Below are 72,089 nucleotides of genomic sequence, written 5' to 3' on the forward strand. Positions count from 1 at the left end.
TGCCTCACACCTCACAACCACTCTACCCAGTGTCTCCAAGCCTTGAGTCTTTGAGGTGATAATCTACAGGATGAATCTTGGTTTTTTCCTTTGCGTTGATTTTAGTTATCAACACTCCATCATCCTCTTTCCATCTCCCGAAGCCTGAAGCCTGTCATCCACTGCTGTCTCCTCTACCATTCTCTTGTGGGTTGTCCTTGTTGGTTTATAACATCTTTATTCCTTTCCTCTTCTTTTAGTGGGGCTTTGAGAGAGATCAACTAATACATGACTAATCTACTGTTTAGTGTCTCTGTTATTTTTTTAAAAGTAGACTAAAAGTATATCTAAGTTTATAGGGATATAGGAGATTGGCCCGTTAGTTGTTGGTGGAAATTTGAACCTAATTCCACATGTGGTATTTTCTTCTAAAGCAGAGGTCATAACTCAAATGCTATAGGAACTTGGAATATAGTTACACATGGGTAAAGGAAGACAAGGAAGAGGTGGGGGACTGTGGCGAACTGGAGAGGCCAGAACTAGCTGAAGATAGCTCAGTTTCCCAACTAGAAGATACGTATCTAGGAGTTGGAGCTACGTTCTGCTGTCTTCCTTAGTGATTTACTCCCAAGGGCATTTAAAAATATTTGGGAGACTTCCCTGGTGGCGCAGTGGTTAAGAATCTGCCTGCCAATGCAGGGGACACAGGTTCAAGCCCTGGTCCGGGAAGATCCCACATGCCGTGGAGCAACTAAGCCCGTGAGCCACAACTACTGAGCCCGGGCACCACAGCTACTGAAGCCCGTGCGTCTAAAGCCCGTGCTCTGCGACAAGAGGAGCCACTGCAATGAGAAGCCCGCGCACCAAAACGAAGAGTAGCCCCCGCTTGCCGCAACTAGAGAAAAGCCTGTGCGCAGCAATGAAGACCCAACACAGCCAAAGATAAATACATAAATAATTTAAAATAAAATATTTGGTTTTCTCAGGCACATCAGCCAGTGAAACAAACAGGCATTGAGATGTGTATGACATTAAACACAGGAAAAAGATATCAAAATCTGTTTCATCTTAACAGATGCGGTTTGAATTATGATAAACGATTTCTGGTGCGCTGGCACCTCGCCTCTCAAGGACAGCAGCATGCTTTGGGTAGTAGGTCTTGATGGCTGGTGTAACACAAAGTCAGCTCAGCAAAGGCCCTGTGCATTTACGCGGGAAAGGCCTTTTTGACTTATGTCAAAGAAACTCAATAACGCAAACATGGCTCTATGCAAACAACTGCTAACAGGACGAAGTACTCTGCTGCCCAAGGCAAGTGTTTTAATGAAATAGATTAGTGCAGTTTTAAAAATTCTTTATTATAGGTGCTTCAGTTTCATACAACATGAACCACCACCGATCCAAAACCAACTGAACATAGTGCGGTTGTGTTTTGACTTTCCTGTCCAACTCGCTCCTGTAATTTTTCAGTGTGGGGTTAAGAGTGAGGTGATGACAGTCACTCCAGGGCAGTTTCTGATACCCACAACCGCAGGTGTTTGATGGAACCGTCACTAGGGAGGTGGGCCAGCCCCCTTCTCCTTTCCAGGCATTACAATCCGCTCCGCTCGGGTAGAGTGGTGGGTAGGTAGAGCCACTGCAGAACTAGCTGATTCTGGACGTGTGAGAGTGAAGTGGGTGCAACAACCTTGTCTCCCCACCAGACTGGTCCTTCGCCCTCCTCCACGCCCAGCTCACAGGAGATGCCCAATAACCGCCTCCTGACAATGGGCATTCTCTAATGCCCTTTCAAGTCCTAAGATGTCACTTGGTCCCTTTTCTGGGGCCAGGACAGGATTATAGTAAAGCTGGCACCAACACTATCCTTGGGGTCAGCACCACAAGACAGCCCCTGAAATGTAATGGCTGGAAAATAAAGTCCTTTACGTACTTCGGTTATTCAATCTCCTCCATGAGGCCCAAGGCAAACCAACCAGCTGAGCTGGGAATGTTTACAGTAACCTCGACCTAAACCAAGATTTCTATTTATCCTCACGAACTTCATACCGTGGACAGGTCAGTTAGAAAGTCCTATATAATGTTTATTATGTAAATAAAATAGCCAAGATTTTAATGGCCTAGAGGGCCAAGCGAGAACTGAGGAAAGTAGAGCAGCCGTTTCTCTTGGCTGGCTCGTTACACGCAGCGGGATTACCCCCTCCTGCCACTCGCCCATCAGTGATGTCTACAGCTTGGCTTTAGCTCTAACGTGTCTCCAGAGCATCAGAGCCATTATTTAAGTGCCTAACGGGCCTCCCCTATGAGCAGCAAGTCTAAAATGAAACATTTTCTCCTCCCTACCCATAGCTATATCCTCTAGCATTCAATTCCTATAATATTTACAGCTAATTTTGAGTTGTCTGGTGACGGCCTGAGTGCCCATCTGTGTTGTAGCACAGAGTCCTGTCTGGTGGGGAGAAGAGACGTTTGAAGACCTAAGTACAATCTAACAACTGCTCCATGGCACGAAGGAGGGAACACTTCACTCCATCCTGTGGTCAGGACCACGTCACAGAGAAGGGAGACACAGAGTCTGCACACTGCCTTAGGTATTCTCCTTAGCTCCTCACCTAGTAAGGGCCCTCCAGGCAAAATCCTTCTCTTCAATGTTTATTTCCTAGCAGGCACTTCGCACACAGAAGCTAGCAAACCCTTGATAACGCCTGGGCCAAGGAATCAGTGACCCAGGTGCCGGGGAACAGGCCACTGGTGAACACGCCCAGCAGCCCCTATTGCCTGCACGCTGGGCTTTTCTGTGTGGCTCCGGCCTGAAGGAATTTAAATGTCTCTCTTTTTTAATTCTCAGGAAGACTTTCCCCACTGAACTGACGGTAGAGATGAATTCTACCAACCTTTTCCGGATTGTTAAATGCAGATACTCCTGCTACATCTGTGTCATCATCCAAACAGGCAACACTTAACATTCGTCCGATTCTATTTAAAGTCCTTGATATGCGGGTTGTGCATTTAACCCTCACAACAAACCTACGTGGTGGCGTATCTCCACTTTACAGAGAAGGCAAAGGATGCAGGAGTGGCTAGGGGAGTTGCCCCAGGTCACCGAAGGGAAGTGCTGGCCAGGCTCCCTGCTCTGTGCCCCAGTCACTGCACTCCTCCTCCTGATCTGGGGTGGTGCCCTAGCACATCTGTCTTCTGCACTCTAGGATCGTAAGGACTAGGTTGGGGCATCTGCAAAAACAAGAAAAGTGTTCACCAAACGACCAGAAGGAGAGGAAGCGGCCATTTATTTAGCTTTACTCCCTCCCATCCAAGACCAAGCTGATCTCTAAACAAGCATCAAAACCCAGAGCTCATTAACACATTGCTGTGCGCTTCAGTAAGGTGAGCACCACGATAATGGACAATTACAAGCTAATAATCCAGTGCCCAAGAGCCCAGTAAAACAATTGCAAAGGCCCAGGATCATCACAGTATGCAAATGCACTAAGAAAATCATTACCTATTTAGTCCCCTTCATTTTGGTGGGTTTAACATGAGAAGAAGAATCCATGCTGCAAGACGAGATTTCATTTTACAGCCCTAGTAACCAAGTACATAAAAGCTTGAATCTGTCCCAATAGCTTCTGAAAGATTTTTCCCATAGTGTCAGAGGCAAAAATAATGAAATCTTGCAAATGTACAGTTAATAGGACCCGGGTGGACACTAGCCTCAAAAATGCCTGGTCTATAAGACATTAAAGGCTTGATTTCAGTTTCTGCACTGTTCCTGTTAATAACAATGTCTAATTAAAACATCTGTAAAATACTGATAGTTTTAATTTTACATAAAATTTCCAAAACAACTGTTACACAGTATAATAGGTATCTGCAATGAATAGGTTATTAATGGAAATATTATTTTAAATTAAAACCAGGTTCTAAATTTAAATTACTCATCTCTGGCTAACGAAGAGAAAAAGAAGTCACCCGTGCTGGGAATAATACAGTAGCTAATCTAGTTTTCAACATCTGTTAAAGCAAATTCACTCCTTCACTTGGGCTAAAGGACACTTTATTCTGCTTCTTCTGCCCTGTACCCTACTTGGCACTTCTGATGGATTTCACAGTTGAACTCAATATTAAAACTACAGCCTAATGCTCTCTTCAATGCAATACTTTATAACTTAAAAAACACCATTCAACTTTATTCAGAGTCTGAACCCCTCCAATTTACCAGCGAGGAGACAGCAGAGAACAGGCTCCCTGCAGGAGACTCTTCCCCAGCGCCGCTAACCTGATGAATATTTTAAAAGGAATGGCACAAAATCTCAGCTTTCCCTTTCTTTGGATCTCATCTTCTTTTACGGAAAAAAGACAAAAGGGATTAGCCAGGCTTGGTGTCTGGCTGCAATTCAATACCTTTCTTTCTAATTACTGCCCAACAAGAGGGTTAAATGGTGACCAGGGCTGAGTGGTCTCTGTCTGTCATTAAGTGGCACTGGCATTAAGTTGTTGAGGGATTCTTTCCAGACAATGAAAAGCTGCGTTTCAAGTTGCTTCTGATTCACATAATGGTTCACAGTAGATGCTGCAGAATGTGGTCCACAGCATGAGGGAAGCTGTCACAAGTTAAGTAAGGAGGTGGATTAATTTTTTCTTCGTCTGCTGCTCGATATTTCCCTGAAATGAAAGTAAAGCCAGTGACAAAGCTAGAGAGAGGCATGGACACATATACATTACCAAATGTAAGGCAGATAGCTAATGGGAAGCAGCCGCATAGCACAGGGAGATCAGCTCGGTGCTCTGTGACCACCTAGAGGGGTGGGATAGGGAAGGTGGGAGGGAGGGAGATGCAAGAGGGAAGAGATATGGGAACATATGTATATGTATAACTGATTCACTTTGTTATAAAGCAGAAACTAACACACCATTGTAAAGCAATTATACTCCAATAAAGATATAAAAAAATAACAATAATAAAATAAACTACAAAAAAAAAAAAAGTAAAGCCAGTGAACAAAGGCTACTGGTAGAACACCAGATTAATCACACCCCATGAGCACCTGGGACACCAGAGACCACCCTTATAATGATGAGAGAATCAAGGTCTCCACAGCTCCCAAAGCACCTTTTATCCAGGCTTCAGGAATGCCATGAGGCAATTCAAAGCAAGGTCATATTCAGCATTTCCCAGGCCCTCTGGTCTTTCATGATGGACAGTCACAGGTACTGGGTCACCTGAGAGCTAAGGGTGCCTTCGAATTTCCTCAGCTGTTGAAATCATTTTCTTCCCCCAGCAGCCCTACAGATAGGGATGGTGAATAAATCAGTGCTTTTAAATGAAAGCCCAGACCCCACAGGGCAGAGGCCTTGTCAGCTTCAGAGGGTGACTGGAAACAGCATGAGCTGCTGCCGAACAGGAGCCCTGTGAGCGGGCAAATGAGGGCGCCCGGGGGTGGGAGGGGAGGAGAGATGGGTGCTCACAGTGCTCACAGGCCGGCAGGACAGGCTGCCCGGCAGGGCACTGACGGGTGGGCCTGCTGCCGAACTTTCCCTGGACCCTGCAATTCAAGGGCCACAACTGAACAGTGCAGCACGGTCACAGACTCTTACAAATGTAAGTCAGACCATGCATGGCCCCTGTTTAAACACCCTTAACGTGTTCCAATGCCTTTCAGAAAGAACCCTGTATCTCTGTTGTTGCCTACCAGGCCCCTCAGCCACCAGGCCCAGTACCCCTCACCTTAGCACGTGCTTCTCTCACCAGCTGCAGTCCTGTGCTGGACACACCTGCCACTCCCTTTGCCTGGAACATTCTTCTCAACGACAACCTCCTTCAGGCTTCGGGTCAGTCCCACCTTCCCATCCAAATGAGATCCCCTCCCTGTTATTCTCTCTCTCTCTCCCCCCTGTTCTTTGTCTCCACAATATTTATAACAATTCGTAATTATATATTTATTTGTTTAATGTGTGCCTCACATCTAAAACTATAAGTTCTCTAAGAGCAGGGACTATGTCTGTTATGTTCCCCAATGTATTCCCAGCACCTGACATAATGACTAGCACATGGTGAGCATTCCACGGCATTTTAGGAAGAAAGAAAGGAAAGAAGGAAGCGAGGGATGAACACTGTATTAGACGGGGCCTTGGGGGAACGAGGCCGACTGCCCTGTAGTCTCAGCGTTGCCTCTGCACTTGCCCTTTCTCCTCGCTCCCTCATCCCCTTTTCTGTGATCTCTGCTATTTATTCTTCTGCATTTTTCAGTATTCTCTGTCTAAATCTGGGTTCCCCAACAACAGACCCACCACTTTCTAAAATCCCTTGTTTTCTGTAACTACTCTTTAAGAGGCTTTGTTCAGCAAACACCAAGCCTGAAAACCCCCCCCTTCCCCAACTTGACAATGTGGTAGTGAAGATGCTTCCTGTCCTGTCTTGCTGACTGTGAATTCCTACAGGAAAGGAGCCAGCACCTAATGTACAAAGCTAACTTACCTTAGCGTCCTCAAGGCACCTGTCCACAGTATGGTCCACACAGCAAACTCTACTGCTAGTTTTTTCTAGCTTAAATCCCATTGAGTATAAACTCCTCTGCAAGGTTTCTGCTTGTTCTCATAGGTAAGTTAATGACTAACTTTTGCTATACCACCCACTTCTTGGAGCCAGTGGTCTAAAGGCAAATGCGTGAAAGTCAGGTTTCTTAGCCATGAGCTTCCAGAAGGCTTTTGCTTAGTCTGGCTCTGCAAGTGGGGTTTCTACAAAGTACAAATTGACACAGTGGCTCATGAATGGGTGATAGTTCTAGCAACCTGCACTGTGTCTGGCATATAGCAGATGCTCAACAACGTTGGCTGAGTGAATGAAGCAGGCCCCCATCGCTCAGGCCTGACTCAGTGTGCCAGTCTATACTCTCCTGGACGAATAAATGGTGAATGGAGGGAGAATGCAGGAAGCCATGTTGACAACAGTGGACAAAGGCTGATCCCATCTTTTCTAGGTGATTGTTTTACATGCTAAACAGAAACAGATTCTAGTTATGGCTAGTCAAAAGTCTTTACTGGGGCCTCCCTGGTGGCGCAGTGGTTGAGAGTCCGCCTGCCAACGCAGGGGATACGGGTTCGTGCCCCGGTCCGGGAAGATCCCACATGCCGCAGAGCGGCTGGGCCCGTGAGCCATGGCCGCTAAGCCTGCGCGTCCAGAGCCTGTGCTCCGCAACGGGAGAGGCCACAACAGTGAGAGGCCCCCGTACCGCAAAAAAAAAAAAAAAAAAAAAAAAAAAGTCTTTACTAACAAATCGTGGAGCAAATGTATATTGAGCATCTATTATGTGCTACTACTGAGAAACAAAACTGCTCAAGACTATCACTGAATAATTTAAAATCTCTGTGGTAATTTTCAAACACTGGGAAACCCAGCAATTGTTCACTGCACTGAGTTCAAATTTATGAGTGGAGCCAGCTGCTCTCTATGCTTTCAGAACAGTGGGCTTACTTGGGACTTTTTTCTGACCAAAGATGAACAGTACAAATGGGCCTGTTTTCATGAGCTGGACTTAGCTACGTTTCTAAGTTAGACATTTTAGATTTGATTGTGTGGAGCTGCTGGCTTCTCTAAGACTAACTGGATGCCTCTGTGACAGGCTGACAACAACCAACTGCCAGTCAGAAAAGAAGGCAGAGCCAATGGGAGACCAGCTAGGGAAGCTGGGCCTACAAGACCCTGGCATAGGACCAGTTTTCATACTTGGTGCAAATCCTTAGTTATGTGACCTAAAGAAAGGAAATGTTCATGGGAACAATACCCGAGAGGAAAATAGTTAGCTGAGGGTTTCCTCAATGAGCAGATCATAAAATGATGAGGAATGCCAAGCGTCTGAAAATTCAGATACAGGGGAGGATGAGGAGTGTGGCTATTTTTCCTGACTCCCTGATATATCCTCTTTTTTGCTTCCATCAAAGGGCATGTTTCTGGGAAGACGGTGATCATTTTGAATTAGAAATGTGAAAACACAATACTATTAATTCTAGAGTGACTGGAGTCAGTATCTGCAAGGCTCCACTGGTTCACTCCAGACGCCCAGCATGAGAAGACTGTTCCCATTCTTTGTTCACACAGGGCCTGGAAAATACTTCTTATTCAATTGTAGCAACATCTATGTTTTCTTGTTTCTGTTTTTAAATTCAAAATAGCTTTTATGCAACCACATTTTCTTGAACATCACAGTCATGAGTAAATATACTCTATCTAAAAAATTTCCCAGTGGCAGCTCGTCTGTGACTTAGTGTTTAAATCTTCCCTTTTCTGAACAGCCTGTATGAAGCCAGGCATATGAACTCACAGAGCCATCTATGGAACCACCTATCTGCTATTTAACTGATAAGAGCCCGATGACAATTCTTGGACCAGACTCCTGGCTGTCATCCTCAAACACGTGCTATTAGTTTTAAGCTCAGCAGGTTCCAGCTGGGGGCAGGTGCAGGGGAGACCTTTTCATTTTATCTGAAAAGGCTCATCAAGTTCCTAGTGCAACAGCACACAAGCCCACACAACTCTCATGACTATTCTTTCCTTACCTTGAAAGGACTTCATTAATCACACTCCACACAGGAAAACTGCACAGTGTAATACTCATATACTGTGAGAGCTAGAAGGGTCCAGTCCAGCCCCATCATCCGTAAATGGCCCAAAGAGGTGAAGGGCCTTGCCCAGAGTCTCACAGTCAGTGTAGAGCTGAGACCAAGACCCAGGACACTAACTGGTCCACTGTTGCCATGATACCGTATTAGCTGAGTCTCCTCCATTAGGTTCTTTCCCTTTCCTTAAATTTATTTGAGGGACCACACCCGGTTTACCTAATTTTGGTACAGGAAATTGTTACTAAAACAGTAAGTGAAAAGACAAAAGTTTTTTGTGTGTTTTTTTAAAAAATGTAAACATTAACACAAAGTATCATATCACTTAGCTAGCCAGTCGCTAAAAAGATAAACATCTTATAGCTGGTGCAAAAAGAAAACATATTTTTACAGAGCCCCACTATCAATGGTCTTTTGGTCAACTTTGGTGATTTGCATATCCAGAAAATCATACAAATGCTAATGGTCAATTGTGTATGGTTATCTCTGTGTAACTGTTAAAATACCTCTGAACTCTGATCTGATCTTCCTAGCTTTGCAGAGCATGGGCCCTTTCACATTGTCTTTTTTCCCTGCAATCCTAAGCCCATTTTATTTTTGCTTTGTGGCAGAAAGAGAATTAAAGTGCTCAGTGGGCTTTGCCATTTCTTCAAAGACTGTTCTTTAAGCAGTTGTGTATTCTACCATTGTTTTAGAGAAACAAAATATTATACTGAAGATACATACCGGTTTTGACTAAGATGCCCAGCATGCCGATATTCTGAGCCCCACCAACATCATCCCTGCAATCCTAGAAAAGCATAACGAAGCATTTAGTCCAGTGTCATCAGTGAGCCTGCCAACAAAACTGACCAATTGATCTGATTTATTAGGACAGGATGGCCAACTGTAATCCCATGTTTTTTTCCTTAAAATGAAAGAGAAGGAGGTGTAAAAAAGGATAAACCCGTGTCTGAAGGAGCATACCACTGGAAAAGGGAAGCGTAATAGAGGTAGAGGTAAAAAACAGAGTAGTAATCCTAGTAACCAAACATAAAAAGCAGTTACAGTGCTTCATGTTTTGCCACATGTACATCTATTTCCTTTTAAAACAGATCATGGAAAAAAGTATTCTATCATTTGGCAGCTTTTAAGGTAAATGATCCAACTGCAGGACAGTGAATGAACTAGGTTCAGAAGACAGCTCTTGTGCTGTCCACGTAACATTATCCTTACTTTCCATCCAATCGTCCCTAACGGGGAATCAAATCAGATCAGTGTACTTAAACAGATTCTGAGACTGTCTGATATTCACTTCACACTTAGGAATAACAGATCAGTTTCAAAGGGAAGCTTCTGTTTTCAAATTCTTAATCAAGATAGGGGTAAATATACTTGGCTAATTGTGATGACAAATGCAAGGTAATAAAAATCCAAAAACTGGAAGAAACATCATCAATAAAATCAATCCTACCATCTCATGTGTATAAGCAGGATTCATTCAGATCACACCCAAAGAAAAGTTTTTTCCTTAAAAATCATTCATATTATTCAACAACAGCCCTTGGAAATGAGTCTTAAAATGTCAAAATCTTCATTTAAGGTCTAACTTAAAACCTTTTCTGTGCATCTAAACTTGCCTTGTTGAAGCAGGGGAGATGGGGGAGAGGGACAGGAGGAAGGGAGGAGGGAAAAAGTGAACAAGGAAAGGGAGGGCCCACTGGGTAGGGCCCCCGATTGTCCAGGTTCAGCCCTGCCACTCCTAGGCCTGAGGCAATCGATATCTTTAGCTATTTGTGGCAGACTGGGAAGTTCTTCCATAAAGCATATACTAGCAAAAAAATCAATAATGGGAGAATTCTTTGGGTATAGGTGTTCTTTGCATTAAGGAATAGTCAAAAAAGTCTAAATCTATGTAGAAGTTTTCTTCAAAAAGACACATAAAGCATTTAATTGCCTTGCAGTTGATGGTCTTTTGAATTGTATATATCTCATCACACTATGAAGAATGTCAGAAATAATCAATATTTCAGTTCTTTAGAATACCAGTAAACAACTACTGGAAAGCCTGTTTTATGGGTAGCCTCTTACTACCATCTGATATCACCAATAAGAGCCTGCTTGTGTCTCAAAGCAGTGCTTTGAAGTTGGCTCCTCCCAGCATGACAGGTAAGCCCAGGGCATTTCCTGGGCTCTTCTACTTACATCTCCAATCATGATGGCCTCCTCAGGTTCACAGCCAGTGCTCCGCAATGCCTCCAAAAAGAACGTTTTCTCTGGTTTCCCCACGACTGTGGCTTTGGTATCTGTGGCATGCTCTAAAGCAGTCACAAATGGTCCGGGCCCCAGGGCTAAGCCATCTTGCCTCTTGTAATACCTGGCTTTGTGGATTGCTATCAGAGGTGCCCCATCCAGGAGCAACCTAGAGAGACAGAGAAAATGGAAACTGGCTAAAAGCAAGGTTTCTATGACTGGAAAAGAATGTCAGACTTACAAAGTGGTTTTATTCACACTCACAGAAACGAATAGTTTCTTATTAACTTTTAATGACTTGCTGTCTTCTAATGAATTCGCTAGGAACTGCTGAGAATTACACTCAGATACACTAAAGAAAGGTGATAGATTAAATTTGTGATTGCTTCAACCTTTTACCTTTAGTGGTTTCAGACATTTTACCCAAATCACCATGGAAAGAGAATTAAGGGAAGTAAAGCTAAATAAGACACTTGAGGGAAGAAGCTTAACTTAATAAGACAAGTTGTTTCAACCTCCCTAATGGTAAGCAGGAGGCTCCTGAGCCTTTTACAACACGACTCAACTGATGCTGCAGTGACATGTTCAGCTAGCTCCTAAAATACCTGGTTTCCTCTTTCCTCTGCTCCAAAATATGATTCTTTCGAATTCAGAAATTTCATAGACCATTTTACAAATACTTTCTGCTTGTATCTTTTCCTCTTCATTTTACCTTTTGACTGCTTCGGGCGTTACTTTGCAAATCAGGCTGTCTTCCCTGAAGGACACAGCACTAAGGCTTAAGGGTGAGCCTATACTGTCAAGTCCTTTCCTTCTTCCTGATGTAGGACAAATACTCTCATACCAACCGAAAGGGCATAAAGAGTTTTCTTGTTAGAGAACTAAACTCTACATATAGTCAAGGATCCTCATTACTTACTCAGGCAAAACATAACAAATCTAAAAAAAACCCCACCAACCCCCATCCAAAAACATCTGCCAACCATCCCAACAGTGCAGCCTGTAAGTCACACAGCAGAGAGAGTCACACACATATCATCTAATCGAATGCAGGACATGATATTCTTCTTAAACTGCTTTTAACCAATGTAATAAATGATCTCACTTAGCTTAATTTAAGCCATCTACTTAGTTAAATATCTAGTATGTCCATCGAGGAAGAATTCATCACATCTCACCCTTCACAATTATGAGTAATTAAGTGCTCAACTATGAAACTGCTAAATTATTCTTGTCAGTGGGCATGGAAATGCCTTCCTGTGGGAAATGCAGGATTCAGACATTTATGATTAAATATTTTATTAAGTAAAAACCAATACCGGACTATTACAGGGCCTTATTGTTAGTTACTACGAATTGCTCACAGCACAGGACGGATCCTTCAAATTTATTCACTAATAGTAATACAAATTTATTTCTTAAAGTAGATCTTAAAATCCAACTGTTAGGAAACCTGATAAGGCCACTATGTTGGCCTTAAAGAACCACAGCTGATAGCAACGAGATAATAACGGGTGGTTTATCTATCTCCCCTCTTGTCACTCTGCCCCCAATCCCATTTACTTGCTACTCTACCATGGAACTGGAATTCTTTATGCAACAGACCTCGAAATTGCTCTCCACTTACACAGCTAAACTAAAAACTCATCTGACTTAGCTTTGTTAATATTTTATTATATATTAACTGGGGATGAGACTTATCAGCTCGATTGACGTGTGTACTTAATTCCCGTGCCTTCTCTGGAAGGGCTGAAACTGTGGGTTCCTCTACATTTCTCTAAATGGGAACTGGTTCTTCAGGAGCTTGGAGAAGACAGGCATCTCTCAGGGAAGTGGTTCTTGCTTCTGTCATTCTTCTACGTTCAGCATAAGCTTTACTGACTCTTTGAAGAGCCAAGGCATGTTCAGGATAGATTGAAAGGTAAATATTTTCAAGGACGCAGATTAAAATATTTTTGTATAAACATTTTCAAAATGTAAGAAAATAGACACCCCAATACTTGGGACTGTTTTCACACTTCCTAGACAGGGCAAAAAAAAGTTGGTTGTTTTGTTACCGGAAGTAATGTATCGGGAAGAAATCTGAGAATCTTCTGTCTCTATTTAACTATAAGCCCACTGAGGTGCACGATACAAGAAAAAAAGGCATAAAGAAGGCCTGATGCAAAAATCCATGGCTATAAATTCCATGTAGGCAAAGGAAAAAACTATAAAAAGTCCTAGCCAGGGAGCTGGACCACATTATAAAAATGTTAGGCAGAGCAGTGAGAGAAAAGCTAAGGGGATGACTTAAATTCAGAGTCACAGTACGTTACTGAAAGCGACCATAAAGAATACCAAGTCCAACACGCCCATTTTACAGAAGAGAAGATCACCTTGTGATGCTGGCCAAGACCAAGGAGAGCGGGAACCCAGAACTCCAGAAAACCAATCCAGCACTCTTCCAAATAAACTCACTTTTTTAGGAAAAATGATCAACTTTTCACCATTTCTGCTGAAGATGGAGAATGTGGAAATGAAATTACACGGCAGCTTAAGTAAGAAACCTAATATGCCTGATATCGAACGATTGAGTCCTTTTCTTCCCACCCCCCCAAAACGACCCTCCCCCAATCTTTCCCAACTCAGTAAATTGGCCCCATTGCTCAAGTCAGAAACTAGTAATCATCCTTGATTTCTCACTTTCCCTCACCCTTCCACATCCCTATTATTAGTAAATCCAGTCACTTCCAAGTCCAAAACAAAAACAAAACTTTCTCAAAATGGTCTTACTCCTTCTGGCGAACCTCTGCAATAGTCTTAACTCATCTTTCTGCTTTCTACTCTTCCCCTGTTATTCCAACCCATCGTACATGCAATACGGGGAGTTTTAAAAGTACAGATGGGATCGTGTCCCTCCCCTGCTTAAAACCTTTCAAGAACCTCTCATTGCAAAGAGTATAAAACCCAAAGTCCTTACCGAAGCTTGTAAGGCCTGGCCTTACCTGGCCACTGTCAGCATCTCCAATCTCAAGTCACCTTCCCCGTCACTGACTATGTACCAAAAAATGTACACAGTCTTTCCTGCTTCAGCCCCCACACCTGGTGTTCCCTCCTCCTGAAACAGAGCCCCATACTTTGCACACAGCTATCTTCTGCTCACTTGTCAGGTCTCAGCTTGAATGTCAGCACATCAAAGAGCCATTCCCAATCTCCCTGCAAAGTGGACTTCCTCCTCACATTTCATCTCTATCTCATCCCCTTTTTCCTTTATATCACTTCCTATAGTTTATAATCCTTACTCAACTGTGTTTGGTTTGTCTTCCTCACTAGCTTACAATCTCCACTATGCCCATTAGTTTTACTCATCACTGTATTTCTTACTTCCAAAAAAAAAAATCCAAAACAAAACCAAAAACAAACCCTGGTACCTTTCACTAAATATTTATCGGGTAAGTTAATTAATGCATGAAGCACTGTATGCCTTAGTGTCCTGATCCGTAAAATGCGGAATAACGCTTACCTTCTTGGGGAATAGAGATGATATATGCAAACTTTTTCATGCTATCTATCTGACAGTAATGACAATTATTTTTATTCATAAATATAGGAAGTGTAGTGTCTGTGCTACTTAAAATAGGTAACAACAAATCACTTCACATTTGTGGGCCCCGGTTTCTTATCAAATGAAGAAACTGAATCAGATCAGGTCTTTTCACTCTCAACACTTCTGTCATTTTTTAACTGAAAAATGCTTTATGTGGGGGGATCTGTCCTATACCTGTGGGATGTTTAGCCGTATCCATGGCCTCTACCCACTAGATGCCAGTAGCACTCTTCTTCCCCCAGCTGTGACATCCAAAAATGTCTCCAGACATTGCTGAATGTCCCCTGGGGAGGAAAAATGTCCCCAGTTGAGAACAAATGAACGAGGTGATGCCAAAATCTTGACATTCAATACATTTAAAACTAATACCAATCAACCTGACAAACACCAACTACCAAAAGTTCAAATTAAAACAATAGCAAATCATGAAATATATCAAGAGAAAATCCCATCAACACTTAACTGAAACCCCCAGAATATCTCCAATATCATACTGACACAGCAATTTTCTCATTAATAGTAGGCTACCTACTATCACCACTTCTATCTGGTATTGTAGTTCCCAGAGAGTGTAATAAAGCAAGAAAAAGAAATGAAAATACAAAGATTGGTAGGTGTGAAGTAAAACTGTCATTATTTGTGGTTGACAACTGTCCATGTAGAAAATCCAATTCAAAAGATTCTATAAATAAATTATTAGAATTACCAAGTGAATGTAAGAAGGTCATGAATACAAGGTTAACATACAAAATCTCAATTATACTTCTATGTATTAGCAACAAGCAATTAAAAGTGAAATTTAACAAAATACCACTGATAATCACATCAAACAACATGAAATACAAGGATTAATTCAACAAAATTTCTAAGACCTACACTCTAAAAACAGCAAAACACTGCTGAAGAATGTAAGACTAAAATCTAAATAAATGGAGATATATTCCATCTTCATAGACTGGAAGACACATTACTGTTCAGTAAATTCTACCCAAATCCACAGATTTAATAAAGTAGCAATCAAACTCCTAGTGAGTTTTTTTTGTGGAAATTGACAAGTTGATTCCAAAATTTATATGGAAACGATGTAGAATCTTAAAAAAGATTAAGTTGAAGAATGTATACTACCAGATTTTAAGATTTATTATAGAGCTACAGTATTCAAGACACTGTGGAAGTGCACAAGTATAGATAAAAAATCTAGAAACAGAGCCACACATATATAGTCACTTGATTTATGTCAAAGCACTAAAACATCACTGCAATTCTGTGAGGCTTTTGAAAGAATTGATCTACGCAATAAATGTTGCAGAAGCAACTGGATATCTGTAAAGAAAAAATGAAATTTACTTCACACAATTCACAAAAGTTAATTCAAAACAGACCTTAGACCTAATTGCTAAAGGTAGAACAATAAAGCTTGCAGAAGAAAACACAGGAGAATATCTTCATGACCCTGAGGTGGGCAAAAATTTCTTAGGCATAACAGAAGAAAATATTGACAAATTGGACTCCATCAAAATTAAAAACTTCATGTTCTCATACTGTTAAAAGAATGAACTGGCAAACCACAGGCAGGGATAGGACATCTGCAGTACATATATCCAACCAAAGACACACGTGTACATAACACATACACAACCCCAACAAATCACTAAGAAAACTATAACCCAATCAGACGCAATAAAAGACTTGAATGTGCAGATCACAAAAGAAGTTATCCAATAGCCAATAAGTATATGAAAAGGCTTCAATATTACTCACCAGGGAAATACGAATTGAAACACGGTAAGATACCACTATACACACCAGAAAGAATAGCTACAGTGATATAGACTAGCGAGAGACTGGTGAGAATGTGGAGCAACTGGAACTCTTGTTCATAGCTGGTGGGTCATAACATATGACTCCACATAATCACTGTGGAAAATTGTTTGGCAATATTTACTAAAGCTAAGCAAGTACTTATCCTATTATCCAGTAATTTCACTTCCAGATACAGACCCAAGAGAAATGAGTGGATATGTCCCCAAAAGACATGTAGAAGAATGTTCATAGCAGCTTTATTCTTAACAGCCCAAACTGGAAAATCCAAATGTCCATTAACAATTGAATAAATTGTGGAATATACATACAATAGACTACTACACAACAACAAAAATAAACAAAAACAAAGTACTGCTACATGCAACAATTTGGATAAATCTCAAAAACAGACCCAAAACAAAATGCTACAACTGTGTGATTTCATTCATATGAAGATCAAAAACTGGCAATATTGATAGAAGTCAGAGTAGTGGTTACCTTGAGGCAGGGATGGTATTGACTGGGACAGAGAGCCTTTTAGGGCGCTGGAAATGTTCTGTCTCGTGATCAGAGTGGGGGTTACACAGGTATATCTATGTGTCAATTTTTATTGAGTTGTACACTGACAATCTGTACACCTTATTGTATGTTATACATCAATTTTAAAAGATCAGTAACAATATATTTATGTGGTTTATTCACCTAAAGCTTTTATTTAGAGTAGCAAGAGTTGCCTTGATCATAAAAGAATCTCCCCAGTTAATTAAATAATGAGTAGTGACTAATATTAAACTCAATTCTGTATTCTGTGATCTTCAAATTGGCATATAAAGTTCTGCATATACTAATGGAACGCTTTAAATAACTCAAGTTCTTAAGTCTTCAACAATTTCTCATCTCCAGAGTGTTTTATTTTTATAGTCTGGACCTTAATTAAAAAGATTGCATAGCAGTCAGCCCTTTCAAAATGGAAACAGCTCACAGAAATATTTCTAATTTAAGCCCTACTGCCACACTGTTCTAGAATTCCTTATGCCCAGGACTCTTAGAAAAGATTCAGGAGCTGCTATACAAATGCAGTAACTGAGGCCATTATTGTTGATTTTTCCCCTCCCCTTCCCTTCTTCCCTTTGTAAGGAATTGAATACATTAGTAATTAAACTTTTTATTCTTTTCTTAATGAGAAGGGGAAAAGAAAGCAATCCAATATTCAACAGAAACCATTTACGGGGATAAGAATCTCTTCCCCAAACACACGAGAAACTAATTTCTGTGCACCTCTAAGACTTTTGGAGGATTCTCGTACCTTGTAACAATTATAGGAAAGAAGTCATTAGCAAAGCTTCAAAACATTATTCTTAAGCAGTCTTCATCTCCGCATTTAAATGTGAAAGTTATATGATGTCACTTATCTTCAATTGTAACAACATTTTAATAAGCTCCTCAAGAAGCTGGAGGGCAGCTGCTCTTAATGTAGAAAAATTTTCTTTTCTGTGAACTATTAAGTTAAGCAATTTCCATGAAGTTTTTTCCCAAAATCCCTTTGATCCAGCAACTGTACTTCTGAGAAAACATATTACGGAAATATAAATATTGCTTAACAAACACATTCAGAAGTTTTTTATAAAAAACTAACTCATGAAACCTGGAAATAACTAACAATCAGAAATACATGGCTACACAATTTACTGCATTTTTTAAAGTGGAATATGCTCTGGGAATCAAATATGTTTTAGAAGAATATTTAAAAATACAGAAAAACATGCACAATATATTGTCGGCTTTTTAAAAGGCAATTATCGCATAGTATGTATACACTCTCATTTTTGTCTAAATATATATGTGCATGGAAACAAATAAACTAGCTATATGCTAAAATGTTAACTGTTGTTCTCTTAGGTGGAGAATCACAGGTAATTTTGTTTATTCATGTTTCTTTTTTGAGCATTTGAAAATTTCCACAATGAGGACATATTAATTTTTTTAACATCTTTATTGGAGTGTAATTGCTTTACAATGGTGTGTTAGTTTCTGTTGTACAACAAAGTGAATCAGCTATACGTATACATATATCCCCGTATCTCCTCCTTCTTGCGCCTCCCTCCCACCCTCCCTATCCCACCCCTCTAGGCGGTCACAAAGCTCCGAGCTGATCTTCTTGTGCTATGCAGCTGCTTCCCACTAGCTATCTATTTTACATTTGGTCATGTCAATGCTACTCTTTCACTTCGTTCCAGCTTACCCTACCCTACGGCCCCGTCCTCAAGTCCATTCTCTACCTTTGCGTCTATTCTGGGAGGATGTATTAATTTTGAGGTTAGATATTTTTTAGTCTTGTTAATACCAAGTTCATTTAGATTAAGTGATCTGCTTGCCCAGGTAGGCTTTCTCTGAATAGAATTTAATTAAAATTGGTCCCTTACTGAAATGCTCATGCTTTTTTTCCCCTAACAGGTCAGAAGATGAAAAAAGACCTTGCTACAAGCTAGTACTACAACTGTGAAAATGAGTGGAGTTATAGGCATTCATATTGATGAATCATACATTACTTCTAGGGAAGAAAGCAAACTGATGCACACATAAAGTATAAAACATGCAAGATAATACTACATATAGTCTAGAAATACCTACGTATGTGTTACAAGTATAAAGAAATGCAAGACAATGATAAACAGAAATTCACAATCCTGATTACTTTTGGGTCTTGGCTGACAAAACTGAGGAGGGATACACAGGGGTTATCAAACGTGTTGATAACTTGTGTTTCTTAAACCAATTGACAGGCATATGGGTATTCATTATATTACACTTTGTACCTTTTAGTATTAGGTAAAAGGTAAAAAGCCATCCATGGTTCTCAGGATTTGAACGTTTCATAGAACCCAAGCCCAAATCACATCTATCCCCTATAAGTGGTTCACATCCTTCCCCAAAATCAATTCTTTAAAATTCAGTGTTTTCAATTTTATTCAGACATTTAAGACATTTTTGTAGACAGAGCATACTATGCATGTCAGGGGGGCTACCCACTCAAAATACAGTAAATAAGAGGAGTGTAATGTGGAGGGTGCATGTATCTGCCTGAAGGCAATATGCCCCTAAAGCAGGTATTCAAGGCAGATATGCAACGGGGTTTAAAATCCAATGTTTATCCTCATTAAGAACCTGAATAGTAATTTAACTAATTGGCGGTGCATTTGAGATGTCACAACCCAAACAGCTGTAGTCATTGGTTGGAAGGCATAGTTTCTGTGGAGACATCAATATGCAAAGAAGGGCAAGACCTAAAATCCTTTTGTTAACTTTCCACCCAGCTGTTAAGGGCATTTGTGAAATTAGAGTTGACTTATAAGTGCACTGTAATGCTTTAAAATGTAGTGTTTAAAAAAATCAATATGGTTAGGGAAGTGTGCTAATTAGACAGCATGCAAACAATTACAAAGTCAGTATTACATCAACACACATTTTTATTACCCTGAGTCTAGTATTTATCTAAGACAGAGACCTCCCAACTTCCTATTAAATATTAGGTCCTTCCCAAATTACCAGCTAAAATCAATCAATACCTTCTCCTTGAATTCTGTGGTTCAGAAATGAATAAAATGTAGCAGGGGGTAAATCTGGAAGTAAGATATAATAGCAGGTTCTCTATTTCAAATGAAAACTGGTTTTGGTTATAGTTATAAACCTTAAGGAGCTGGTGAGATAATCCCTTTGCCCCCTGTCCCCCAAGAAGCTAGAGTAGAAAACTGAAGAAGGTGAAGAAATTTTAATACTCAAGCAATCTGGCACAACAGTGGATCTCTGGGAAATAATGTCTACTGAGCAATTATAAAAAGTGAATTTGTTTTTATTTAAACAAAAGCTTGACTGTCACAGTAACTAAGAGAGTCACAAATAAAAGTACATTCAGTAGCCATAGTTTTCATAACCGAGGATCTAAAATTAATGTGCAAATGGAAAAAAGGTGACTGTTCCCAAAGGGCTACTTCTGGCCACATAGATTGTACACAGGGTAGCCATCTTCAAGATCAAATGTGCCCAGATGTGTGAACCTTGTAGTGAGTTTTAACATTTTGATTCTAGAACATATACATCAAGAAGTGAATTCTACATCAAGTATAAGTTAGAATGATTCTTGAATATCTTCATACTGGTAAGAAAATGATGTTAAATTCCAAAAATTTACCAAGATATTAAAGAAATTCTTTTTAAAGTTAGTTCAATGTACATCTATGCAGTATGTAGGACTACTTAACTTGTCATAAATTTAAAGGCAAATTACACTGTTTAATGTTCAACAAGAAGCAAAAGGCAAGATGAAAAATGAAAAATCTATAAAAAATGAAAAATCCAAGGGGAAAAAAATCACAATCTCACTCTAGAGTAGACTTGCGAATAAATTCTGATCCAATTTAGTTTAGCAAGTATGAGAACCAGTATGCAGTCTGCCTTTTGGAAGTAGCAGTAAAAAGTTCATACAGGTAAAATGCACACACAATTGAAGATTTATAACATTTTACATGTTAGTTGTGGTTCCTCAATTTCTACCAACAGCTATTGGAACCCCTCCACTTATATAGCCCACAGTTCAAAGAGCCCCACCCTACTCATCACCTCCTGAACCCACACAGGGAGTGTTCTCTATCACAGGCACTTAGGTTAGATATCTACATGCTGACTCACTGTTCTTCTTCACCCCCTTGACCCAACTGTCCATCAAGTCATGTTGACAATACCAGAATCTCATTTTCTTCATCCCTACTGCCACAATCACAGATCAGACTACCATTATCACTCGTCGAATAATTTCTTTGAAAGTGTGGTCAAACGTGCCAACTTTTTTCGATAGCCTGGATTCTCTCTGGAGGAAGAATCACATTTACTGTTTTGGGTGAATTAGCCTGGATCTTATTTTCCTTCAGAGATCATAGTCAGTGAAGAATCACAGGAGTGATAATAAAAGATAAAACTCCTAGCTTTAGATTTACAATTTGATTACGAATTTCTGCCCCAGAATATTGATCCTATGAACGAGAAAAACCCCAGTGATCATCACGTTTTAACATATTGATTATTTTTAAAAAACTAAGGAAGACAGTAATAAATATTTAATGTTGATCTTGAAGTGATCTTTAAGATATCTGTACACCTACAATCTAGGTGGCCGGAAAGTAAATTATGTATAACCTTACACAACAAAGACTTAAGAAGAGAAGGGAGTATATGATCACATGAAAAATAAACAGCTAAAGACTTACCGGAATGCTTGATTCAGAATTTGATAATGAAAATGGTCTGGTGCCAATCCTATGACCACAGCATTAGGATCACTTGTTTGTATTCCTGGGAATGGAAAGAAAAAATTATTGAAAAATGCAATTAACAGTAATGTCACATTTTATGATAAAGTAGTTTTAGTCAATCAAGTACAAATTTTTGCTGTAGCCAATAATCTGAAGTTTAAGAGATTATCCTGCCCAGTGTACTTTGAAAGTATCAGCTATAACTTAAAAAAAAGAAAAAAGGTCTCCTAGTATTTCTGTATATTCCTTTTGCATGGTCTTACAGCTACTGAATAACTAGAAGATCTAAACTGAAACTTGTACCCTGATGTTCTCAAACAAGCAACAATTTCTAACTTCAAAAAGCTTTACTGATTAAAATCAACAAGAAGAGCCACAGTTCTCTATGAGCTATCAGATCAATAGCAACTGATGAGGGACTGAAAACCTAACAGGCAAGGGAAATTATAGACTCTCTAGGTGATACAGCTGAGGCTAACACCATCATGATAAATATGGAATGCACTGTAGGGTCTATAGTTTTCTACAATAATACCTAATCCACTTCTAGTTTCACAAATATTATTCTATAATTAAAGCATGTTTTAAGGCCTTGGTACCTGATGACAAGACTTTAGATCAAGAACCAAACAAGTACTTCCACCATCACAGTTATTAAAACTGATTGAAGTGTCTGTGCATTATCCATATGCCGATTCCTATTTGCCTCTCTTATTGCCTGCCTTTAAGCATTCTCATCGATTCTACCAAAATGTGAGGGGAAGAAGTAGAAAAAGCAGATACCCAAGATATCCAATTTCCTCCTTACCAACAGCCATGAGTATCCAGTAATTGGTTAAAGTTTGTTAAAGGAAGAAAATAAAATCAATGGCTACCGTTAAGAGTTGGAGTTTTATGTGCTCTTTTTATTATCTCCATCTACCACTGGCTAAGATATTCAGTATTAGCCAAGATATTTCCATTCCCTTCAAAAACCTATCTACTTTGGGTATTTTCATGTATATAAACATGTTGCAAGTTTAGTCTTACATCAAATAAAGATTTCTTCCAGACCAGAGATTGTGCTTATATATGTCAACTCCAGCTCACTACTGCACAACTAGAAACTTTCTTCAAATAAAGTAAAAAATCTGAATAAAAAATTGTTTTGTAGTACTTCAGCTAACTCAGAAATATAAATACACTGATTGTAGAATGTATTTGTCATTGTTTTTCGTAGCCCAGTTTCTGAATACCATTTTCATAATTAGGGAATCCACTAGCTCATAAGGCTTAGTGAGGAGCAGAGCTCACCCTCTCCTGAGAGGGTGAAAACACCAGATACTTATTTTCCAGCCTCCGCAGCTATGGGTACTGGCCTGAGACAGAGGTTCTGCCAATCAAAAGCACCCCCCCAACCCTGGGCTTTAAACTGGGAGCTAGGAAGATAAAGTAGCAGGGAGAACCTCACTGGAAATTCTGAGGCAGCAGTGCTAGCTGGAACTTCCAATCTCCAGTGCTACTGGCGTGAATAGGCAAGCTGCAGAGGTCAGTGTTCAGCAGGGACACTGAGGGCACCGGATCAGCTCTGCATGAGATGTCGCACGCCGCTCCTCAGCGCACAGCCCCCGAGGCGAACCTCCAGCTCCCCTGGGCAGTTAGTTCTGTGGGCTACAGGCTTTTTTCTTTTTGTCATGGACATTCAAAAAATATTAAAAAGTAGAAAGACTAGCTCATAATAAGCCCTGATGTACCCATCACCCAGCTTTAGCAGTCATCAGCGTTTTGCCAATCTTATTTACCATTCTCTACATATTTTAAAGTCTTTTAAGTATATTCCAGTATCATCTCACCCTTTCATATTTCAGTACATATCGTTAACTGATAAAGACCTAAAAAAAAACCCACCTTAACATTATTACACCAACAAAGTTAAAATAATTCTTTAATATCACTCAATATCTAGTCCACATTTGAATCTCCCCAAATGTCTCAAAATGTCTTTTCACATCTGATATGTAATTGGCACCCAACAAGGTCCATATATTGTATTTGATTGTTATCCTTTACCTCTCATTCTATAGCAACATTCCTCTCCACTTACTGGAGCAACTAGATCATTAATCTTGGAAAAGGTCCCACATTCTGGATTTGGCTGATTGCTTGTGATATTATTTAATTTATTCCTTTACTCTTATTATTTCCTATAAACCAGTAATTGAATCTAGAGGCTTCATAAGTTCACATTCAATTACTAGGCAAGAGTACTTATAGGCAATGCCATGAATTTCCAATTATATCACATCACGAAGCACAAGAGTTCTGTGTGTTCTACTTCCAGTGATGTTAAGACTGATCAATAGGTTCAAGTGGTGTCAGCCTGATTCCTCCATTTTGAAGTTCCCCATCAACTCTTCACCTAATGTGTTTAAAATCTATTGATATTGTTGCCTATTTCACTAGGGTTTGGTTTTTTTTGTTTGTTTTTTTAACATCTTTATTGGAGTATAATTGCTTTACAATTGGTGTGTTAGTTTCTGCTTTATAACAAAGTGAATCAGTTATACACATACATATATCCCCATATCTCTTCCCTCTTGTGTCTCCCTCCCTCCCACCCTCCCTATCCTACCCCTCTAGGTGGTCACAAAGCACCAAGCTGACCTCCCTGTGCTATGCCGCTGCTTCCCACTGGCTATCTATTTTACGTTTGGTAGTGTATATATGTCCATGCCACTCTCTCACTTTGTCACTAGGGTTTGCCAAATGGTGATTTTCTAATTCTGGCATTCCTTTTGCATTTACTAGCTATAATTCTTCTATAAAGAACTTACCCTCATCAAATGTTTAGTTACTATAAAATATAGTTAAAATAGGAAAGGCAGGATAAATGCTTGTTTCGTTTATCCATTTTCAGAATGAGTTACTTCCCTAACAATTTTCCATAGTGACCAATGAGTTTTGTGGGATGAATATCATTTTGAACTTTTTATACGTATGATGCATTGCAATCTATTGCAATCAGTATTCTTTTTGATGCTCCAACTATCGCTTCAAATTGGCTTCAGTGTCCTTTAGGCATGACCTTATTAGTTTTCGATAGTTTCCTTGCTAACAATTAGTTATCCCAGACTCATACAACGCCTGCCCATTTCTCCAGCTCCTTGGAGAAATGGAATCACCCATTTCTCCAAGGAACTAAAGTGGGAAACCATAGTAGACACCAGTCTGACCACTGTGCTTCACTGCTTCTATGCCTTTTTAGTAGGAGATCTAGATAATATGTACTTTTTGAGAGAACAAGGGAGTTGATAATATTTTAATTCAAAATTAATACATACCTCATCTGATTTTTATATTTCTATCTCTTTTCACTTACACTTAAAATCTGGAGTACTAACAATACTAGCGTAACTACTACTTTATCGTATAATACATCTATAATTACAAAATAATATCAACACTACTAATAACACTAATACTACTGAATGCAGTTTTAGATTTCTTTGCAGTTCTTTCATCCTTAGAATTGATCCCCCCATGAATGAACTGTCAAAATACTGAATTTTAAAGTCATCTGAAGTAATTCTTTTCTCTGAGTGGTTATGTCACCAACTTTATATAGAGTTCATTTGTTTCAATCTGCTTTTGGTTTTCAGGGATTGGTTTGTTTTTAACTTTTTAATTGCCTTTTAAATATGTAAAATATTCACATGGTTCCAAAGTCAAAACTAGATAATAACGTACTTTTAGAGAAATCACCTCTCCTCTTCCCACCCTCCCCCTTTAGATAACCATTTTTACTAGTTTTTCATTTATCATCCTTCAGCTTCCTTCCACAAATATAAGACAAATACATTTATATCCATTTTCCTCTCATTTTCTTACACAGATAAAAGTGTGTAAGGTTTTCTATACCATATAATTTTTTCACTTAATATATCCTATGAAGATCACTCTTATCAGGATATAGAATTCGCCATTACTTATCTTTCAGCCACAAAGCATTCCATTTTGTGGACATTTCATAGTTTTAATCAGTCTCTTCCAATGAACATTTGGGCTGTTTCCAATCTTTTCTTATTACAAATAAGGTCATAATGAACAACCTACCTTATTCATATGTCCTTGCACATTTTTGTTACTGCATCTTGGAGGTAGATTCCTACAAGAGGCAGTACTGCTTCACATGCAATTTTGAGAGCTACTGCCAAATTCCTCTCTGCAGGAGTTGTGCCATTTTATATCCTGTCAGCAGTCAGATCTTTTTTTTTTTTGGTACATGGGCCTCTCACTGTTGTGGCCTCTCCTGTTGCAGAGCACAGGCTCCGGACGTGCAGGCTCAGCGGTCATGGCTCACAGGCCCAGCCGCTCTGCGGCATGTGGGATCTTCCCGGACCGGGACACGAACCCGTGTCCCCTGCATTGGCAGGCGGACTCTCAACCACTGCGCCACCAGGGAAGCCCTAGTCAGATCTTTTAATAAATTTACTTCCTGTTTAATTCACCCAAAGTTGGTTTCTGTTTTTTGCAAATTCTGATTGATATACAGTTATATTTCCTGATAGTATAAGTTTTGAGGTTCTGCCTAACTATATATCCATGCTGAAGTTCTCTAATCATTACATGGTTTTGTAATGATGTATTTATACCCACTTTTTCTATATTGTGTATTTCACTCTGAGTATCACCTACAAAAAAGCAGTGTGGCAAAGCTTCATAACACAAGGATATTTTTCCAGTTTGTTAATTTTTCCAAAGAGAAAAGTTTTATTTTCTCTTGATTGAAAATATTTCATGGTCATTGCAAAAACTTCAAACCATACAGAATGAAATCTATTTTTAAACAAGTTGACCTTGGTTTATCTCATATAATCAAACTAATACCATGGCTCCAGGAATGACGATTATAATACTCAAAGAAATCTTAACCTGTGTTTTTTCAAACTGTGGGCCATGATCCATTAGTAGATTTTGAAACTAATCTGGAGGACTCTAAGCAGTATCAAAGTCACACAGTTAAGTAAACCAAATGGAAAATAGAGTACATCTCACAAGTAAGAGTACTGTTTAACATATACAAATACACATACATACATCCTGGATTTCTATGTAATGTGTTTCACTTATTTTGGAGTGCGGTCAAAACAGATTTGAGAAACACCAATTTAGATTCAAACTACTGATGACAGAGGAAATCTGACTAAATACTTCTAAACATCCAGTTTTAAGAATGATTTATAAGCAGATATGAAGAACCAATTTTTAAATCTTTCCAAATTTCTCTTACCTTTAAAATCAGGTAGGGCCCGATCATCAACCAGCAGCATGGGTCGGACTTGTTTCTGCTCTACCAAGTTTCTGGCTGCAGTCAGAGAAGTGAATATTTCATCTTCAGAGATATCAAACTGCAATTTCTTCAATCTTTCCAAGAGGTCTTTCTTGCTCTCTTTGGTTGTATTGGTCACAAACCTAACCATTACAGAAGTAGCACGTAACCTGGAAAAGTAAAATTCAGGTGTCAATAGGCAACTTTTACATTCTAGCTCCATAAAACCTAATTTGGTAGCACTTGCCAAAGGTCAGAAAATTAAGGGTAAGTCACTGAGTAAGTGTTTTTATGGCTAGTAGGTTTTATAATCTATTCAAAATTGCTTACAGATTATCCACACCCTGTGGACTGCTTCATCTCCAAAGGCTGTAAAGTCTACCCTTTCAAGGGCCTTCTATACTTTAACTGAATTTTACTACAGGGTTTTAGTAAAGAAGTAAAAAACAAAAATAAAACAAAAAAACTCAACACTTAGTAACCACCATACTCAGAGAATATGAGAGGTGAAAGTTATCTTAGAGATTATCTACTAGTGTAACCTTCTGAAGATGAGAAAACTCAGGCCTAGAGGATTAATGACTGGGCTCAGCTGTACACAGCTGGGCAGCAGTAGGGCTGTGACAAGAACTCCAGCCTATGTCCTAGACAGGGTCTGACCCCCTATACTAAAAGAACAGAGGACACCTCAAGAGTTCTTCCTTCCTCTTAGCCAATTAGACACTGGCTAAGCCCTAATGTGCTACTAAGTTTACAAACAGAAACTACTTGGAGAAAGAAACGTTCCATCTTTACAGACTGGAATGTGTTTTCCCTTTGAACTACTTTTGATTCCATAATCTGCTTTTGGAACCTAAACTGGCAATCAGGTATCAGAGAAAGAATTCATGATAATCCAGCTTTCTTTCAAAACAAAAATTATTTTCTTGGTCCTAAAGTGCTTTAACCTAAAAATAATTTACCTATAATTAAAATTTTTATATTAATACCCTGTTGCTTTTTATCTTATACCTGCCCCAAATAGACATAAGGCATAAAGCACTATCCATAATTTAAAATAAGCAAGCAAATAAAACAGAAAAGAGATTTTTAAGAATTCACTCAGAGCATTCATAGATTTATATGATTAAATAGTTCATTATAATCATGATTATCTCTGTAATATCTGTATGGTAGCTTTTCTGAAAAACACATTAAATTTGGTAGTTTATCTCTCAAAAGAAACTGAATACTTCAACGTAACTATTACCTTAAAAATGAACAAGTCTAAGTACTGAAATGATCATATCATTTTCAACGAGCATTTTAAAAACCTTTTCTTTTTGCTAGTCCCTCAACTTCCCTTAGTCTGTTTGTTTCTATAGAAACGAAAACTGGCAGTGACAGTATAGCAATCTCTCTGGGATGGAAACCTGCCAGTGTCAGTGAGAGAACAATCTGTAGGCTCCTGCCCCTCCAGAATGGCCGGCTCATAGTTTACAGAGGTACTTAGAGATGTCATTCATTGTTCACCAGAAATAAGATTCTTCTTTCCATCCAGAGCAGAAAGCTCATCTTTGAAGCAGTAAAAGCTCTTGTCCAACAGGAGAGGAGACTGACCGACAGACATCCTTTTCCCTAGAAAGTCTGAGAGAGACCATGGCAAGGAGTCAAGAGAAAGTCCCCGTCTCCAACTGATTTACTTCAGGCTTTAAACATATTGTTGTCCACCTGTAAAATGAATGTCATGACTGCTGGCTAAGTCAACAGCTTCCAAATGACACCTACCAGATCTAAAATCTCTTCACACTCACTGAAGCCCCAAATGGAGAGTAAGCTCCTTGAGAGCGTGCCAAGTCAGTGTTGATCTCTTGCCGTAATACCTGGCACTGTGATACTAGTCACTAGATTTCCTGAACAACAGCATACTATGTGAATATTGTAAGGTTTGAAAATGATAAAGCACCACACGCTATTGTTGATTTTGAAAACTCCTCTAAATTATTTGAAGATGAGATGCTTAATAACATTACTAGTTCTGTTGTACTGAGGAGTACTTTTTTGAGGAACACATTCAGTTCACTTTACCAAGCTTTCATTATGTATTTTGTATCTAGACTTGTGGTGACGCATCAGAAATGTAAGACAATCTCTAACCTTCAAAAGCATTAAGTTTAGTTAATGGAAATAATTCTAAAGTTTCAAGTTCCTTAATTAAATTTTATTTGAGCAGCTGCACACTCAGTGTTAGATCTTAGCTGAAGAAGAGTGAGCGGAACTATGGCTTTGTATATGTGTGTGTTTCGTTTTGTGATTCCAGGATTCATTTGTGATTTTTCAAATGCTACTTATTCCACATTTCAGAGTCTCGAGTTTTCATTCCCAAATTTACACTACCGACTTAGAAAAAGATACACATAAAGAACAAAAAGACTAAATCAAAAGGCCAAACCTAACAAAAGGCTTAGAGAACCATGTCTGGAAGATTATTACAATGCATACATCTTCTAGCTAAGCCGAAGGCAGTTCCTGTATATATGGTAAACTGGTGAAATGCCACCTTAAGGCCATCCATTCAGCTAATGATCTGCCTTGGTAACACGGCACCTACAAACATATTTGTCAGCTGAACATGGAGGATAGCTTGCCTTTGAAGAGCTTCCTGTGCGCCTGGCACAGCTGTATCTTCAATGTGAAGTGTGCCACTGAGATCCACCAAAACAGCTTTTAATGCACGGCGTGCTGCCATCCTTCATTCCCTAAGAGAGAGCAAATGAAACTAAAAATACAGTTTAGGAAACAATGGACAATTAAAAACTGGTAAGTCTTCAAAATATCATTCATATCTAGGCAGATACTTAGTGTTAAGCTGCCTCCCTTTTAGAAAAAAAGTTTTTTAAAAATCAAAAATCCAAATTTGATCCATAAAACTTTTATAATGGTTAGGGGCTTTTTCAGTCTTAAAACCATAGGAAGGGAGGGAGGGAGACGCAAGCGGGAAGAGATATGGGAATATATGTATATATATAACTGATTCATTTTGTTGTGAAGCTGAAACTAACATACCATTGTAAAGCAATTATACTCCAATAAAGATGTTAAAAAAAAAAAAAAAAAACCATAGGAAGGAAAATGTTAAAAAAAGAAGGTTACTATTTACTTCAGGTTTCTTAAAATAACTCTTCGTGGAACAATTCATGCATTTATTTTTTATTATAGACAACCAGATTTATTTATTTATTTATTTATTATTATTATTATTTTTTGCGGTACACGGGCCTCTCACTGTTGTGGCCTCTACCGTTGCGGAACACAGGTTCTGGACGTGCAGGCTCAGTGGTCATGGCTCACGGGCCCAGCCGCTCTGCGGCATGTGGGATCCTCCCGGACCAGGACACAAACCCGTGGCCCCTGCATCGGCAGGCAGACTCTCAACCACTGCGCCACCAGGGAAGCCCCATGCATTTATTTTTAAATATGAGAAAATGTACTCTGAAGAACGGGTAGATGGAAGGAAGCCCTAAATCACTGGCAAAATCTTCTTCCTCTTTGGTTATATACAATGAAATGTTCTAATTGCCCATCTCCATTGTTATATCCTGAAGCAGCATATATGGCCAAAGAGCTACCAGTATTTATACTGGTCAGTGAGGAGGAAATTTCAAGTTACACAGCAACTTTAGTCAGGAGATGTTTTCCTTTACCTTACAATGTCTGACTTTCCTTTTGCATATTTTCCCTTTAAAATATGTTTATCATGAGCTATATCATATATACAGTGGAGTATAAGGTATATCTGTGGTTTAAAGATAATACGGGAGTGGGTAAGAATAGTGTGGAAGCTAAAGACAATAGGATGGGACTTCATTTTTAGTTTTTTTTAACTTATTCTTTTTTCCATTTAAAAAAATTTTTAGAATAAAATATTTCAGACATACAAAAGGTATCAAGGATAATACAACCCCCTTTACCCATCATTCAGCTTCAAAAATAAAACATCATTGAAGGATTTGGAGCCCTCTGTGTACCCTCTCTGATCTGATTCCACTTCTCCCCCTCCCCAAGGTTACTACTTTCCTGATTTTGATGTGCTGAAAGCTTTGTATTACTGTTCTTCTACAGACACTTCATGACTTGCTTTACCACTCCACACTGTTTGTGAGATGTAGCCATGTTAACATATGTACATATAGGTCATTCATTTTTCACTGCTGTGTGGTATTCCATTGTGTGAAAACACTATTTAATTTTTCTGTTCTCCTGATCATGAAGACTTAGGTAGTTTTGCACATTTTATTATAGTGAAGAGCACCTCTATAAACATCCTTCTGCATGTCTCCTGGTGGCCGTGTGTGTGAACATTTCTCTGGGGTCTTCCTCAGTCTGAGGGCATGTGCTAATCTTCACCCTTACAGGATGTTGCCAAGTTGCCCCATTCATTGTATCTTCATAGGGCAAATGTGTACTGAGCACTTACTATGTCAAGCCCTGATGTGACAGCAGAGCTGGAAGAGCCATCTTCTTTAAAGTGAGAAGCAGAAAGAAAAGGGGGAAAGAACCAGGGGAGATATAAGTAGTCAATGAACAAGAATTTGTGGAGAATTCTACCAGAAGAGTTCTCAGGTGGTTTATGACATCCATGGGACACATGGTGGATGGAGGGGAAGACCTCTCTCTCCTAGCTAGCTCCCTCTGAGATGTCATTGTGAGAGCTCAGGACTGGCGGCCACCAGGCCCAGGTGTTGGTCCTGGTTCTGCCTCAAATTCACTGTGTGACCTTGGTCTAGTGCCTTCTCTGGTTTTAAGTTTCTCTTCAATATGTGGGGCAGGGAGGCAAGATGAGGCCTCAATCTTTTTTTGTTTGTTTGTTTTTTTGGCCGCGAGACATCTTAAATTCCCAACCAGGGATTGAACCTGCATCCCTGCATTAGAAGGCGAAGTCTTAACCACTGGACCACCAGGGAAATCCCGAATCCTCAAACTTTACTGCCTACAGTTGGGCAATCTGGGATGAAAGAATCAGTGTATCACATACCACTACACCCCTCCCCACCCGCCACCCCGATTTTCTCTTCTTCAACATCGGCCTGCTAGTCCCTGCTGGGTCCATCTCCCAAAGCTGCCAGTAGTACTCCAGACTGCCCAGTGTTACCCTTTTAAACGTTGCTCTCCCGTAGGTGTAGTCCTGTCAGGAGGCAGAGGGATAGCAAAGATGACCTCTGAATTCCCTCTCAGCTTCTAGCTTTTAGCTCCTTTGCTTCTCTCATTTTCCAGACCCCGCTCCTACTCCAAGTCAGCTATCTCTGCACACAAGGTATAAATACAAAAAATAAACCCAGACTAAACCCAGAACTGTAGCCAATTGCTGGCAAGTGCTAGCTGCTGATTAGCATGCATAGAGGACTTGCCACTGGGCATACTGGAGAGAACTGCATTTTCCCCCAGGGCCAGCTGTCAGCATGGTCCAGACTGGGGAGGGATACAGAGGGAGGAAGGCATAGAGACGGTGCTCCGGCTGGATCCAGGCCTGCTCTGTTCCTTATATGTGCTCCCCAAATCTGAGCGGGGTTTCCCTTCAGTGAGCTAGAACTTGGGTCCTAAGTGAAGGAGGTGCAGAAGGTGGGGGAAGCAAAGCCAGGTGGTGAGGGTGAGGTAGGTCCAGGGTCCAGGATTAGCTGAGTAACCTTGGGCAACAGCATTTATCATCCTAAGCCTCCATTTCTTCGTCTGTATAAGAGGAAGAATACTCGTAAAGACCCTGCAGGGATGTGAGTGTTCGCTGAGTTAAGGAGAATGCCTGGCAGTGATAAGCACATAGTAGGAACATAAAGGATGTGCCCTCTTCCTTCCCACTCATCACTGTGTAACAAGTACCTCCCTCCACCTGCCCACCTACCCCACCCCATGCATAGCCTGGGGTCACAGACCAGGAAAAGTAAAAAGCAAGAGAAGCGACTGGGAGGAATTCATAAAGAAAGAAGGGAAATAAGAACAGCTCATATTTATTGGATGCTGTAGGTGTTCTGCACTGTGCTAAACACTCTGTAGTCTTTATTACATCATTGAAACTTCTCAGCAATCCTACATAGCAGGAAATTGAGACACTGAGAAGTTACTAACTTGCCCAAGCTTAGTTTTGACTTTGAACCATGTTAATGGTTTATATATTCAAACTTAAACAAAACCAGCCCTAAAATGGAATACAAACACAAACTAATCTAAGACAACTTCTGCAGAGTGCTGACTCCAGCCCTGCCATAGGATATATGCAAAGGACAAAAGAAGTGCAAGGAAATCTTGAACTTTACTTAGTAGGTTTGTTGTTGGTAATGGTATGAGTTCCAAAATAATTCTGTGCATGTTATAGGACTGAGCAAATCAGTATAAATATATTGCTGATGTTTAAAAAAATTAGGGTTCTTAAATGGAAGAAAAGAGCTATAAACATGGAATGGGAGGACAGGAAGAACCCTGTGTTGGTGTGGAATCAGAGGTGTCATTATGAATTTGCAATTTAAATACACATATATTTCTTAGCACCACCCACCAAAACGAACAAGAAGCAACAAGACTCCAATAGCTATGAGCGCAGCTAAAGTGCACTAAACAAAACCTGGACTGGGTCAGCCAAAATACAAGGTGAGCCAACATATTGTTTTACCAGATCACAGGTGGACAAAAGGACACGTGAACCAGGGGTTCCAACTAGCCAAATCTGGGGCACCAAAAAGAAAAAATAACAGAAATGCATAACACATGATAAAACCATTTGATGAAAAATTGTTGGGGAACAGTACAATTGACCCTTGAACAATGCAGGGGTTAATTCATGCACAGCTTAGAGTCCACACTCCACATCCAGGGTTCATCTGCATCCTTGGATTCAACCAACCAGCAACTGTGTAGCACCATAGTATCTACTACTGAAAAATATCCAAGTATAAGTGGACCCATGCAGTTCAAACCCACACTATTCAAGGGTCAACTGTTTAATCACTCAGGCTCAAATAATCACCCACAAATTAAGATTCTCCACTAACTACAAAGGAGAAAAGATACTCTTACAGTGGAGAAAACAGCCAGGTACCCCCTTAACCAAATGATCAAAGTAACACCATTAATAATGTGAGAAACTGACATTATGTGCTTCCTGAGAAGACCACTGTAGTCGTCCTGCCTTTGTAGAATTTCTGCCAAAAATGTTTAACACAAATCAATCATGAGGGAAACATGAGACAATTCCAAATTGTATAAAACAACTAGCTTGAACTTTTCAAAAATATCAATGTCATAAAAGACAAAGAAGGGGCTGGGGAACTGTTTTAAATTAAAGGAATGTGAAAAGACATGACAAATAAGTGCAATGCATGAGAGAAACATAAAACAAATATAGCAAAATATTAACAATTAGTGAATTTTGGTGAAAGGTATATGGTTTTCATCGCAATATTTTTACAAATTTTCAACTCTTGGAGGAAAACAAATTTTATAAAGATTTCTCTTAAAAATGGGTTGAAGGCAAAAGAAAGACGTTTTCATACCTGATAATAATAGTAATATAAAAAATGAAACTTGTGTGTTTAGCCAGTCCCTAGTTTAAGATTAGAACACTGCCAATACTGCTGAGGGTCCTATATGAGCCCCTTCAATTACATTCCTGTCCCACCTCCCAGAAGTAATTAACATAATGAACTCTGTGATAATCATTTTCTTGCTTTTCTTTATATTTTTACCTGTCACACAGCTTTAATGTCTTTTAACTTTATAAGAATGAAGTCATAATCTTGCAACTTTCATGTTCTGCTCAACATTGTATTTCTGAGATTCATCCATGCTGATGATTGTTATATTCCATCAAAACAAACACCAAAACCCCCCTTCTGGGATTCTGACTAGAACCGCATTGAATTTATAGAGCAATATTGGGAGACTGAGATCATTACTATATTGAGCCATGGAACTTCTTTAAGCTGATAAAAGAGTATCTACAAAAAGCCTATATATAGCTAACATTAGATTTATCAGTAATATACTGATATTTATCAGTGTGTAACTTATACTTTATACTATGATATCACTTTTCAGTAATATACTGAAAGCACTGAGATAGGGAATAACACAAGGATGTTACTTTCACCACTTCTATTTAACATTGCAAATGATACCTTAGCTAGTGCAGTAAGGCAAGAAAAAGAAGGTATAAGGATTGGAAAGAAGACACAAAACTATCGTTATTCATAGATGATTTGACTGTATATACAAAAAATTCAAGAATCTAAAACAGATTAACAAAGTAAAAAAGTATAGCATTTAAAAAAATCACTATGTCACAAACAAATAATTAGAAAACTAATTTAAAAAAAGATATCACTTATAGTAGCATACAGTTACCAGGAAAGTCTAACAAAAGAAGTCAACACTTTTATGGCAAAATTATAAAACTATAATGAAAGACACATAGAAGACAAATATATAGATAGATCTATTAATGGACCCAATACTACAAAGATATCAGTTTTCCCTTTTAATGATCAACAGATTCAAAGCAATTCCAACCAATATCCCAAAAAGGGTTTTGTGGAACTTGATAAGCTGATTCTAAAACTTACACACCAGTGCAAATAGCCAAGACACTTCAGCCAAGATTGAAGAGAAAGAAAATGGGAGCCTTGCTTTCCCTAATATCCAGACAATTAATCAGGTCTTGTAATTAACTAAGATGTTACAGTATTAGCACAAGAGACAAAGTCAATGGAACAGAATAGGGAACCCAAAAAAGGACCCCCCCACCCCCTACCCCAACCAGTGTGTGGAAACTTGATATATGACAGACATAGTGTTTGAGATCAGTGAAGAAAGAAAAATGGTGTTAGAACAACTGACTATCCATAGGAGAAAAAAATGGAATTGGATTCCCATATCATACCTCATACACATTTTTTCCCCAGGAAGATTAAACAACCATATGTTTAAGGCAAAACTTTTAGATAGGAGAGTATCTTCATGATTTGAGGGTAGGAATGGCTTTCTTATGATATAAAAAGCATAAAGGAATAAAGGAAAAGACAGATATTTCAAAAGTACTGTAAAGAGAGAAAGAGTAGAAATATACAGAGTGCAAAACAAATTTGCAACACATGTGAGAAAGGATCAGAATCCAGGAAATATAAACTGTAAATATTAAGAAAAAGACAAATAACCTAATAGAAAAATGGCACAGGAGCTCAATATATCCTTTAAAAAGGAACAAATCTGAAACAAATGAATAACCATCAACATATCCTTTACAAAAGAGCACATAAACAAATGAAGATGTTCAAAACTCACTGGTAATCAAGGATATGCAAATATAAAGCAGAATGAGATCACTACAACAAAAAAGACTGGCAAAATTTAAAAGTCAGAAAATATCAAAGGTTTTCAAAAGCAACTCCCTAGCCTCTTGAATAAGTGGTGCTGGGAAAGCTTGACAGCTACATGGAAAAGAATGAAATTAGAACATTCCCTAACACCATACACAAAAATAAACTCAAAATGGATTAGAGACCTAAATGTAAGGCCAGACACTATCAAACTCTTAGAGGAAAACATAGGCAGAACACTCTATGACATCAATCACAGTAAGATCCTTTTTGATCCACCTCCTAGAGAAATGGAAATAAAAACAAACAAATTGGACCTAATGAAACTTAAAAGCTTCTGCACAGCAAAGGAAACCATACACAAGACGAAAAGACAACCCTCAGAATGGGAGAATATTTTTGCAAATGAAGCAACTGACAAAGGATTAATCTCCAAAATATATGAGCAGCTCATGCAGCTCAATATCAAAAAAACAAACAACTCAATCCAAAAATGGGCAGAAGACCTAAATAGACATTTCTCCAAAGAAGATATACAGATTGCCAACAAACACATGAAAGATTGCTCAACATCATTAATCATTAGAGAAATGCAAATCAAAACTACAATGAGGTATCACCTCACACCGGTCAGAATGGCCATCATCAAAAAATCTACAAACAATAAATGCTGGAGAGGGTGTGGAGAAAAGGGAATCCTCTTGCACTGCTGGTGGGAATGTAAATTGATACAGCCACTATGGAGAACAGTATGGAGGTTCCTTAAAAAACTAAAAATAGAACTGCCATATGACCCAGCAATCCCACTACTGGGCATATACCCTGAGAAAACCATAATTCAAAAAGAGTCACGTACCACAATATTCATTGCAGCTCTATTTACAATAGCCAGGAAGCAGCCTAAGTGTCCATCAACAGATGAATAGATAAAGAAGATGTGGCACATATATACAATGGAATATTACTCAGCCATAAACAGAAACGAAATTGAGTTATTTGTAGTGAGGTGGATGGACCTAGAGTCTGTCATAGAGAGTGAAGTAAGCCAGAAAGAGAAAAATAAATACCATATGCTAACACATATATATGGAATCTAAAAAAGAAAAAATGGTTCTGGGGCTTCCCTGGTGGCGCACTGGTTAAGAATCCACCTGCTACTGCAGGGGACATGGGTTCAAGCCCTGGTCCGGGAAGATCCCACATGCCGTGGAGGAACTAAGCCCGTGCACCACAACTACTGAGCCCGCGCACCTAGAGCCTGTGCTCTGCAATGAGAAGCCACCGCAATAAGAAGCCCGAGCACCGCAATGAAGAGTAGCCCCCGCTCACCACAACTAGAGAAAGCCCCCATGCAGCAACGAAGACCCAATGCAGCCAAAAATAAATAAATAAAAATTAAAAAAAAAAAAAGGTTCTGAAGAACCTAGGGACAGGACAGGAATAAAGACACAGACGTAGAGAATGGACTTGAGGATACGGGGAAGGGGAAGCTGGGATGAAGTGAGAGAGTGGCATGGACATATATACACTACAAAATATAAAATAGATAGCTAGTGGGAAGCAGCCGCATAGCACAGGGAGATCAGGGCTCTGTTTTGTGACAACCTAGAGGGGTGGGATAGGGAGGGTGGGAAGGAGACGCAAGAGGGAGGGGATGTGGGGATATATGTATACGTATAGCTGATTCACTTTGTTATACAGCAGAAACTAATACAACATTATAAAGCAATTATACTCCAATAAAGATGTTAAAAAAAAAAAAGGCAACTCCCTTATACTGCTAGTGAGACAATAAAACAGTACAATCATTTTGGAAACTGGTTTGGAATCACTAGGCTCTATAACCCAGCAGTTCCACTCCCAGGTATTATATCCTTGAGAGAGTCTTTCATACTCTACCATTAAATACAAACGAAAATGTCCAAAGCAGCACTGTTTGTAAAAGCCAGAACTGGAAACAATACAAATGTCTATCAGCAGAAGAATGGACAAGTAAATTGTGGTATACTCATACACAACATGTGAAAGGCAGTGGAAATGAATGATCTACAGTTACATCATCCTAGGTAATGTTCTTCTACAGAGTGAAAGAATCAAGTCACAAAAGACTACATACCATATGGTTCCATATTATAGCACACATAGGTGATAAAACTGGAAAGAGAAGAAAGGGAATGATTAACACAGGAGTGAGGATAGTGATTCCTCCAGGCGATGGGGAGGAGATACAAGCCAGGAGGAGCACAAGGATGCCTCTAAGGTCTTCTTGACCTAGACAGTAGGTGCACAGGCGTTTTTTATTATAATTATTTAAAACTTACATATGTTTTGCATACTCTTGTGTGGATTACATATTTCACAATAAAAATTAGTCTTGTTATGTTTTAGTCAGTCATTTCTCATATATTTAATTTTATAAAAAACTAAATTAGTCCAATCATTATGCATCAGTATAACCCTCATCAAGTATTTTGATTTTAAAATAAATCCCTGGTTCTGTTTGCCTTTTATAATGAATCTGCCGGGGGATGGGGGTAGAGTGCAGAGGCAAAAAAAAAAAAAAAAAAAAAAAGATATTAAGAGCTCTGGTTAATCAAGATTCCACTGCAAAATCTTTTCTTTTATAACAGTCCTCATATGTTATTCGATTTCTGATCTTTACTATGACCTTGAAATGGAGGATTACATCAACAATAGCATCAACTATTACCTGCCTGAGAGGGGAAACAGTTTGTTACTCAAAAGACTAGACGGTTGCTAGCGACTCTATTTGGATGTGTGACAAAGGATTCTTTAATTTAAAATACATTGCACCACAAAAGGTAAGGCTATGCAAAATGTAGACAAAGCATTCTCTTTTTACATACAGAAAGCCCTAAAATTTCTTCTCTCAAAACCCAAGTTTTATGAGAGGCACCTAATATTCAATAAAAAAATGTTAAAAAAAAAAAAAAAAAAAAATGTGAACTCCGTTCGGAATTCCCTAGCGGTCCAGTTGTTGGGACTCGGTGCTTTCACTGCTGGGGCCTGGGTTCGATCCCTGGTCCGGGAACTAAGATCCCGAAAGCCGTGCGGCCCCGCCAGAAAAAAGTTAACTCCAAAGGTGATTAAAGAATGAAATATGAACAAGGCTAGAAAAACAACAAAAGAATTGTACTGTTCAAAAAAAGAAAAAACTGTCCAACCAGAACCACTAAATGGTCATAAAAATATTGATAATTCTAATCTTTATTGAAGGGTCCACATAGACTTAATGTTACCAAAGCGCTTTCATCAGTTCCATAGAACACACCTTTTAAACTCTAAAATGCTCTTATAGAGCTTATCTGAGAGTGATTGAGGCCTATAAGAACATAACTGAGGTGTACCACTCAAACCTCAAAATATACTTCTTCAGTTAGCCCCACTACAGGCCTCTACCACTTCTGCCATGATCTCTTTTCTTGTCTAAATCTTTACAATACTTGTTACCGGAACTACAAGTCAGTACTTGATAAACTGTAATTGTAAACTATTAGTATCACCCCAGAAAACTGAAAAGGCTTCAAAGCTGGTCCATGTTTGTTTATATTGAGTCCACGTCCCACCATCTCGCATGGCTTGAACAAGCTATGTGGGATATACTTTAGAAAGTCATAAACAATTGATATTGGTACATATTCAATGCAAAGAAGAAAAGTAAATTCTCTCTCCTCCCAAAAGGAACTCTTGAAGATACTTCAGAGGACATCTCCCCTTGAATATTCCAGGGGCATCTCAATCCAAGTCCTTGTTACCCTCTAAGCTGCTCTTCATCCTGCAATCCTTATTGAGCGAATGGCAGCACCATCAATGTAGATGTACCCACCACTCTCCCAAGCCTTCTTCCCAACCAGTCAAGGGCCAAATCAAATCATGTCAGTGCTACCTCCTGTACAGTCCTGAATCCACTCACTTCTCTTCACTGTTACTAAAACTATCTTAGTTTTGAAATCATCATCTCTCATCTAGCCTATTTCAACAACTTCCTAAATGTCCTCTCTGCTTCGACTCTTCTCCCTATTTCTAGCTCCAAATCCATTTTTTGAAATGCAACAGTGCAGTGGTTAAGTACAAGAACTAAGGAGTTGTACATGCCTGGATTTGTACTCACTAGCTGTGTGCACGTGGGCAATTTTCTTAACATCTCAGCCTGAGTTTCTTCATTTCTAAAGTAGAAAGAATAACACCTCTAATGGTTGATTGGAAGATTAAAGGAAGTAATACATATATTGTGAACAGTGTTCCACAAATAGAAAGGCTGGGTTATAGGTCATATATGCGTATTGGGGGTGGGTGTGTGTGTGCTGGCAGGGGGGACATGATGGATGTGTCTAGGGCTACAAAAATCACAGGATAAATATGATACAGTTCTAAAGCATTAGTATAATCTGAGAATATGGGAAAACATTTTATACCAAAATAAGGTATACTGTCATTAAGAACGTACATAAATATTTAAAACAGATTTCAATATAAATTTTCTCCTGGGAGGCTGGGGCTCTTCTCAATATGTCTCTGGACATATTTATACTCACCCCCTGGAGAGTACAAATTCTTTTTTCTTCCCCATATGCTTCCAGTGAAAAAGTCGGGAACCACACTGCATGCACTCACTCAACAAATGTTATTATGCAGTCACTCCCCACTGCGCCCAGGATAAAATATGAACAATGTACACTGGTGTCCAGAGCCCTGGTTTACCTCTCCAACTCGTTTGTGTCTACTCCTGCACCAAAGTTCAATGGCACTGCAGTCGCCCACCAGTCCTGTACGTTACCTCCCTCATCGCTGGACTTTTGTCCGAAACCTTTTTGCTCCCTGAATTCTACCACCCCTGTCGCTTACATCCTCCCTTCCCTGACCAATTCCTTCAGTCCCTGGGTCTCAGACAAATATCACTTCCTGTTTTTCCTGAGTCCCAACTCCTTTTCTCCCAAGGCTGGGCCAGGACCCCCCAGCGTGCTCCATTAGTACACTCCTCACTCTGTTCCATCCGTGGAGCCCTGTGAGTCAAAGGGCTGTTGCCTTTCCCCCTGTACTACTACTGATCGCTCAATAAAGAGTTTTTAATTAGCTAAACTCATGAATCCCGGCCTCCATAACTGGAAGGATTCCACGAACAAGGCTCTTTCAGCACTAACTCAACTGCAATCCCCTCCTTCTCCCGGGTGGGAAAGGGCCTCAAGACTGGTCACGCACCCTCCCCCATCGCAAGTTCCAGCACCTGGCAAACGCCAGACTGACCCGAAGGGACGCCGGCTTCGAAATACAGCTCAGGGGCACGTTAGGGGGAAGGACTAACACCCCACAGCCACCATCCGCCCCGCGCACGCGAGACCTGGCGGAAGTGCGGCTCGCCCCGCGCCGCGCACGCGTGGTGGCGCCGCGCCGAAGGCCGCGAGGGGTGGGCAATCCTCACAGAGCGAGCGCCCGGTTGGTCCGGGCCCCAGGAGGGTGGTGGCCTAGAAACCCAACCGGTGTGTCCCCAGCCAACTCACAAAGTAATGTAGCCTCCAGACAGGCGGGCGCTCGCCTGTCCCAGTGCGGCTCCTCACCGGGCTCCGCACGCCGTCCTCGGCAAAGGCAAACGCCCTGCTAGCAAAGAAGCCAGCAGAGAAGCTCCGCTGCGCAGTATCCTGGGCGGGGAAAAAGGCGCCGGGGCGGCTGCCTGAGGACGCCGGAAACTGGCCCAAGGGCCGTGCCGGAAGTCCCGCCTCTCCGCACATGTCTCCGCCCCATCCGTCCAGGGCTACTTTCCGGTTTCGAAGACCAACTACGGGGTCTAGTACTGCTGCTTCCTCACCGTGTTAACAGAACGGTAAGTTATTATTGAGACCTGCTCCCTCAAGGGCGGGGCCTACTGGGCCTGGTTGCAGCAGGAAAAACAAAAACTTTTGCCTTTGCTCAGTACCAGTTTCTCATTCCACTGCAGTGTTGTCAGACCAAGTATTATTACTTTTCTTTGCCGCCACCCTTGCGCACTCCACCACTTCTGTTTTCCAGTCCTCACAACAGGGCAAAAAGAGGTATTGGGGCAAGGAACGGTGACTTTATTTGGAAAGCCAGCAGACTGAGAAGGTGGCAGACTGGTGTCCCAAAGACCCGTCTGAGTTGTAATTCAAGGCTTATTTTACACTGAAAGGAGGGTGGTGTGGCTGGTTGTTGCAGACTTCTTGGTGCCAGCCAGACCCCAGAGGGGATGTGATAATCCTTTGTTCTTTTAGCTGTCCACTTAAGTCAGGTCACCATGTTCCTGTCAACCTTCAAGAAGACAGATGTTATCCTCTGTTCTGCAACTTTTTATCTTTACAGGAATGAAAAGTATGACACCTTTAAAGCAGCGGTCTCCAACCTTTTTGGCACCAGGGACCCAGTTTCGTGGAAGACAGTTTTTCCACCGACAGGGTGGCGGGGGACTGGTTCAGGCGGTAGTGCACGCGATGGGGAGAGGCACATGAAGCTTCGCTCGTTCGCCCACCGCTCACCTCCTGCTGTGCAGCCCGCTCCCTGACAGGCCAAGGACCAGGACCCCTGCTTTAAAGGATGAGCCTGGGAGGCAGAGCCTTGAGAATGGGCTGTATTTCAGGCTGTGGGCAACATTCCTTTACAAAGGTGCAGAGTCACCATAACTAAGAACAGACAACAGAGCACACAGATTAAAGATTAAAGGAACAGATCCAATATGGAGTCAGGTTTGTTCTCCCTTACACGTCTCACCCATTCTCGAGGGCTATCTCAGAAGTCATCTCCTTGATACTTCCCTTGAAACACCCAATCTCTGAAGTCATTTCCTGCTTTCCTACTTGAACAGCATCTGGCACTTATTGCTGTCTTTTATTAACCACTACCACTGGCAGCAGTGTCCCTCTTTTCTTGCATCAGCTATTCCAAAACTTTACGCTGTCAGGTTTCCTACCTTGACAGACAGCTACCACAGGTCTTGCCTGTTATCCCTAGGGGAGCAATATCTTGGGATACATAGAACCACCTCCCTCACTGCTCCCTTCCCACACCCATGTTGGGAGTCTCCACTTGTCTCCCTTTGATCCAAATAAATTAAACCCCTTGAGTGCAGAGACGGTCATCCTATGCACTCTATATGAAAATGACGAAATGAAAAGCTTTCAGGAGCAGTCTGACATAATAGAATACAGGCTCTAGTTTACACCTATGGAACCCCTTGACAAAACTGCTGATCTGCCCTTGACTGGGGACTCATTTACCAACATCCCCTCTGCCCGCTGCTGCAGTCAGCCATGTTGTAAGCTATAACACTTCCTGTTCCCTGGACTAGGGACCCTTTGCTTTTCCTCCTCACTGGGTCTGGAGGTTGTTTTCGTCTTATATTTACTAAGTCTAAGTTTTCTGTTTGAGGGCCTACTTGGTTGAAGGAAACGGAAACTGATCCTAGTTTCCCCTTCAGAATTAGGAGCTGTTTTTGACCAGATTAAAACACCACCGAAGGTGGGTAATATTAAGACATGCATTTTTCTAAATGTTTACTCTGGCTGCAATATGGAGAACAGATGGGAGAGGTGCGAAAATGTGTGTGAGACCAGATAAGAATCTATTGCAGGGCCACAGAGAGATGCTTAAACTAAAAAGTGTGGAAACAAAGCAAACAAAACAAATTTAAGAAATCTTTAGGAGGTAAGAGAAATTGGTGGTAAATTAGATTCAGGGTAAGGGAGAGGAAGGCATCAAGATAATTATTAGGTTCCAGGTTTGGGCAGTTGGGTAGTATGGTGTCATTCACTGTGATGTGGAATGATGGAACATGACTAATGGCTTCCTCCTTACCAAAAGACTCAAATGGCTTTGCCTGCCAAAGGGCAAAATGAGTAAAGATGGGATGGGACCTCAGAAGGAGAACTTGAGAAAGAAAAAGATGGGTTAAAGAACCCAGAGGATAAATAAATAAATAAGTAAATAAATAAATAAAAGAACCCAGAGGAGGAGGGGAGGTGTACAGAAAACAGTATCAGAACTAAAACAAAAAGAGTAGAATTCCATAACTTACCTTGATCATTAGTATCGGTGGACACTGCCCACTGTGTGTCCCAGGTCCTTGCACAGATGTTTTCACTATATCTGACATCTAATGACCAATCAGGGGCCAAGGAAAATTTTAGCAAAAAAGATTTCCATTTTGGTTGGTATCAAAATTTTATTATTGGTAATAACTTTGAAGCTGTCAGTAAGAAAGTAATTTATTTCACCAAAAACATTTTACTTCAGAAGAACATCTCTTTGATCTAGGATCAAAGGTCAGTGACCTGGAAATTATATATATATATATATATATATATATATATATATATGTATAATCTGGAGCAGACTTCTCTTCTAAAACAGTTATTGACTAATTTTACAGAGGAAGGAACCAAAAACAACTGAGGTCTTAAGAAGTTTATTTAAGTCATATGATAAAAGGTTCTGGCTAGCATACTAGCAATATCCTGCCTCCTATTTTACTCAGATGTATTGCTTTGTCTCAGGTCATTTCATGAGTACACACACATATACACACAAGTGATTGCAAATATCTATAGAGCACAGATCACCGTGCCTACTCTACCTAAAGCAAGGATTTTTTTAAAAAAGATACTTCATAACCATGTTTTTGAAAGCTTAGGGTTTCGTGGAAGTGCCTTAGGAAGCTTGTTAAGAGTGAGGTGGAGGCTGAACAGTGGGCCTATGGGTCCCATTCCCGCTTCAACTGATATATCGACCTGCTCCCATCTATTTTAGATATCGGATGATTACACTTCTATGTTACTATTCTTTTGAAAATCCAGTTCTGTTAACAATCAAAGTTTGAAAACCACTGTACTTGATTAAGGACTAGGGTATGAATTTGAGTTTGTACACACTACAGCCAAGAGCCTTCACCACAGGTCATAGGCATACAGACACAGGGTCAGAATACACAGGACCATTAACACCACAGATATTTGGAGTCCAGAATAATCACAAATTGTTAATCCTGATAATGGCTAAGGGGAAAGATGTTGGCAGGCAGGCAGGCACTTAAGTTACTATCTACTAAAACAAGATGCTATCGTTACTGAATTGCAACTTCTCTGGATAAACCAGGGTTAACCTGTGAAAGCTTACAGACCTGTCTTCAGGCACAGTAAAGCTAGAACTGTGTAAGAGTCCTTTAGAGATGAAATATTTTGATGTCCATGCTGCACTTTCCTCAGAACCACTTTGCTACAGAAAACTGATCCTGCCCTAATATGACTGCTCTCAATTGGAGTGTGGACTTGGACAGTATTCCGACAATTAATGAATATAAAGGTGTGTTGTAATGTCTTAATGAAAATGGTATCAGGCCAAGGTCTCTCTTTTCTTTCTTTTTAAAATTCTATATGGCTCACTGCCTGTGGAGAAACAGGAGTGCCCTCAACTAACTGCTACTTTTCAATCTGTTCAGCAGCTTAAACTTGAACTTGTGCATCAGATCCTTCTAAGGCCAAAAGAACATTGCCTTTAAGTGCCAAATACATTAGTTACTCCCATGAGCCAAGTAATCAACTTAGGATCCCTGATACATTTCTTTGGTTCAGCTGCAAGGCCCCCCTGCTCAGAGATCTTCCGCTCTTCCATCTCCAGCTCAGGCGTGGCCAGTAGGCATCCAATACCTGCTCCAAAGTTTTAGAAGTAACTTAAGTCATAGAATCAAAATTGCTCGCGAGTCTTCCTGATATATGTCAGCAATTCTGTTAATTCATTGAAGAAAAAAAAAAAGGAATGTGAATGTTTACTTTCATTAAATCTGTGCTCAATGATTTTACAGCAAAGAACATATATAAGTGTTGCACACAAAATGAAATTAATTAACAGACAGGTTATATACTGAAGTACAAAAACAAGTGTTTGACTTGGAAATTGAACTTTATTTACAAATGTTCTCCTATAGACAAAGATTCCATTCCACCCCCTTTAAAATATTATAACTAATACTTCCCAGAAAAATCATTTACATTGTTTTAATCTTTCTGCATAAAACAGTATTATGGGATAAGCAAATATGGGATGGTCTAAGACATAAAAAAACAAAAGACAATTTATCCACCATGAATGCTCTACTGACTGACAGAATGAAGAATTACAAATCACACCCCTTAATGTGCTCCTCCGAGAAACGGAAACGTGATAACTTGGGGAGGTAAACACTTCACAATAAAGTCTTCTTACGTAGTATGGTTTAATGGTGATTGTTTAGGATTGCTCCTGCAGGCTGCTATTTATGCTGATTTTAAAAAATAAGTCATTGTTAAAAAGGGCATAGACTTTTCTATACAGATTTTTTTTTTACCTATGGAAATATGTAGATACTGACCTGGTCTCATCATTCAGGCCAATTAATAAAATAACAAACGCATGAAAAGAACTTAAAACTTAAAAACACAATCATCATGTGACTAACCGACTTACAAAGTTAGAATTCTCCCAGAAATCAGAGTATTGCTCTTCAATAGTTACTATGAATTTGAATTTTTCATAGCTGAGACAGTATACAGACAAAATATTTAACCAAAGAGTTCAAAATAAAATAATCCAAATTTCCTATCTAACATTTTATATTTTAAAAATCCTTTAAATTTTATCTAGGAGGATAATCATTCTTACATCATAGCTAAGACACAAGGAACTTTGAAAAAAAAATTCATCCCTGAGAAGTCAAAGAAAGAAACCTCTAAAAATACAGAAGTGACAGTCCTGCACCCTTTTAACAATCTTTACCATAGCATGAACTTTTATCAGCAGTCAGCAATCAAATGTATTTCAATCTGGCTTCTGATGATCTGATCTTTTTGCAATAAAACTATAAGTGCAACATTTAAAAAAATCAGATAAATAGGGACTCTGGTTTTATTGGCAGACTCTGGTTTTTTTGTCAAGTCCAAGGTCAGCCAGCTAAGATACGTATGTTCCAATAAAGACTGAAGTAATAACTTCTGCTGGCAGCTCTTCTCCTGAGTCTCCATTTCCCCCATTGATCTTCACCCAAATAGTAAAAGTAATATAATCGCAATTGAGTTTACTATTATCAATGGCACTGCAAAGAAAACAAAACAAAACAGTTTTTTATTACTAAAAAAAATCAGAAAAAAATGAAGACATAGTTTTACTAGCATCCAGGAAGGATGGAAATACAGTATGTCATCAGAATCACATTGCAAATCCTTATAACAAAGTAACATTCAAACATGCATTGGATCATAAAATCCAAAACTTATTGTAAAGTGGGCTTGTGTGACTGGGGATAAGGGTCACACTGGTACAAGATCAATATAAAGTCATCTGTGGATAGTGCTGGTGCAGCTCTGGGAACACAAAAGCATACTGGACCCAGGCAAAAGTAGACCCACATGGCTGCCAGTGACAACTGACAGTAGAAATACAGTGCAAAGAAGATTCTGTTGCTTCATCACTAAATTAAGAATGAAACTTATCATTCTACCCAAAGCTGTGATGAAATCAGCTAACAGAGACAGAGAGAGAGAGAGAGACCCTAATTTTAATGGTTTTAAATAAAAGGTTTTGAATTCTTGAGTTGCTCTAAAATATTTTCTAATAAAAATAGCAGATAATGGGACCTGTATTTTTCTCTTGAAAGTCTTACAGGACTCAGATGACTTCTCTACTTAGAAGCAAAAGAATTTCTAAAAGGTAAGAACACCGTTGTCTTTCAACTCTGAGAGGTGACATACAGGTAGCATACAAATATTACATCACTGAGCATTCCATCTGCATCAAGTGGCTTAGATAAAAATAAGAGGCAAGCTAGGAAAGAAACTAGTAACTTTTAAGCAGTAAAGCCAAGTTAAATATTATAGAAAAAAGTTCCCACTACAAAAATGGCATTCACACTTGGAAGTTTTGCTACTTAAATCAAACCACAAAATTAAGAGCGTTCCACTAGTTTTTCTTCTTACCTCTCATCACAGTTCTCACAGATCGAATAAGGTTCATTAGCTGAGATTTAATTCCTGGCTCTTCTCCAAATCCACCAATTCCCTGGTCTGTTGCCCAGCCAACTGCATAATATAAAGATGATTAGCTGTGATAAAATTTATTATGCACTCACCTTGCTCCCTCATTAGTCACCTTCTAAAGATGATTTTGAGCCTTGTTAGACATAAATTATATGACTTAAAAACTTGAGTATATTTTTTACTTTTGATAAGCAGCACAAACTCATTTAATTTCGATTTTGATTTTATAAAATAAACCAGTCTAATAAATTCTTCCATGGCACTGTATTCAGTAAAGATGACTGTTGTGACACCCTGATTGTTTTCTTTCTCTTTTTCTAAACTAACAAACAATATTTTTCAGGTCAGAATTGAAAACCAAAGCATACTGTCAAGTTGAATAATTAGCTCAATTCAGAATTCATAAAACCCGAAGTAATTATCAGTATAAAAGTGTTGCAGCTGAGCTTCACTATCTGTTCACCTGGGGAAATGTTAATGTAAACGTGGTCGCAGCTTGGTTACGCCTTCATAGCATGCTCTAACCCGACAACAGAGGCACATCTTTTTAACTTGATCATTCCTCTTCATTTCTCAATTTTGAGGTAAGGAATTTAGCCTATTATCTAACCCTAACCCCACTTATTTTCAGTAAATGAGTCTTTTACCTTCTATCATTTTCCTGATAATATAAATCATTATTTCTTTACCTTTATCTGCTAATTCTTTTTTTATTGCCTTACGCATTCTTCTAGAGGCTTACATGTCCTCATTTCTGCAACGTCGTTCTCTTGTCCTCATTTCAGGTCCACTTTTCATATCTCACATGACTGTATTTTTTTACTCTCATATAACTACACGGCTTAATTAATTCCTGACATGTTAACCCTTAAACTTGAAGACAGAACAAGTTTTTATTTTATACATGAAAGAACCATGTATCAGGTAACAAGATTTCACTTTGTTTAATCAACTTTTACTTGGTTGAAATAAAGGTTAAATAACGGTTGCTTGTTTTTTTTAAATTTTTTGGTCACATCAACACTGAGATATGTTGTGGTATAAAACTAATGTAAAATTCAAGTTCACAGCAGAGCTGATGTGTTTTCACTCCCACTCACCCTTCAAGGCCTAGCTCACTTGTGCTTACAGCCTTCCCCATCCACAGGGCTGTCACTCTTTTTTGAGCTCCCGCAGCACAACTTCTATCACAGTGGTTAATACCACAGCCTCTACTATCTCTTGCCAGACTCTCAACAGATGCCTCTGCAATTTCCTCTCGACTTCTTTCTCCCTTAAAGTGTCAGATCTTTCTAGCTCACAATGTGTGATGATTCCCATTGCCTACTGAGTGAAGTTAGAAACTCCTTAAATTGACATGCTAGCCTTGTATCATACTACAACCCTCCGAGTAACTAGTGGTTACTCAATTACCCACTAATTGCTATACATGTTAAAGGCAGCTTCTGAATCTAGGTTTATCTGACTTCAATGTCAGGGCCTTTCCTAATTCCCTCCCATGTCATAATAAACCTTACTCTTTGCTCCCCAAATAGTAACTACTGATTGTAAGTTACATTATAAATTCCTGGAAGACAGGAACTGAATTTAGTCTGTCTTTACCTTTCCCCTCTCCCCGACCCAGAGCAAGTACTTAGTAAATGTTTGTGGAATTAAACTGAATTTATAGCAGACCAAGTTAATTTTGGAATAAAGAAAGATAAGGTAAATCCTAGAATCGCAGATAAAACTTCCAAAGAAACATGTTTCTTTTATTTTAAAGGCACACGAAGTGTAACCAATCATTCAATTGTAGCTTTGCGGGAGGGAGGAAGAAATCCTCCAATATTAAATGTACACATCTCTCCAAGATAAAAACAATCTCAGAAGATACACCTGCATCTTGCTTCCTACTTCTGCATCTACTTCTGTCTCCGACAAGCAAATACACTTACGCTGTTTCTCTAACGCTGACTTTTACCATATAACAAGTTCTACTGTAAGTTCTTTCTCCCACATACCTGTCTCACTCTTCCAGGGAGCTCAATCAGCATTCTCCACTACATGGCAGTCCTCTTTTTGTAATCTAAGTTCAAAGGTGTAGTACCAGCCTTTAACTACTTATAATGTGGTAAAAACTATTTCATAATAGTGTCTCTAGAAGGACATAAAACACAAAATGACCACCACCACCTGGTGTATCATTTTCCAAACCAGTTTAGTCTTACTCATATAAACCTACTTAACAACTCTGCACAATAAGAAAGCAGCCTGGTTTTGGTTAAACATATTGGTTACTGTAACGAAGGAGAAAGTTTTCCTTGACCCTCTTAGGGTCCCTGGCTATGTCTGAAAATTAAACTGACAAAGACAGATTAACAGGAGAAAAGCACACAAATTTTATTAAGTTTTTACATGTACCTGGGAGTCTTCACAAGAAAATGAAGATCTGAAAAACTGACCAAAGCAGGAAGTTTTTCTACCTTTTAGACAAAAGAACAAATTTGTGAAGAATTAACAAAACAAAGGGGTTTGGGCTATAGGTAGGAAATGCAATAATGTCTGTTTATACAGTCTTCCTGGCCCTAAATTCCCTGTCTCTGGTGATAAGAGTGTCTCCTTTCCTCCCGGTACAGGAAGGATACCTTTCACACGGGAGATTTATCTCCTGCTTTCAAGAAAGAAGGGCCAGGGAGGGAGGAGGGCGGAGTGACCTCTCTGATTCTGGTGTTTTCTCTAACTCCTTCAGCTTAAGATATTCAACATGCCACGGTGACTTATTTGGGGGTAGCACGTCCTGAACCCCATCAATGGATACACACTTTTATCTTAGCTTTCTCCTGAAACCCTACTAAAAATGACATTAGGGCTTCCCTGGTGGTGCAGTGGTTGGGAGTCCGCCTGCCTATGCAGGGGATGCGGGTATGTGCCCCGGTCCGGGAAGATCCCACATGCCACGGAGCGGCTGGGCCCGTGAGCCATGGCCGCTGGGCCTGCGTGTCTGGAGCCTGTGCTCTGCAATGGGAGAGGCCACAACAGTGAGAGGCCCATGTACCGCAAAAATAAATAAATAAAAAATAAAGGGAAGAATAACTGACTTAACAGAGAAGGCTGAAACCTAAACATCCAGGGAGCACACAATAAAAAACTGAGGTGAATCGTGCTGAGAACCCTGGAAACTTGAAAGAAACTTCAAAATGCCAGTGAGGGCGACAAAGCTGAGACACCGGAGGACTAATTGAAAAGTCTCCACAAGAGCAGTTAGCGCCGCTCCTCCTTCCCCTCCCATCCCATCCCCTTCCCTAAACTGAACTGATAGGAAGAATGTCCCTCTCTTACACCCTCAGAAGACAGGAGGTTTACTCTCAGCAGAGACTGAAGCATGGAAGCTCTGGACCTGGGGACATCTAGGGAGGGTGGATTGAATTAAAGTCTGCAAACCAAGTGTCAAACTCCTGCCCACTTTCCTTGCTTGTGTCTCACATAAGCCTGGAAATAAGAACATTTATATTCTGCAGACAGGAAGTTGTAAAATTACTCTGGAAATTGACCAGCTGCCCAAGAAGACTTCAGATACTGACATACTCGGGGCTTTAATGAGACAGCGAACTTACAGAGAGGCCCACTGGTGAGCAAATCCCAACCACATACACAGAGCTTCCTAACAGCCTCTCAGTGCTTTACTCTTTAGAATGAACTGACAGTCAAGAGGGAACAATTCTTAACGTGGAAAGACAGAACAAAACCAGAAAAGAAGACTTTGAGGAAGAGACAATGCAAGAAGTAGGAGTTCATTTTTTAAAAAAACAAACATCCTTAGAGAGAGAACAACTACTGTAGCTATAAACCCCAGAGAACAAGATGCCATAAAAAAAGGGGACATAAAAAAGGAGTGGGACTTCCCTGGTGGTGCAGTGGTTATGAATCCACCTGCCAATGCAGGGGACACGGGTTCGAGCCCTGGTCTGGGAAGATCCCACATGCCGCGGAGCAACTAAGCCCGTGTGCCACGACTACTGAGCCTGCGCTCTAGAGCCCGTGAGCCACAACTACTAAGCCTGCGAGCCATAAGTACTGAGCCTGCATGCCACAACTACTGAAGCCCACACCACACCTAGAGCCCATGCTCTACAACAAGAGAAGCCACCGCAATGAGAAGCCCCCGCTCGCCGCAACTAGAGAAAGCCCATGCAGAGCAACGAAGACCCAACGCAGCCAAAAATAAATAAATAGATAAATAGATAAATCCACTATATGATTTTTTTCTTGTACATAAAGCATCATTGTGGAGCACTAAAAGAAACAACACGTTCTCTGCACTACTGCCAAGATAATGGCTAACCTATGTGTATAAATATAATAGCTCTCAGGTCAAGAATCACAAGAATATGACAATGGGAACATAAAGTTATTTAGAAAACATTCATTGACTGATGGAATGAATTGTAAAGATGAAAGGACCCTTGTTGTCAGTCTACTGGAGGAGACAGAAAAGAAACTGCAGTGGTATATTACCCACAAAATGGGTCAGAGATGGTTTCTGGGAAAGGCAAATGCCAGAAGTAGGCCTTAAAGGATAGGCTGAAGAGTTAGCCAGTCAAAGAAATGAAGTAAATCAAGGTCATCACAGGCATTATTTTAGTAATTTGAGTCTCCTTTCCTTTTTTCTTGGTCTAGCTAAACGTTTGCCAATTCTGTTGATCTTCTGAAAGAATTAGCTTTTAGTTTTGTTAATTCTATTGTTTTTCTACTCTGTATTCCATTAATTTTCACTGTAATCTTTATCATTTGCTTTGTGTGTGTGTGTGTGTTGGAGAGAAGGAAGAGCTGGTTGTGGCCCAAATGCCAGAGATTCTCACTGCTCTTACTGAGCTTTAATAGATTTTCTTGGGGGAAAAAAAAAAGTTTCTTCATTTGTTGTACCCTCTTATGACAATTCCCAGAGACTTCAAATGTTCGTTTTTAAAATAATTTTCACTAGTTATAGTTGTTTTATTGGAAAGAGGGTCCAGTGGAGGTTCTCACACTACCATTGTGGAGGTGCTTTCCATTAATAATTGCATTTCCAAATAATTTGATTAAAACTGGGCAGAGGACTTGATTAGGTATTTTTCCAAAGAAGAAATAAAAATGGCCAACAAGTACACGAAAAGGTGCTCAACATCACTATTCATCAGAAAAATGTAAATCAAAGCCACAATGAAATATCACGTCACACTTGTTAGAATGACTATTACCAAAAAGACAAGAGACAATAAATGCTGGCAAGGATGTGAAAAAAGGGAACCTTTGTGCACTGTTGACAGGAATGTAAATTAGTACAGCCACTATGGAAAGCAGTATGGAGGTTCCTCAAAAAATTTAAAATATAATAGAACTGCTATATGATCCAGCAATCCCATTTCTGGGTACTTTTCCAAAAGAGATGAAGTCATTATCTCGAGGAGATATTTGCACTCCCATGTTCACTTCAGCACTATTCACAATATCCAAGACATGGAAACAATCTAAGTGTCCAGTGACAGATGAATGGATAAAGAAAATGTTGTGTACATATATAATGAAATATTATTCAGCCATAAACAAGGAAAACCTGCCATATGTGACAACACAGATGGACCTTGAGGACATTATGCTAAGTGAAATAACTCAGAGGAAGACAAGTACCGTATTTATCTCACTTATACGTGGGATCTAAAACCATCAAACTCATAGAAAGTGAGAGTAGTATGGTGGTTGCCAGGAGTGGAATGGTAGGGGAAATGGGGAGATGTTGGTCAAAAGGCACTAATTTTCAGTTATTAGATGAATAAGCTCTGGGGATCTACTGTACAGCATGGTGATCCAACACTGTTTACTTGTAAGTTGCTCTGAGAGTAAATCTTAAATGTTCTCACCACAACAACATTAACAACAAAATGATAATTATGTGAGGTGAAGGATATGCTAACCAGCCTTACTGTGGTAAGCATTTTGCAATATATACGTGTATCAAATCATCACATGTACATCTTAAACTTAGACAATGTTATTTGTCAATTAGATCTCAAAGCTGGGAGAGAAAAGAATGATGTCTCACATTTTTAAATGGTTATATAGATACCCGCTTAATAGCCTCAGTTCTGTCACCTGGCCTGCAAAAGCCTACTTTTTTTTTTTTTTTTTTTTTTTTCCGGTATGCGGGCCTCTCACTGTTGTGGCCTCTCCCGTTGCGGAGCACAGGCTCCGGATGTGCAGGCTCAGTGGCCATGACTCACGGGCCCAGCCGCTCCGTGCCATGTGGGATCTTCCCAGACCGGGGCACGAACCCGTGTCCCCTGCACTGGCAGGCAGACTCTCAACCACTGCGCCACCAGGGAAGCCCAAGCCTACTATTTTTATAATATGGCCCTTTCAGAAAAAGTTTGTTTCCTTCTAGCTTTGTTTTACCTTTCTCATTTAGATCTACAATGCTCTTGCAATTGGCTTATGTGTTTAGCCAGAGACAGACGGTCAAGATTCACTTATTTCTTTTTGAATATCCAGTTAACCTAGAATCATTTATTGAAGGACCATCCTTTCTATCACACTCTACTGTTAACTTTATCATAAATTAAGTGTCCATATAAATATGTGTCTGTATTTGGATTCTCCACTCTGCTCCATTGTTCTATTGTCCAACAACCTTTTAGTAAATTTCTTTCTGTTTAATCAGGCAGAGTCAGCTTCTATTGCTTGCAACCAAGAACCCTGACAGGAATGAGTAATCTCAGGACTCAATCCTTGAACCTCTTCTCCCTCTGAGAAATAGACTTCATTCCAATGGTTTCAAATTACCAGCCAACACCAAAAATCCCCACGTGTAAATCCTTCCCAGACCTCCTCCCTTCTGGGCACCAGACCTGTATATGCAAATGCCTACATGATATCTCTACTTTGAAGCCTTAAAGGTACCTAAAAATAGGCTAATTCCTATTCCTATTCCAGGACTTAGCTTTAAATGCTATTTCCTTAAGAACTGATGCTGTTCTGATTCAACCAGGAGGTTATATTCCCATGGTTCTCACCCAGTTCTCTTCCTTCAAAGCATTTATCTTAGACTCAAGTATCCGTATAATTAGACTCTAAGATATGAGAACAAAGATACTGTGTTATGCTCACTGCTACATCTTTTCCACCTAGCTCACGGTGACTGGCCTATTTGTTATAAGGAATGAAGAAAAACTTCCTGCCACCAAATTTGGGAACCTCCTCCTTCTCCAGCTAATCCTTCCTCCTTTTTCAATGAAGAAAGTATCCCACCTCCCACTTAATGTCATCTCCTTCATCTGTGCCTTTGGACCCATCCCTATCCACCTTCTCAGAATCCTTGAGTTATCAATTACCTCTTTTCTCTCCGGTACCTTTTATTTTTCTCGCATTACTAGATCTTTTCCCTTAGCAATTCCTTTTCTAACCTTTAATTATGAAAGTTTTAAAACATACTTATCACTCAGATTTAATAATTATTGATTTTTTGCCTACATGCTTCATCTTTCTTTCTGCTTGATTACTTTAAAAATAAATTACTGGTACTGAAATATTTCAGTATGCATTTTTATCACACTAACAAGATGTACAGTGATTCCTTAATATCATCTAGTATCTACTCCATACTCAAATTTCTTCAAATGTTACCAAAATATATATTTTTTAATTAATTTATTAATTTATTTATGGCTGTGTTGGCTCTTCATTTCTACGCGAGGGCTTTCTCTAGTTGGGGCAAGTGGGGGCCACTCTTCATCGCGGTGCACGGGCCTCTCACTGTCTCGGCCTCTCTTCTTGCGGAGCACAGGCTCCAGACACTCAGGCTCAGTAATTGTGGCTCACGGGGCTAGTTGCTCCGCGGCATGTGGGATCTTCCCAGACCAGGGCTCGAACCCGGGTCCCCTGCATTGGCAGGCAGATTCTCAACCACTGTGCCACCAGGGAAGCCCCCCAAAATATTTTTTACAGTTGATATGTTTGAACTAGAATTCAATCAAGGTCCACATGCTGCATATGAATATCTCCCTACATCTCTCTCTCTCTTTTTGTCTTTTTTATATTTTGTATATTTGCCTCAGTGGTCACTTCCTCCCCACTTATTTCATGGCATTGACTTATTGAAGAGACCTGACCAGTTCTCATTGTCGCTGCTGAGACCTAAAAAACAAAACAATCATAAAACATATCTTTGGGGCTTCCCTGGTGGCGCAGTGGTTGAGAGTCTGCCTGCCGATGCAGGAGACACGGGTTCGTGCCCCAGTCAGGGAGGATCCCACGTGCCGCGGAGCGGCTGGGCCCGTGAGCCATGGCCGCTGAGCCTGCATGTCCGGAGCCTGTGCTCCGCAGGGGGAGAGGCCACAACAGTGAGAGGCCCACGTACCGCAAAAAAAAAAACAAAAACAAAAACATATATCTGCATCCCCTTCCACCTACCATTTCATTTCCTCCAACTCAGTGATACATTTGGATAATTGTGCTGTCTCCATTCTATGACTTTCCACTCGCTCCACCCCATTCCAATGTGGATTTTACCCACTGTTTTAACTGCTCTTACAGAATCACCAATGACCTCTACTACCCTGAATCCTCAGGACACTTTTCAGTCCTTATCTTGCTTGGCTTCTCAGAACATTCCACTGTTGTATTCTCTCTCCTGCTTCAAACACTCCTTGGCCTCTGTGAAATCCCACTGTCTAGATTTCCCTATCTCTCTGTTTTGCTCACTCATCAATTTCTCCTGTCAGCTCTTCTATCATTACCAGAACATTAAATACTGGAAGAGATTTTAGGACTGTCCTGGTCAACAATTCTCCTTTGTAGTCTATTCCTTCCCTGAACAATTTCATCTCTTCACATGGCTTAATTTATCATCTGTGGTTGACAGACTCAAATCTCAGTCTCCACTCTGGCTCTTGCTTCTGGTCTATGGACTTAAGTCCAACTGACTATTCTATATCTCCACTTGGCATATCTCACAGAAATCTCAATCTCAGCATGTGCGAAACTTCTTTATCTCTTCACCTTGTTACCTGCACCACCCCCCACAATTTTCCACCAGTGCCAACTCAGTAAAGCTACTACCCTTCACTCAGTTGCTTAAACCAGAAAACCAAGAGAGATCTTTGACTTTTTCCTCTCTCCTCATTCCCAATGTCCAAACAGTAAATTCTATCTTTTCTACGTTTAAAATATCTTCTGATTTGTACTAGTTTCCTAGGGCTATTATATCAAAGTGCCACAAACTATGTGGCTTAACACAATGAAAGTTTATTTTTTCACAGTTCCAGAAGTCCAAAACCAAGCGGTTGGCAGAGTTGGTTCCTTTTCGGGGCTCTTGGGATAATGTCTATGCCTCTCTCCTAGCTTCTGGTAGTTACTGGCAATCCTTGGCATTCTCTGGATTGCAGATGCACCACTCATCTCTGCCTCTGTTGTCACATGGCCTTCTTCCCCCTGTGTCTGTGTGTCTCTGTATCTCTCTCTCCCCATAGGGACACCTCATTGCACGTAGGGTCTATCCTTTTCCAGTGTGTCCTCATCTTAACTTAATTTCACCTGCAAAGACGTTATTTCCAAAAAAGGAAACAAGGGTTAGGACTTTAATATATCTTTTAGGGGCATACAATTCAACCCACAATGTGATTCCTTCTACTTTTCTGGATAGCACAGTGGTGAAGAGATGAACGTGAGTCAGACTGCCTGAACTGAACCCTAACTCTGCTGCTCTCTAGCTGTGTGATCTTAGGAAAGCTACCAACTCTTTTGTGTTTCTGGTCCCCATCTGTAAAGCAGGAATGAAAACAGTATTTGTCTCATAGGGTTGTTGTGAGGGTTACACAAGTTAATATGTAGAAAGCACTATATACAGATCCTGGCACATGGTAAGTGTTAAGTGTTAGGTATCAATATTGTTATTATACCCATTCAACTTATATTATACCCACCATCTCTACTTGCCCTATTTGGAATGGTGCTTTCCACATCCACTCTTCTACACTTCTGATCTGTTTGTTCTCCACACAGTAACCAGCAAATAACACAAATCAAGTCATGTTACTGCCCTGCTTACGAACTCTCCACACTAATTTTCACACCAGCTCTTACTCATCACCTCCCGACCCTTCACCTAGTTAATGTTTACTGACTTATCTGATTTCGGTTTAGACACACTTCCTCCAAACTTTCAAAGATTCACAAGCTAGTATCTCCCAGCACTTCTGTTTTGTAACATTCTGCATACTTGTTATTGGTACTTGTTCAGTTTTTATTTAGATTAACTTTCATTAGGAGGGCAAGGCAACTGTTTTAACCTCAGTTTCAGCTGGCACATAATACGTGCTTAATAAATCTCTCCTGAAGGAAAAAATGAAACCAATAAATTTTGCTCATGGGTTTGAGTTTCAGTGATCTACACAGACATATTTGGTACGCTGTGACAAGTGATGCACATCACGCAGTATCCTGCCGTAATTGTGCCTCATGCAGAAAAAAGCAGTCTGCCCAGGTGGCATAGAGGTCGCTGGATTGTGAGATCCCGGTAGGCGTAACTTCTGTCTTCTCTGTATTCTCAGATTCTAGCCTGGCACATCCTAGGCACCCAATAAACTGTGCTGAATAAACTTTTCTTGGAACATGGATGACTGTATGTCGTGATAACCCCAACACGTCCCTTTTCCTCTTATCCCCAAAGCCCAGGAACCCCTATGGCCTTCCATCAGTTCATTCTTCTGATTACCTACGCTCCAAAATGAGCCACGCCCCTCCCTCGTTCACTGAAAACTCACACCCCAGGTTTTTGACAATTAAAAGCGGTCACAGAGAAGGGTACTAAATTCCTAACCTAAACTGGACGCAGGCAGGGGCGTTTCCTGGCTCATCCCCGCCTCCCCCCATCCCGACACGCAGGGTCCGACACACAATGGGCGTCTGTTGAACAATCTTCACCCCACTGAACAATCTTCACTCCACTGGTGAGACAAAAGTGGCTCGCCTTCCCCACTCAAGGAAGGGCCCCAAGAGGCGAGCCCTCGGCCGCCCGTCTGTCCCGGCCCAAATGGTCCACTCACGCGGCCCGACTCGCGTCCGCGCCGCCGGAGTTCGCTGCCGCCCCCTCGGCCCGCCCCCGCGGCCCCACTCACTGTTCTTGAGGAATCGCTCCTCGTGCAGCACGGCGATGGCATTGACGCACAGCAGGGCCGCCTGCAGCAGCGAGTACAGCGTAAAGGCCATGGCCAACCGCCCCGAGGCCCAACCGATCCCCTTCCCTCCGCGATAGGGAACGTGGCGCCGCCACGGCCGGCACTTCTTACGGCAGCCGACGAGGCCCAAAACGCGTTCTGAGAAGCTCCGCTCCCATCTGACTAAGCCCCGCCCCCATCTGACTAAGACCCGCCCCACGCTCACATCAGCAAGGTGTGTAGAGCTGCGCTGTCCAATGCAGCAGCCAGAAGTACTGAACCCTTGAATTGTGGCTGGCCCGAACTGAGGTGTTGTAAATGTAAAATACATAGGACGAAAACAAGAACGTAAAATCTCCCAATAATTTTAAAATGTTGATTACAAGCTGAAATATTTTGAATATATTAGGTAAATAAAATAATTACTAACATTAATTTTTACTGTTTATTTCTATATACTTTTTAAAAACTGTGTCTATGAGGTTATTGATAATAGCATGTGAGTCTTGTCCAATACTTCTATTGGACAGTGCTGCATTAGATGCTCCTAAGAGCTGTATGAGATGTTAATAAGTAATTCCTATTTTACAGATGGAAAAAAGGAAGGCTTTGGCAGATAAAGTTTTTTTAAAAATTAAACTAAAATAACATGTGTTGGGCTGTACCCCACAGTCCTGTAAGGCTGTAGTTGTTCAGGTTCAAGACCAAAGGAAGAGCCCGGAGTCAGCAACAGAGACATGATTTAATGGATGGGGGGGTGTGTATGGGGGGGAGGATCTACATGTTGGAAGCAAGGTCCTGGAGCGACACCCCATGGCAGGCAGGACATGGTGGCAGTTTTTGCTCTTGGGATCGGGGTGGGGGAGCATGAAGATTACCAGTTATAGGGGGGCAGTGAGGCACAGTCACTAGCTGGGGAAGGGGCAAGTATGTAGGAAGATCAAGGTCAGTCATGTAAGCAGGGTATAGGTGAAGCAGGCACTGGTCAAGTAGGGGATGTACAGAGAGCAAGAGAACAGCCATCTTGAGTGGCCTGACCATACAACATGTCTTAAAATTACTCAGTGAGAAACATTCTCTCCTTGATCAAACTCTAGCAGGCCCTCTGAGCCCTCATCTCGACCATACTTCAACCTTGTCTTGTAAAAACTACAGATTCTCAACACAAATGATTTCATCCACTCCCCTACCCCCATGTTAAAAGAATTTAACATAGTTTCTAACAGCTCAAGTCATCCCTAGGATGACCCTAGACCCCCTTAAAGTGCCTGCCTAAAAAGCTCAAGGCTCCCCAAAGAATGTACTGTTTGTTCTACCCAACTCCTGAAAATAGGCCCCGACCATCCTTTCTTAGAGCATTTATTAAAATATATTTACAATTGTGAATCTTTCCTCTATGCCTTTGAGATATATATGTAGCTCCTACAGTTCACGGGTGTCTTTCTCAAGGACCTGAAAGCCATTCCTTTAAAATGTAATCACCAGGAAGGATAGGGCCTCTGTCTCCCAGTCTCTGTATGAAGGAAGAATCCTAATTTTGATAATTGCAGCTAATAGACATAGCATTTACACTGACCACCCCTTGGTAATTTTTCCGCTTCCCCAACTCTACTGAGCCCCTGCTCACCTCCCTTTCTACTCCCTCATTCTCCCTTTAAAATGCCCAGTCACTTCTGTACAAATCGAAATTGCAAGAGTATATTACTGATTAAAATCTGTCTTACCACTCTAACTGATGTCCAGCTTTATTTATCTTTGACAGCAGCACTAAGAGGCTGAGTCCAATCATGTTAAATTTTACATATTTTTTGAGAGCAAATATACAAAGTAATCATCTCCTGAACTTCTCAGTTTCCCCTAAAAAAAGGGGAAAAGCCACACATTAGACCCAGAAAGGACTTTGGAAGCCTGTGTGTTGCAGCTGCTGGAAGAGACACTAGCCAAAAAAAAGAATAATTAGTTAAACTCCCAAGAAGAAATTAAGCTTAAATAGGCCAACTAGTTAGTGCCTACAGGGAAGAAGAGATGTATCACTTCCCACAGATATACATAAACACTATCTCCAAAATTGGCCCTAAGTGCAAATCAGGTAGGGAGAAACACAGGAAGACAAAGTAAAAGGAATAAAAGAAACAACAGGATGCCAACAAATCCTCCGGCTTTTCAAGGCCCACAAAACCCTAGATACTAAAGACAGAGAAGGAAAGTTGTTCTTGTAAGTGGACAGTGACAATTCCAGGATTTCTACACTGGGCTGGATGGCAGGAGGGGGTACCTGGGGGCCTTGTTTGGAAGCTTTGGTTGAGCAGTGACTTACAGTTTTCACTAGATTTATGCTTACTGAAGAGGGGATAAAGAGGGATGACTGGAGATTATGGGGATGGATGGAGCGGAGGCAAGAGAAAAGCATCCCATAGTCATCCCTTTCTGTCACCAGCCACTGGGTTACAGCTCACATGATCTGATTCTTTTATTGTCAAAAGAATCAGGTTAACCTCTGTGGGCCTCTGTTACATCATCTATAAAATTAGGCAATTATGATCTCTAGGGCTCCTTCAGCCCCCAAAATCTCTAGATCTAGCAAAAGCAGCTTAAAATATAAATAGTGTACAAGTACTTCTACCATGTTATCTGATTCATTACTTTTCAAAAATCCAGACTTGTAGCCTAAGCTAGTAGCAGCAGATTATATCCTTAAAAAGAATTGTTCCTCTGATCTCTGTACTTCCAAAAAAATTCAAATTCTAGAATTTGAAAATGTATTTATAAAATAGTTGTCTCAGTTAAAAAAAAAAATCCATCCCCAAACAAAGAACTGGGTAATGCATAAAATATTCTGCATATTAGTGGCTTGAAAAAAATTACTGGCTATGGCCTATTTAAAATTAGAGCTTGCTACTTGGTGCTGAGCTTCTGATGTCTGTATGATACGTTTTCATGCGTCCATGTTAGATATCCTATCAGACAATTCTACTGAGGATGAGTGTTTTTCCAGTTTTAGACACAAATGTCTCCTTATCATTTTCTTCTTCAAGTTTTGTTTTGCTTTTTTCTCTTCAGACTGTTAGATGGCACAAGTTGGCACCCTGGACCATCTTGCTTCAGACTTTCTTTGTAACTAGTAATATAGAGTCCATGTTTTTATTCCGTTGACAAGAATCAAAGAATGGATGCCTTCAATGAAGTTCCTTTAGGCAAGGGGGAGCAGTGGTTAGGATTACGTCTAGGTAATACATTTGGCCACTGATTAAATGTGGGGAGCAGGGTAGATACAGAATTCAAGCTTATCTTTTAAAGTTAAGATGGCTCAAGATGGAGTCAGTCCTTGGACTTGTGAGAGACTGCAATAATGAACTCTATTTTTTACCCTTTCCTGTATCAATGCCTTTGTCTTCCCATTTTGCTGGTCCTTGACTTTGGGTTCAACTATGTGACTTGCTTTGGCCAATAGAATGAGGCAGAAGTAATGCTGTGCCAGCTCTAACCCTAGACCTCAAAAGGCCTTATATATTTCTCCTTTCCTTAGGTCTAACCCTAGACCTCAAAAAGCCTTATATATTTCTCCTTTCCTTCTTGTGCTTCTGACATTGCCATGAAAAACAACAGCAACAACAAAACCTAGTCCATTAGCTCTAGGAGAAGGATGAGAGCCATTTGGAGCAGAACCAAATCACCCCAGTCTAGCCCAGCCTAGATCAACAAACCCTCACCCAACCACAGATCCATGAGAATAAATGATTGTTTTAAGTCACTAAATTTTGGGGTTGTTCTTTCCACAGTATTTTTGAAGGAAGAGATCTCTATCTACTCCGTTGGTGATCTAATTTATTCTAATAGCTTAAAAACATTTATATACTCTGAAGACTCCCACATTTATATCTCCTACCCAGAACTCACCCATGAACTCTTGGCTGATATTTCCAGCTGACCACCACTTAGATCTAATACATATCTCAAATTTACCTTGCCCCAAACTGAACTCCTGATTTCCTTCTGAAACCTGCTTCTCCTGCATCCCATTTCAGATAATGGCAACTCCATTCTTCTAGCTCTTTCTCTCATACTCTATACACAATCCATCAGCACCTTCTTTTGACTTGAACTTCAACATACATATATCCAAATCTGGCTACTTCTCACCTTCTCTACCACTAAAACCCCGATCCAACTCACCATCATCTCTTGCATAGAGTACTGCAATAGCTCCTAACAGGTCTCTGTGTTTCCCCCTTTCCTCTCTACAGTTTATCCTCCCCAGAGCAGCCCAAGTACTTCTTCTAAAACCAAGTTAGAAAAGCAATTTATTTGTTGAGAGGATGGGGTCATTTGTCCTGTAGTACTTTCCACATTCTGGATTTTTCTGATTGCATCCCCATCGTTCTGGATGACTTAAATGCTACGCACAGTACCCGAATCATTTGTGAAAAACAAAAATACTTGCTGATTGAAGAAAATAGTCACTACATAAACTGACTAAAACCTTTTACTAACTCAATGAAAAATAGCAGGTATGTGATAAAGAAAAAAATTTCACAAGTCAGATCTTAGAATAATTCTTCAATAAACGTGTTGGCTGCTCTCTTTCCATGCCTATTTTTAAATTTTAGCATTTCTATTTCTTCATTCATTAAAAAATAGCTCATTAAGATAAGGATTAAACATGTTATTTATTAAATATTTAGATTTACCATGAAGAATAAAAATGGATTATTGGTTTTTAACATTTTTATCCTAATATATTTTAATAGACATATTTATTTTATTGTTTGTGTCTGAGATATGAATCAATGATGACTGAGGTAGGTTTGCTTTTAATCCTGCTATTTACAGTGGCTACCTTGAGTTTAAATGAGTTTATGGCAGCAGTATTCACCCAAATAGATTCTACTTGAGGTAAGCATTGGACTAAAATAGGAAAACCCCACAAGATGAGCCTCATTCATGTTTATGGATTCATACAAGCTATTCCTGGTATGAGACTCAAAACCATTTGCAAGCTGAAGGCTTGTGCATTGTGAAGTGTTTCTGGAAATAGGGTTCTTGGAAATAAAAAGTTTCTTTAAAAAATAAAAATAAGTCACTGTATCTATTTTTAAAGGGAATTAATCCTGAATGGCTGCATATAGTTGACTAGTTCTATTTTAAAAAATCTGAGTAAATGAAAGCAGCATAAAAAGACTAGAGAAACCAGTTACTCAAATGCATATCACTCCTTCCCTCATTCATTCATTTTTCATTCTTTTACTCAAGGAGAATTTATTGAGCTTGTAAGATGTGCTTTACATTGTACAAGGGCTGGGGTAAGATGCAGTAGGCTAAGCACAAGTAGTAATCAGATATCCTGCTCTAATGAAAATCATCAACCAGTAAGAAAAATGAGCCATAGAATGCAAGGAGTTACAAAGCATTAAGTGCTCAGTGCTTAAAATAAAGGGAAAGTGAGAATAAAAGATAGTTTGGAACAGTGTCTCCCAAATTTAGCAGATCATCAGAATCACCTGGGAGCTTTTAACTATATATGCATTTCTACTAGTTCAAGATGGCACGTAAAGCACATGTATTTCTCTTCACTATTTCCTAAACTCCATTAAATTATAAAGGAATAAAAAGGTGACATACATTTCTGACAGTAAAGATACAGAGGAACGTAAGAAATTTCAACAATCTCTGGAAGACAAAAAATAGAAGGAAGCATATCAATGAATGACACTCAGTGGATAAAGTTGTGGCCAAGAGCGAACCATGAAAGGGTTGCACGGAAGTGGGAGTTACTGTCCTGAAAATTTCACGAAAGCTCTTGATTCAGAGGTACACCAGAGATCCAGAAGGAAAATTGGGGCTGAAAACAGGTGGATTGACTGATGATCTATTTATGAAGTAGTCAACTTCCCCAGCCTGACTCCCAAACTACTTGAACAAGATAGCGAACAGTCTGCATTCGCCCCTGGGCAAGACTGAAAGTACTTTCCTCTTAGGAAATTAAACTACCTGAGGAGAGCTAAGGCTTCTAATGTGCGTAGTGCTGCTCTAGTGTAGGGCCATTCTTTTTTTTTTTTTTTTTTTTTGCGGTACGCGGGCCTCTCACTGTTGTGGCCTCTACCGCCGCAGAGCACAGGCTCCGGACGCGCAAGCCCAGCGGCCGTGGCCCACGGGCCCAGCCGCTCCGCGGCCTGTGGGATCCTCCCGGACCGGGGCACGAACCCGCATCCCCTGCATCGGCAGGCGGACTCTCAACCACTGCGCCACCAGGGAAGCCCGGGCCATTCTTATTTTGACGTTGGGGAGGCTGTTAGCTTGATGACTGAGTCCTTAGTAGTTGGGTCTACAGCTGAGCTGCTGATTAAATACTTTTCCAAGTACACAGAGCTTCTAGTTAGATATTTCTCCCCACACCATCATACAAGTAGTCACTCAAGTTCATTATTATTAAATATAAACAGGCAACCAGGACATGATGAAAACCAGCAACATGGAGAGGAAAGATTAAAATGAAAAATCAGTAAAACTGACTTCAGGAGAAAATGAGATAATTCAGTAAAAAAAGACCAATTAGTGATAATGAAAGTGATTTGAAAGGCATTTAAACAGAGTCTCCCACCCACCCACCCACACAGAAATTTCTATACAAAAGGAAGAATCAGAGGAAAAGAATGAATTCTTAAAGTTAAAACATGATGGCCCTCCAAAAGGGTTTATTGGAAGATAAAGTTGAAAGAATATTCAAGAATATAGAAAAAAAATACCATAGAGACAGAAAGTATGAGATAGAAAGAAAACATAGGAAAAGTGAGTTTCATAAGGACAGAAATGCAGGATAGGAAATAAAAACAAAAATCAAAAATTTCAGAGATGAAAAGTACATGAATGTTCAGACTGAGAAGACTTACTAGATACTTAATAGTTTAAATGCTTAAGAAAAACCTGGACCCACCATCATGAAATTTCAAAGCTTATTAAATCATAAATCTTAAATTTCAAATCCTATTAAAAGAAGATTCTAAAAGATTCAAGGGAGGGAGAATGTTATCTATAAAGAAATGAGAAACTGATTACTACTAAATGTAGAAGACAATTACGTGCTTCTTTCAAGGTTTTGAAAGAAAATAATTTGGAGCCTAGTATTCTATAGCCAATCAAACTATCTATTAATGGTGAGGGCAAGATAAAGATTTTAAAAACAAAGGCAAAACTAACATTTTTTAAACAAAACTCTTTCTAAGAAATATTTTTAAATGTACAGAAGACTCAGAAAGCTTTTGCCTAGTCAGTTGACAAATATTTACTGAGTATCTATTTTGGCATTATTTTAGGCAATAGACATACAACAATAAACATGACAGAGGCCCTGCCCTCAAGAAACTTATGTATAGATAATTTTCTAGAATCCTTTTGGAGGAAGTTATTTGAAGATGTACTCCAGCAACAGATTGGTAAAAAACAAAAAGTTATAAGAATTGACCAAACTAAACTAAGCGGTCAACGAAAAAAACCTAAGATGAATGGTATGCCATAGTCCTAAAAAGCACTGATAAATTCTAGAAATAAATTATATGTAATAGATAAAATGAGAATCAGCTGGAAGATAGAAGTGATCAGGTGTGGTATTGATCATTAGTGTTCAGCAATACCTAGTTTGATCCTTCCTAGGTACACAACATGTCTACATTTCTCAGTGTTCCCTACAGTTAGATGGGACTGTGTAATTGAGTTCTAGCCAATGGAACTGAATTTCATTTTCAGGTCAAGGCAGTTAAGAGACAGGGGATTTTCTGTTTGATCTTTTTTTCCCTTTGGTAGCTGGATGGATAGACTGAAGCCAATGGAGATCTCCAAAGATCTCAGGGTTGTTAGAGCCACAGCATAGAAGGAAACTTTCTCCTGTTCCACTGTGGACTGTGATATGATCAAGAAATAAACTTTCATAATATTAATCCACTGGCCAAGTGAGATTTCAGGTTTTTACTTGTTGGTGGAACATTTCTTAATCTATCCTAACTAAAAATATAGTGAAGAAGAAGGAGGAGGAGGAAGAGGAGGAGAAGGAGAAGGAGGGAGAGAAAGAGAAAGAAAGAAAGAAAGAAAGAAAGAAAGAAAGAAAGAAAGAAAGAAAGAAAGAAAGAAATAGAAAGAAAGAAAGAAAGAAAAAGAAAGAAAAAGAAAGACAAAGAAAGAAAAAGAAAGAAAGAAAGAAAAAATAAAAAAGAAAGAAAGGAAGAAAAAATAAGAAAGCAAGAGGGAAAGAAAGAAAGGGGGAAGAAAGAAAAGGTACCCTTTTCTCTCAATAAGAAATATAATGATTCAGCAAAATAAAATGCAGACCAACAAACTCATGATACAGTATAATGTCAAGTTGAATGTGGCCATTTGTGAGGGCAGAAGCTGGGTTCCCAGGAGCAAATAAATCTACAAAGAATTAAGAAAAAGAAATTGGGAGTGACAGGAAGGAGAAAGAAGGCAGCTGCTTAAGGAAAAGGCAGAGTTCAAGAACTGTGGTAGGTTCATTTATTCTCAAATATGTGGCCCTGTGCAAACTACCGTCAGAGTCATCTGTTGGTGTTGGTGGAGTTAACCTTCTTTGGATCTGGAGCAAAGCTCCATACTAGATGGAGGTTTGAAAGTCAAGACGCATCTGTATGTATAAGCAGAGGACAGATAGAGACTATGAAGAGAATAAGTGGGGTGGGAGAGAGGAGTGGTAATAATGAAGGGAGCATGGCTCAGAAAGAAGATTAGCTTGGTTGGCCACATTTCTGTAAATTGAGGCTTCCCCAAATTCTGATAGTTCTCTACAAACCTATATACAAGTTTAGATCATTTAAGACATCCAAGTTATCTGCATTAGAAAACACTTATGGAGCAGCTGCATTTATCCAGCCAAGAGGAGTATGTTGTAGGATCAGGACAGTTTGTTCCTGCCCTAAAGGAGATTACAGTCTCATTGGGCACACATAAGATAGAGCGAGTAATAAGAAACCCAAGGCAGTACGTAAGAAAGGCCAAGTGACTGGTGCAGAAAACCAACTACCCTTAAAGCTTTTAGAGGAGGGAGAAAATCTGAAGGTTCAGAGCCAGAGCCAGGGGTGGGCTTAAGCTGCTGAACCTTGAGGATTAGACAGAGTTTAGGCAAGAAGAGAGAAAGGAAGAAGGGTCTTTCAAGTGGAGAAATGGTGTCAGCAAAGGCAACAAGGTAGGAATTGGGAGCCAATGTAGGGAAACAGTCCTGCTACAAGATGGCAAATGTAGGTTGGGTCCAAATTACAGGTTTACCTCAGAGATACTGTGGGTTTGGTTCCAGACCACTGCAATAAAGTGAGTCAAACAATTTTTTTTGGTTTCTCAGTGCATATAAAAGTTATACTTACACTATACTGTAGTCTATTAAGTATGCAATAGCATTATGTCTAAACAAATGTATATACCTTAATTAAAAATGCTTTATTGCTAAAAAATGCCAACCATCATCTGAGCCTTCAGCGACTCATAGTATTTTTTCTGGTAGAAGATCCTGCATCAGTGTTGATAGCTGCTGACTGTTCAGGGTGTGGTTGCTGCTGAACGTTGGGAAGGCTATGGCAATTTCTTAAAACAAGACAACAATGAAGTTTGCCACGTTGATTGACTCTTCCTTTCATGAATGATTTCACTGTAGCATGCATTTTACCCATAGTAGAACTTTTTTCAAAATTGGTGTCAACCCTTTCAAATCCTGCTGCTGCTTTATGAGCTAAGTTTATGCCATATTCTAAATCCTTTGTTGTCATTTCAACCAGATGCTTATACAGCATCTTCACCAGGAGTAGATTCCATCTCAAGGAACAACCTTCTCTCCTCATTCATAAGAAGCAACTCTTCATCCGTGAAAGTCTTATCATGAGATGGCAGCCATTCAGTCACATCTTCAGGCTCCACTTCTAACTCTAGTTCTCTTGCTATTTCTACCACACCTGCAGTTACTTCCTCCATTGAAATCTTGAACACCTCAAAGTCATTCATAACAGCTGGAGTCCATTTCTTCTAAACTCCTGTTAATGTTGATATTTTGACTTGTTCCCTGGAAAATCATGAGTGCTCTTAATGGCATTTAGAATGGTGTGTCCTTTCCAAAGGTTTGCAATATACTTTGTCCACATCCATTGAAGAAATCACTATCTAAGGCAGCTAGAGCCTTATTTTTATTTTTAAACACCTTTACTGGAGTATAAGTGCTTTACAATGTTGTGTTAGTTTCTACTGTATAACAAAGTGAATGCATTCATATATGTATACATATATACCCATATCCCCTCCCTCTTGCGTCTCCCTCCCATCCTCCCTATCCCATTGCTCTAGGTGGTCACAGAGCACCAAGTTGATCTCCCTGTGCTATGCAGCTGCTTCCATTAGCTATCTGTTTTAATTTGGTAATGTATATATGTCAATGTTACTCTCTCACTTCGCTCCAGCTTACCCTTCCCCCTCCCCTTGTCCTCAAGTCCATTCTCTATGTCTAAGTCTTTGTTCCTGTCCTGCCCCCAGGTTCATCAGAACTATATTTATAGATTCCATATATACACGTTAGCATACGGTGTTTGCATTTCTCTTTCTGACTTACTTCACTCTGTATGACAGGCTCTAGGTCCATCCACTTCACCTCAATAACTCAATTTCGTTTCTTTTTATGGCTGAGTAATATTCGATTGTATATATGTGCCACATCTTCTTTATCCATTCAGCTGTCTATGGACACTTAGGTTGCTTCCATGTCCTGGCTATTGTAAATAGTGCTGCAACGAACATTGTGGTACATGACATTTTTGAATTATGGTTTTCTCAGGATATATGCTCAGTAGTGGGATTGCTGGGTGATCTGGTAGTTCTATTTTTAGTCTTTTAAGGAACCTCCATACTGTTCTCCATAGCGGCTGTATCAATTTACATTCCCACCAACAGTGCAAGACGGTTCCCTTTTCTCCACACCCTCCCCAGCATTTATTGTTTGTAGATTTTTTGATGATGGCCATTCTGACTGGTGTGAGATGATATCTCATTGTAGTTTTGATTTGCATTTCTCTAATGATTAATGATGTTGAGCATTCTTTCATGTGTTTGCTGGCAATCTGTATATCTTCTTTGAAGAAATGTGTATTTAGGTCTTCAGCCCAGTTTTGGATTGGGTTGTTTGTTTTTTTGATATTGAGCTGCATGAGTTGCTTGTATATTTTGGAGATTAATCCTTTGTCAGTTGCTTCATTTGCAAATATTTTCTCCCATTCTGAGGGTTGTCTTTTGGTCTTGTTTATGGTTTCCTTTGCTGTGCAAAAGCTTTTAAGTTTCATTAGGTCCCATTTGTTTATTTTTGTTTTTATTTCCATTTCTCTAGGAGGTTGATCAGAAAGGATCTTGCTGTGATTTATGTCATAGAGTGTTCTGCCTATGTTTTCCTCTAAGAGTTTGATGGTGTCTGGCCTTACATTTAGGTCTTTAATCCATTTTGAGTATATTTTGAGTATGGTGTTAGGGAATGTTCTAATTTCATTATTTTACATGTAGGTGTCCAGTTTTCCCAGCACCACTTATTGAAGAGGCTGTCTCTTCTCCACTGTATATTCTTGCCTCCTTTATCAGAGATAAGTTGACCATATGTGCATGTGTTTATCTCTGGGCTTTCTATCCTGTTCCATTGATCTGTATTTCTGCTTTTGTGACAGTACCATATTATCTTGATTATTGTAGCTTTGTAGTATAGTCTGAAGTCAGGGAGCCTGATTCCTCCAGTTCCATTTTTCTTTCTCAAGATTGCTTTGGCTATTCAGGGTCTTTTGTGTTTCCATACAAATTGTGAAATATTTTGTTCCAGTTCTAAAAATTGCAATGAATCTGTAGATTGCTTTGGGTAGTAGAGTCATTTTCACAATGTTGATTCTTCCAATCCAAGAACATGGTATATCCCTCCATCTTGCTGTATCATCTTAATTTCTTTCATCAGTGTCTTACAATTTTCTGCATATAGGTCTTTTGTCTCCTTAGGTAGGTTTATTCCTAGGTATTTTATTCTTTTTGTGCAATGGTAAATGGGAGTGTTTTCTTAATTTCACTTTCAGATTTTTCATCATTAGTGTATAGGAATGCAAGAAATTTCTGCACATTAATTTTGTATCCTGCTACTTTACCAGATTCACTGATTAGCTCTGGTAGTTTTCTGGTAGCATCTTTAGGATTCCCTATGTATAGTATCATGCAATCTGCAAACAGTGACAGCTTTACTTATTCTTTTCCAATTTGGATTCCTTTTTTTTCTTTTTCTTCTGTGATTGCTGTGGCTAAAAGTTCCAAAACTATGTTGAATAACAGTGGTGAGAGGTGGCAACCTTGTCTTGGTCCTGATCTTAGTGGAAATGGTTTCAGTTTTTCTCCATTGAGGATGATGTTGGTCATGGGTTTGTCATATATGGCCTTTATTATGTTGAGGTAAGTTCCCTCTATGCCTACTTTCTGGAGGGTTTTTATCATAAATCGGTGTTGAATTTTGTCAAAAGCTTTCTCTGCATCTATTGAGATTATCATTTGGTTTTTCTCCTTCAATTTGTTAATATGGTGTATCACGTTGATTGATTTGCATATATTGAAGAATCCTTGCATTCCTGGGATAAACCTCACTTGATCATAGTGTATGATCCTTTTAATGTGCTGTTGGATTCTGTTTGCTAGTATTTTGTTGAGGATTTTTTCATCTATGTTCATCAGTAATATT

The 72,089-nt window shown here is 39.8% G+C and overlaps 2 protein-coding genes and 1 long non-coding RNA gene across 8 annotated transcripts; 1 reads left to right on the top strand and 2 right to left on the bottom strand.

Moving 5' to 3' along the window:
• Positions 1-3,240: 3,240 nt before the first annotated feature.
• Positions 3,241-41,855, bottom strand: HDHD2 (haloacid dehalogenase like hydrolase domain containing 2). Of its 6 annotated transcripts, XR_003435223.1 has the most exons (8): positions 41,742-41,855; positions 29,452-29,562; positions 26,786-26,994; positions 21,472-21,556; positions 10,774-10,990; positions 9,316-9,379; positions 5,087-5,260; positions 4,526-4,638 (listed from the first exon to the last, which is right to left on the bottom strand). XR_003435223.1 is itself a non-coding variant. In XM_027118442.1 (7 exons), the coding sequence occupies exons 2-7, from the start codon at positions 29,550-29,552 to the stop codon at positions 4,535-4,537; spliced, it is 780 nt and encodes a 259-aa protein (XP_026974243.1). In that variant the 5' UTR covers positions 29,553-29,562; positions 41,742-41,855; the 3' UTR covers positions 3,241-4,534. The 6 variants fall into 6 exon arrangements, 5 of the variants coding, with proteins under 5 accessions (XP_026974243.1, XP_026974244.1, XP_026974247.1 ...); XM_027118442.1 differs by lacking the exon at positions 5,087-5,260 and having other exon boundaries at positions 3,241-4,638; XM_027118443.1 differs by lacking the exon at positions 5,087-5,260 and having other exon boundaries at positions 3,241-4,638; positions 41,685-41,793.
• A 15-nt stretch (positions 41,856-41,870) lies between these two features.
• LOC113626731 (uncharacterized) lies at positions 41,871-42,867 on the top strand. The gene is made up of 2 exons (XR_003435224.1): positions 41,871-42,004; positions 42,499-42,867. It is a non-coding gene; the product is annotated as an uncharacterized LOC113626731 (long non-coding RNA).
• A 3,200-nt stretch (positions 42,868-46,067) lies between these two features.
• Positions 46,068-59,499, bottom strand: IER3IP1 (immediate early response 3 interacting protein 1). The gene is made up of 3 exons (XM_027118447.1): positions 59,321-59,499; positions 48,135-48,236; positions 46,068-47,254 (listed from the first exon to the last, which is right to left on the bottom strand). The coding sequence occupies exons 1-3, from the start codon at positions 59,409-59,411 to the stop codon at positions 47,199-47,201; spliced, it is 249 nt and encodes an 82-aa protein (XP_026974248.1). The 5' UTR covers positions 59,412-59,499; the 3' UTR covers positions 46,068-47,198.
• Positions 59,500-72,089: the final 12,590 nt, after the last annotated feature.

Source organism: Aethalodelphis obliquidens, unplaced genomic scaffold, assembly GCF_003676395.1.
Source record: "Aethalodelphis obliquidens isolate GAN/ISIS:26980383/991018 unplaced genomic scaffold, ASM367639v1 scaffold19, whole genome shotgun sequence".
In the NCBI taxonomy this organism is placed as follows: domain Eukaryota; kingdom Metazoa; phylum Chordata; class Mammalia; order Artiodactyla; family Delphinidae; genus Aethalodelphis; species Aethalodelphis obliquidens.

Coding starts and splice junctions, on each gene's coding strand:
- HDHD2 (XM_027118442.1), bottom strand. CDS start 29,552: ATGGCAGCACGCCGTGCATTAAAAGCTGTTTTGGTGGATCTCAGTGGC. Junction 21,557..26,785: donor GGCCCTACCTGATTTTAAAG/GTAAGAGAAATT, acceptor TTCCATTCCCAG/GAATACAAACAAGTGATCCT. Junction 4,639..9,315: donor GGGCATCTTAGTCAAAACCG/GTATGTATCTTC, acceptor CTTTCATTTCAG/GGAAATATCGAGCAGCAGAC.
- IER3IP1 (XM_027118447.1), bottom strand. CDS start 59,411: ATGGCCTTTACGCTGTACTCGCTGCTGCAGGCGGCCCTGCTGTGCGTC. Junction 48,237..59,320: donor GGAGCGATTCCTCAAGAACA/GTGAGTGGGGCC, acceptor TATATTATGCAG/TTGGCTGGGCAACAGACCAG. Junction 47,255..48,134: donor TGTGAGAACTGTGATGAGAG/GTAAGAAGAAAA, acceptor TTTTCTTTGCAG/TGCCATTGATAATAGTAAAC.